We start from the raw sequence: 72089 nt of genomic DNA on the forward strand, positions 1-72089 counted from the left end.
TGCAACCATCAGAGTAGCTATTTCTTTGATAGGTATTGCTAAGGGGAGGTATCTATTCTAAATACATCCATCAAAGCTGCAGACAGTGTTCTATGAAAACATGATCTCCAGGAACTAACAGTATCTGCTTTGATTGAAGACTTTACGCAGATATGCATTCCTCTTCTGGAGCAAGCCTGTCAATACTTGCTTTCTTTCTACAGAGTCACTTCTTTGGTGGTAAATAGAAATCAGCTTCAAGCGGTTTTTCTTGATATCGATATTCTGCTCAAACATTTTTCCCCCCCTCTGCCTGAATATTAATACTGCATAAGCGAAGAGCAGCAGACTAAGAGGGAAGACAGTAACATAGGTAAGGGAACTGCCTCGAAGGGAATGATCTGTTCCCTCTGCCCACTGTGGCCAGAACAAGGAAGCTTAAATACAGAAAAAGCAATTCAGTTAAGCAAATAAACTTTTCTAGCTGTAAAAATCTTTAAGCAATCTGTTCTGGTGGCTAAACTGCATTGCAGAGCCCACATCACTGAAGGCTCGGGAGAACAGCTTACACAAACATCTACCAGCAACAGCAGAGGCATTTAGGTATGCAGTCGTTTTCCTTGGGAAGTTTGCCTGAAGTTAAAAGGTTTATGGAGCAGCCCCTCAGCTGGCATGAGTTGCTATCCTACAGCTTTAACCTCAGCAGCACTGAGGTACTAACACAGCACTTCTTGCTTGCTGCCCAATCCCCCCCCTTTCCTAAAATACAGTTGCTAAATATTAACATGAAAAATAAATATCCAGCAGATTAAATTCAACAGCCATTTCAGATTACTGCACATTGCTACAAGGAGCTGCTTTTACAATTGCCCTTTAACACCTCTTCTAGTGATGCTGTTATTTTGCTGAAGTTTGCAAGTGGAGATATAGACCACGACTAAACAACTTAGAAATATGTCTTCACAAGTGATGAAGTGTTTATTCTGTCTACCAGTGGTAAATATTCAAATTTCTGGTAATCTATTCAAGCTTTTAGTGCCAGCTTTTCTGTGTAGTTAAAGTAAACATGACGGGGCAATGCTTTCCAGAAAAAGAAAACAATATGAAACAACAAACTAGCATGTCTGCATTTTATTTTCCTATTTCCATTTCATTTTTTTTTTTTCCCTCCTTCTTTATATAAACTGTTTTACATTTGCTCACTTTCATCCTTTCCAGGAATCCCTAGCCAGGATGATGACAGACTGATGAATTATTCTTTAGGAAACTAAGAGATACCTCTAGGTCAGCTGCCCTTGTCCTTAGGGGTGGTTTCAACTTGCCAGATGTTAACTGGTAATACCACACAGCTGACACAAACAGGTCCAGGAGATTCCCAAAGCACCTGTTGGTAACTTCTTGGTATAGGTACCAAGGGAGCTGACCAGGAAAGGTGCCCTCCTAGATCTGTTGCTTATAAACAGAGAGGGTCTCATGGGTGAAGTGGTGATTGGTGGCCATCTTGTCCATAGTGACCACGAGGTAGTCAAGTTTAAAGCCTTTGATGATGGGAGGAAAATTGTCACCCACAACTCAGGATTTGGAGAGAGCAGACTTCAGGCTGCTCAGAGAACTAATTTGCAAGGTCCCCAAGAAACTGCTTTTGAAGGCATTGTGGTCCATCAGTGCTGGTCAATTTTTAAGTACCTCTTAAGAGCACAGGAATAGGCAATTCCAAAATGTCAGAAGTGAAGTAGGCAGGGCAGAAGGCCAGCTTGGCTAAGCAGGGATCTACTAGATTTTAGGCAGGAAAAAAAGCCTATGGCCACTGGAAGAGAGGTTGGGCGACATGGGAGGACTACAAGGATGATGTTTGCCATCGTAGGGAGAAAATCTGAGTGGGCAAAGCTCAATTAGAGTTGAATTTGGCCAGTACTGTGGGGGACAATAAAGAGGATGTTTTAAAATATGTTAACAGGAAAAGGAGGAGCAGAGATAACATTGAGCCATTACTTGATGAGGATGACCAGCTCACAAACAGGGATGTACACAAAGCAGAAATGGTTAATGCTTTCTTTGCATCTGTCTTCAACGTTGATGATGGGCCCTGGGACCCCCAGAGCCCTGAGATGGAGGACTGCGACTGTGGGAATGATAAACTTTCAGCCAACTCCAAATTTGTGTGGGATTTGCTGCTTCACCTGGATACATATAAGTCTATGGGGTCTGAAGGGATTCATCCCAGGGCACTCAAAGTAGTCAAAGCTGGTTGATGTCATTGTAAGACCTCTCTCAATTGTTGGGGATCTGGAGAGATCCCAGTTGGCTGGAAGCTGGCAAACATTGTTCCAATTTTCAAGAAGGGCAAGAAAGAAGACCCTGGCAATTGCAGGCCTGACAGTCTCAGTGCAGTGCTTGGTAAAATTGTGGAGATTATTCTCGGAGACACTGAAAAATACCTGAACAACACAGTCGCTGGTCACAGCTGACATGGATTCATGAGGGGAAAGTCCTGTTTAACGAACTTTATTTCCTTTTATGATAAGGTTACCCACCTAGTTGACCAAGGGAAACTGGTTGATGCATCTTCTCAGATTTCAGTAAATCTTTTTTTCCATTTGACAAGGAAAAACTTTTTTACATGCAACAAACGCAAAAAAAATGCACTGTAGTTGAAATAGCTACCAAATCCAGCATGCTATTATTTCAAACATGTACGAGTCTTAAAGAAGGAAACAGCTTTTGAAGACAACCCCTTGTTGGCAATTTCAGTATGTACATGTCAGGAATTATTTTTAGCAGTGGGAAATTAAATAAAAAATTGTTAACCCTCTCATTGCAGAGTATTTGAAAGGACTAAATTGGGGCAGACTGAATGCCCCAATTCCTTTTAAATAATGGGTCTCGTCACACGTTAAGAACATACATAAGCCCTTTACAAGATGTACACTATGTGCATATCAGAGGGTAAGACAGAAGGCTGGGGAGATTTGCTTCATTATAGACAGAATTCATTTACTGCAACTTAAACATCAGCTAGAGCCTATTAAATGTATTTAATTAACCTACTGAAAGTTTGGAATAAGCAATATGACTAGTGAGAATAAAAATGATGAAGTCCTGTTATTCATTTAATTCATAGGGATTAAGGCAGGAGTTCTGAGGAAATAATATTTGAACAGCAAGACAGAGATTTCTGGTTCTACATACCATCTTCCCCTTCACGAATAAACATTATTTTCATATACGAAGTCTTATGACATCCCTGCAAACATTGGCTTGTTGCATAACTTCAAAAGCAGAACTGTCTGAAGTGTTGAAAATCATATTCCTGCTGTGTCCACTGCTCACCTATAAAGAACACATTGTACTTCTTACTGGGAAGTGTGCTGTATCAGTAATAATTATTGCAAGGAAACTCTAAAAACATCATCTTGGCATATAGGAGGTACTGTTTAAAGTACAATATATATTCTGTATTTCTTACAATGGTAGTTGGTTTTGACTTGTTGCAGTTTAAAATTTTCCATAACCAAAACCTCTAAATCCTCACAACTAAGTTATTTCTCCTCCTTCAGTCTTAAGTTTCTCTTAACAGAGTTAGTTTTAGTAGAAGTCTAGCTTCACTAGTTGCCTTCCTTCACTCTCAGTGTTTGCCCACACTCACGCTTGCTATAAAGCTGTAGTCAACATCAATGAAACCTTAGGAATTACTTCTCTGCCTGGTTCAGCCTGGGCATGTTCATTACACTGAGTACGTTACCTTTGTTGGGCTGAAATCTCTCAACAGGCATTTTTTTTTTTTTTTTCAAATCAAGTTGTGAAAAGAAGAAAACCACAGTACGGCTGCTGTACAACATAATTTATTTATTTTTTTAAATGAATTCCCTTAGCCTCATAAAACAGAACGCATTTTCTAATCTTGAAGCCAGCAAGATTGGGAAATAAAAAAGGAAATCGAACTTGGTTTTCCTATAAATGATTTTCATACTGAGACTACATTCAGAGGAAAAACAAAACAAAAAAATACTAGAATTAAAACGAACGCAGACATTACTTATACAGCTCTCTTCTTAAAATACACTGGACATTTCATACAACTCAACTATGATGCTTGGCTAGTATAATATGCTACAAGTATAATTATTCAAATGCAGCTATGTAGCTTTTCTATTTTCTAAGAGATTTTATTTTATTATGCTGCAACACCTTTAGTATTTAATTTACACTTCATTACCATACGACTAAATGATCTGTTTTCCCTTCTTTTCTGGTAGCTCATTTCTCAGAATGGAGGCCTTAACTGTGGGCTTTTTTTGGAAATACCAAGTGCACAGTTTCAGATATTAAAAGTACTCAGAGCACTTCAGTATACATTCACAATGTAACTAATCCACCGTTTTTTGAGTTAGGAGTCTCATGACTTGCTAGAAAAATAATGGAAAGAGCTGGTTAGTATTTACTTCTGTTCTCATAAATAAGAAACTGATCTGGATAGCTGTAATGCTTCATAGAAGTCCTCGCCTGTTGGTGAGCTGAGTGTACACTGTCATATCCTGCCCAAGAATTACAGTAATTTGAAATCTCAGTTTTTTCACAATATTCATGGATAGATCAATCTAACTAAAACTTTTTACACAAATGACACTTTCAGAAGATATCTGCATTTGTATGACAGCATAATTTCATTTTTCAACAGGGTTCTTGGTTCAACAGTACTATTTCACTTACTAAAAATGGCTTTAAAATACAGTATACATAACAAATGTCTGAAAAACATTGGATGAATCAACTTTTCAACTCATTGCATCACTGAAGAAAGTACAGTACTACTTTTGGAAAAGTTTTCAAGTATCTCCCTGAAACACTATATAATAAGAAACGGATCCTAAACTTTGTATGACTGTACTTTGAGCAATTATCATTTGCAAGTTTTTTTTTGTCATACAGTATGAACACAACAGTATGAATAATACTTTATAGCAACAATATAGCACAACATTTTAATATTACACAAAACTGGAATGTTTCAATAGAAAAAAAAACAAACAGCCACTTAAAACAAATTTCAAGTGTTTCAGTAATAAACCAACCGATCACCATGGCTCACACAGAGCAAATACACAGGAGACTGAAACTAATAATAGCTGAATGACAGAAGTGCCAATAGATACACATGAATAGAGAGAGTCATTAGCTGTTCAGACACACACACAAATCTGAGATGCCTGAGATGCAGTAAGGTTTACAGAAGAGAGCAGGGGCTAGCTTCTGATCCTCAAACAGGAATAAACCTGTATGAGAAGAGCAAAATCCAGCACCAAGCCTGCCCACTGTACGTGTGTGTGCCACAATACACAAATTCATACACAAATAATCACTCCATAGCTGTACATGATAGTCTTATGTATTTGCTGTAAAAACAAGTCAGCACAGTGATTTGTGATTTATCATATACCAGTTTCTTCCCTTGACTTCACAACACAAATCGTTTCCTATTTAGTTAAATAAAAATATTACTTAAAAACATTCAATCATTGAATCGTATCTTCAAACTTAACATTCCAACATCTTATTTTGCAAAGACATTTTAATGTATCTAGTGGAATCTCCAAAGAATTGTGTACTGAAAAGGGAAGCTTTTCATATGTTAATTTTAGTTATTTTTAGAAATGCAAAATTTGCTGGTGTTTTATAAGATATTTATATCTTCCCTTGCCTGTGCCTTCGTGGTATCATTATGTATCCGTACCAGTTGCTGATAAGACATTTCAGTTGCAGTGTGTGGTATTTGGTATCATCCAAACAGTCATAAAACCCTTTATAAACCCAAAAAGCAGCATGCAAGGAAGCATTTATAAATAGATTACATAAGAGAAGGTATGATCTATATACAGATGTACTTTTATTTTTCAAAATATTTCTAAATTGTTATTGTTATTACTTAAAGCCAGGAATGTGTGTTTGAATTGCATTGATAAGTTGCAAGGTATTGTCAGAATTAGAAAATGAAAGATTTTACTAAAAAAAATAAAAAAAATGCAAATGACAACACTGTTGTCCAGCATTTAAGCCACATGCAACTACATAACACTCCCAGCAGAAAACATCTTCTCAGACTCTGAAAACATCTTGTCCTGATATCTTGGTTTGATGGCAATATAAAGTTCAATGTTTTATAATATTTAAATATTATTGCAACACAGCTGCTAAATTAGCTCTCTAGAAAAGCACAGAGTATTTATCAGTTATTGTGAATACATACATATATGCCAATCTAACATAAATTACATTACTTCAAGACATATTTTAATGATTAGAATGTTAAAAAAATACACAGTGAAATAAAATGTCTAAGATTATACTGAAGCCATCACAAAAAAAAATCTAAAATTTTAAAATACTTGTCAATTTGACTAAAATGCATATATACTCAATTTCCTTGAGCTTTTATTTTTTCTTCTCCCCATTGGAGGAACAGTGTCTATAGTAAGTGTTCAATGCTACTGTGGCTGTAGGCAGCTTCATCTTTACAGTTTTCCTCGATTCCCCTTGCAAACAGTTTCATTAACTGGCAGTGAACCCTGAAAAATATGGAAATCAATTAATCGTATTTTTTTTAAATATAAGTAGGTACTATATATTTAGTTTTAATAATCTGTGAATCTCAAGCAGTTAGGCAAAATTCTTTGTTTCAGACTACAAAAATAGCCCTCATGCTTGATAAAATCCTCCCCTTCAAAGAAGGCTGGGTGCTTTCACACATACCTCACTCCTGCTACTACTCTCTTCCACACAGTAGGCGACATGGGACACTTAGAGGAGCTGACCTTATATAACATACACTGTTCTTACATAAATCACTCAGACTGCTGTGTGATTGCATTTGAATGGAACAAACTTGGATGCACACATTTTGTATTTCCCTTTGATCTACAATAAACAAACCCAAACTAAACAAATTAAAAAGCCCTTCAAAATTTCAAAGCTGTTATTCCTTTCCAATTTGTTCATTTGCAGAACTGCAAACTTCTTCCTCCATACGCCGAGGCTGGAGATAAGACTGTGCTGTGTGTCAAAATATACACAATACGGGACGTACTCAGTATTTCTGTAAGACGAAGACGCTAGTTAAGCACCTATCAGGTGGCTTCTATATGACTTTTCAAAAAATGGAAAAAATGACTACTATTTTGCTGAAAAATACTTTGTTTATTTGCAAAAGCTAGCGCTCAGAGTAAAGAAATACTACATTTCTCTAAAAAGAATCCTTCCACCAAGACCTCCACCCTTCAGCACTTCAAACATATCAGTTTCTAAGAACTAAGCAGGACTTTGAGGGTAGGGTCATCTATCTCAAAGAGATCATTTACAACATATAGCTGGAGTGTTTACTAGAAAGGATCCAAAACTTAACAACAAAAATCTAAGTTTATTATCAGAAGACTCGAATTTGCTGGGGAGATATGTTTTTGGGATATCTTTATTAGCACCTTTACATCAATGAAAAGGCTTAATATCTTCTTGGTAGATGCAGAGAAAAACAGGTGCTCACCTCACTTCAATTGCTGAACTATCCAAAGTTTCTCCATCACAGTTCCAAGTGCTGTCAGCAATATTGCAGCAACAGGCTGGGTGATCTCTACAGAACTGGCCAAAACGTTTCTTTCCTATGTCTGTAACATTGCTTCCATTGTCTTCTGAAAGCTTTGATGTAAATTGAAAACTCTTCACCCGATAAACATCTACAAATGAGAAGTCAAACTACAAAGAAAGAAATAATCAAAAAAGGCAATTACAATTACTTAAATATACTTGATGCGTAAAGAAACTCAGCATGCAGCATTTGGTATTCAATAAAGTCCATCCGTTCCAATTTTCTACAGAATTTTACCTGAGGCTAGAGTGATATTTGTTTTTAAGAAACTGCAGAAGTCAAAAACCATAAAGCAAAACTGAAACCTTATTTTTGATGGTCATCTTCGAGAAGCAGCAGTACTGCCACTTTAAGGGTAATGAGGTAACAGGTTCTGAGATTATGAGTATGGGGTATAAGAACTATTAATAAACTATTAAAAAAACTATTATAACATGGAATTGAAGTCAAAAAGGTTTGGATTGGAACCTTGTACCATCCTCAGGACCTGTTAACTACAGCCCTTAAGAAACATAAGCTTTTCTGAAAGTCTTATGCTTCTGAATTTTGGAAGAATACCTTGAGATGAGCAGACCACTGCCCTAATCAAAGAATTAGAGAGATTGGAGAGCTGGGTGTATAGGAAAATACGACTATATGGAGATATTATAATACTCCAACAAAATAAAAACATTTCAGCTAGCTAATTCAGGTAAAAATATGTAGCATCAGTCTGAGGCTCACTAAGAAGCATTCCAGGCCAAAAAGTTTAGCTGCAAAAACTGGTTATCACTGGCTGCACAGAGCCACTTATGAATGTTCTCGTGTGTCATGGCTAAGCAGAATGTTATTATAATTCTTATTTTATGATAGTAATGATATAATTATATATATTATTATGATTATTATTGCGTAATATATTTTCATATAGTTTGTTCTTATCATTTATATATTTTATTAATTTATAAATTGATAGGTTGATTGATAAAGATTGATAAATCTTGAAACCGATTGGAAAGGCAGCTGGGAAAGGCTTCAAGTAACGAAAAATACTGAGGAAACAGAGAGAATAGGGAGGAGTGAAGGGAAGAAGAAGAGACAAAGAACAGCAGGAAGACAGAACACAGACAAACAAAATGTGCCTGGGAATGGTAACAAGGAAATACAGGAAAGAGAATTTATACAAACTCTAGAGGACGAAGAGTAGCAATGCAAACAAGTGAGATTTGTTATTGTTTCTATAACCAGATATGCCATCAGTGTATTGTTCAGTTATCTGCCAGAACATGTTAATAATATCAGGTTGTGACAAATATTAAAGTGTGTGCGTTCATAGCCATAGCTCTACTTTCAACAGGTATTAACACTCCGAAGCAGTGATCAATCTTCCCTTGCAGTTTATCCTGACAGCTGTAACTTATGCAAGGAAGAACTCTGAAGCTGAATGCCTAAAGCTCATGTCACCCATACGTATTAAAATCCGGCTCTAGGCCTGCAGTTTAGAATCAAACTGTAGTTCTAGTAAGTTTTTTCTACATCATATTTTTATACGTTTTACAAGAATTATTATTCCTTGCTAGTCTTCTACCTCAGCTACATTATATTGCTGTGAACAATTTTTCATGACAAATACTTGTGTGCACAGATGTGATAACATTTTAAATATTGTCCAAATAGTAAATATACTCAAAATATTATAAGAAAGAATTCAACTAATAGAAGTGGAATGTGGTTAGAATCATAGAATATCCCGAGTTGGAAGGGACCCATAAGGATCAAGTCCAACTCTTGGCACCACACAGGTCAACCTAAAAGTTTAGACCATGTGACCAAGCGCACAGTCCAAATGCTTCTTAAATTCAGACAGGCTTGGTGCAGTGACTACTTCCCTGGGGAGCCTGTTCCAGTGTGCGACCACCCTCTCGGTGAAGAACCTCTTCCTGATGTCCAGCCTAAACCTCTCCTGCCTCAGCTTGACACCATTGCCACGGGTCCTATCACTGGTGATTAAGGAGAATAGGTCACCTGCCCCACCACTCCCCCTCACAAGGAAGCTGTAGACTGCGATGAGGTCTCCCCTCAGCCTCCTCTTCTCCAGGCTGAAATATATATAACATAGAATGCTATAGGCCAAAGACTTGAGTTAGTTTAAGTGATTTATCTGATGGTACGCATGCTAAGATTAAGTCATACGAACTGTATAAGCACTTTTTAAAAAACTGTTTTGTAGATATTCTTTTTGTCATATACAGTTGTCAATATTTACAACTTAGGCTGCTCCTGGAGAGAGTTCACTGCCAAAGGGAACACACACCTACCTGGTCATCTTGGTTTGTATTTCTGACAAGATGCCGTAGAAAATCAAATCTGGAGCATTTACGAACTAGAATGAGGTCAGCTGAACCATCTGCCAGATGAGCTGCTGGTGAAAGACCTTTTGGACTGCGTGGACAGGCGCAGCTCATATTTACTGCATTGATGGCTAGAAATTTCCCTTTAATAACCTTCCATTCTTCTTCATCTTCTGAAACACATGAATAAAGGCATGGATATAGGCTATTATTTGATAGATTCACAAGAACAGTAAAAAGCAATCATTGGCAGGTTAAGAGGTTTTACTGGGCATGTTTATGCACTGTCATTACACATCTAAAAAAAATGCATTTAAAAAAAATCTGTCTTTCATATACTAACAGAACAGTTGCTTCCTCCCTTCACAGACCATTATTATCTACTAACACCGCTTACTGTAAAACCACAAAGCCTCAGGCAGGGACAAGACAGAGGCAGGTTGCAACTCTTGTAGCTTAAAACTTTGTGAGGATTTTTAACTTTATTCTTGCTGTTCAACATGTTAAGTCTTAAGCAAACAATAATGCAGAGACAGTGGTTTAGTGTCTGGTTTCTAAACCAATATTCCTCTTCTGCCTCAGTGCCACAAACTATAAAAAACAACTCCAAACACAGCAACAAGACCAAATCTGAACAGGGAGGACATGACTCAGGGTTCAGGAAGCACCAGGACGCAGCAGTGCTGTTACGTCTGTTAACGACACCCCACAATGTCTGCAGACGAATAGTATTAGCAGAACTGAATTTTTCCATGCAAAAACATTCAGAGATTCCCGGAAAACAATATAAAAGTGTTTTCAACAATGCAAAACTGTTCTGTTAGAATAGAACTGGACTGAATTTAAATGTGTGATGGAATAAACACTACCGAGAGGCAAAGGAATTTTCTGGAACGAAGACTGATTACATTGGCAGCCACTGCACAGAGTTGTTATCTAAACTGTATTTTCATCTATAGGGATAAAAACAGACAATAAAAGCCTTTGCATTTGTAGATTACACACAATTGCCTTCCTCACTACAATAAAAAAGCCATAAAGCAGCTATAACACTCTGTTTTGCCTCCAAATATAAATGGGCTCAGATATTTCAAATGAACAACTCCACAGTACTAATGATTTCAGAACAGTCTGTGGAGATATGCACAGTTCTAGGGCTGTATTTCAGGAGTGAAGTGTCACAGTAGGTGATGGGGGGGGGGGGTAAAAATTAAGGAACAACCAAAAGAAAAAGTTTGTTTATCTAAGATTGTTTAACGTGTTTGGTCATCAAACCACAGTAGGCTAGAGGTTTTGAGGCATATTAACTAATAGGGACTTAGAAATCTAACACTACCCATTTGCCCATGCTGGGGTTAACATATAATTAATTATTCACAGTGCTTCTTTGATAAGATTATGTATAGCACACCAAGCCCTCTATTTCATTTCCTGAAATTCCCTTATTTTTACCAGCTTATTTCTCACGCCTTATTACCTTAGTTCTTGCATCTACTTTAGAGAATCATTACTGAGGTTCAACAAGGCCAAGTGCAAGGTGCTGCACCTGGGTCAGGGCAATCCCAGACATAAGCACAGACTGGGAGAAGAACTCACTGAGAGCAGCCCCACAGAGAAGGACTTGGGGGCTCTGGTGGACGAAAGGCTCGACACGAGCCAGCAGTGCGTGCCTGCAGCCCAGAAGGCCAACTGCGTCCTGGGCTGCACCGACAGAGGGGTGGCCAGCAGGGGAGGGAGGGGATCGTGCCCCTCTGCTCTGCCCTTGTGAGGCCCCACCTGGAGCCCTGCATCCAGGTCTGGGGCCCCCAGCACAGGAAGGATGTGGGGCTGTTAGAGTGGTCCCAAGGAGGGCCACGAAGATGATCAGAGGGCTGGAGCACCTCTCATGTGAAGAAAGCCTGAGAGAGCTGGGGACATTCAGCCTGGAGAAGAGAAGGCTCTGGGGTCGCCGCATTACAGCCTTTCAATACTTAAAGTGGACTTACTAAAAAGATGGAGAGCAACTCTTTACATGGACAGACAGTGATAGGACAAGGGGGAACAATTTTACTCTGAAAGAGGGGAGATTTACATTACATGTTAGGAAGACTTTTTTACTCTGAGGGTGGTGAGGCACTGACACGGGCTGCCCAGAGAAGCTGTGGCTGCCCCATCCCTTGAGGTGTTCAAGGCCAGGCTGGATGGGGCCCTGGGCAACCTGATCTAGTGGGTGGCATCCATGTGCTTGGCAAGGGGGTTGGAACTAGATGATCTTTAAGGTCCCTTCCAACCCAAGCCGTTCTATGACTGTAGAATTACTACCATTGTCTAGATAATTGTGGACCTAAATTCTGTAACATTCTTTTTGAATTAACCTCTTCCAAGCTTTATTCACCAGGAAAAGAGGAAAAATAGGAGAAAAAAGTTTCTGTAGACCTTGCTCTTTCAAGTTTTCTTTTTTTTTTCTTATTTTTTATTTATTGGAACTTCTTACTATCCCCTCTCCAGTAACAGAACCCAGAAAGCCGGAACTCCAGGGAAAACAGAGAAGGACTGTAACATGACGAAAGACTTAAAGGAAACTAAAAATAACTATCACTTTTCCATCTAGTCTATCCTCCTCTCTATATTCTGATAAACAAATCAGTAATAAAAGAAATGCAGCTTTGTTAAATTCAACATTTTTACATCATTTCCCAGAGTGGTTTTAGTATCAATTATGTTTGCTTTACTGCTGATCTTTTATGTTGCTTTCAAAAAGGACATTACAGAAAGAAATCATTTAAATTAGATTCAAAATATGTATTTTAAGAGAGAAGAGAGAAACATACATCAAACTACAGAATGACTTTGTTCAGGCTGCAGGCAAATGATGACTCTGCTCTGAGATTAAGGGAATCAAACAGAACATAAGAAACTTCTGGAAAAAAAATGAGAAATAGTTCAACCTAACAGTTATCAGTGTGAGAAGCTGATGAAAGTTACAGACAGTGCTGTAAAGGATGTCTGGGTTTCACAGGCAGTTATGAGGAGTTACGTGAGAGATTGCACAGAGAACTGAAGGGGACCACCACCTTTAGGGGAGTTGAACCTTACAAAGCCAACAGCACCTATGCGTCCATACCAGTAATACCACACACATATGGGATCACATAGATCCTATTAGAAATACCAAATTTGGGCTTTTATGTAGCAGAACTGAAAACAAGGATGAAATTTAGCTAGATCCAGCTGTTTATTTGGGAGGAGACGAGGCTGGAGAAAGGGAAGAAACTTTTGCCCGTAAATAGAGAAGGACTGTGGGTGATGTGAAGGCTGGAGGCTGTGTTGGACATGGTGATCACAAATTAATGAGTTTTTGATTCTTCGGAAAAGAAAGGAGGGATGTTAGCAGAACTACCACCCCGGACTTCCATAGGGCAGACTTCGGCCTGTATTGGAGACTGGTTGGTAGAATCCCTTGGGAGGCAGTCCTGAAGGGCAAAGGAGTCCAGGAAGGCTGGACACTCTTCAAGAAAGAAATCATTAAGGCACAGGAGTAATAATCCATGAGGAAATGGCTAGTGACCTGCTAAACCACTTAGACATTCGCAAGTCAATGGGCCAGATGGAATCCACCCGAGGGTACTGAGGGAGCTGCCAGAAGTGCTCACCAAGACACTTTTGATCATTTATCAGCAGTCCTGGCTATCAGGGGAGGTCCCACTCGACTGGCAGCTAGCAAATGTGACTCCAATCTACAAGAAGGGCCAGAAGGTGGACCCAAGGAACTACAGGCCTGTCAGTCTGACCTCAGTGCTGTGGAAGCTCATGGAGCAGATTATCTTGAGTGCCATCACACAGCACTTACAGGACAATCAAGGGATTAGGCCCACTCAGCATGGGTCTATCAAAGGCAGGTCCTGCTTGATGGACCTGATCTCTTTCTACAACAAGGTGACGCTCAGTGTATGAGGGAAGAGCTGTTAGATGTAGTCTACCTAGACTTCAACAAGGCTTTTGACATTGTTTCCCACAGCATTCTCCTGAAGAAGCTGGCTGCTCAAGGCTTGAATGGGTGTACGCTTCATTGGGTTAAAAACTGGCTGGGTGGCCAGGCCCAAAGAGTTGTGGTGAATGAGGTTAAATCCAGCCAGACGCCGGTCTCCATTGGTGTCCCCCAGGGCTCAGTACTGGGGACAGTTCTCTTCAATACCTTTATCAATGATCTGGACAAGAGGATAGAGGGCACCCTCACTAAGTTTGCAGATAACACCAAGTTAAGCAGGAGTATTGATCTGCTTGAGGGTAGGAAGGCTCTGCAGAGGGATCTGGATAGGCTGGACCAATGTATGAGGTTTAACAAGGTCAAGTGCTGGATCCTGCACTTGGGGCACAACAACCCCATGCAGCGCTACAGGCTGGGGGAAGAGTGGCTGGAAAGCTGCCAGGAGGAAAGGGACCTGGGGATATTGGTTGATAGCCAGCTGAATATGAGCCAGCAGTGTGCTCAGGTGGCCAAGAAGGCCAACAGCATCCTGGCTTGTGACAGAAACAGTGTGGCCAGCAGGACGAGGGAGGTGATTGTCCCCCTGTACTTGGCTCTGGTGAGGCCGCACCTCGAGTACTGTGTTCAGTTTTGGGCCCCTTGCTACAAGGACGACATCGAGGTGATGAAGTGTGTCCAGAGAAGGGCAACAAAGCTGGTGAAATGTCTAGAGAACAAGTCTTACGAGGAGTGGCTGAGCGAACTGAGGTTGTTTAAGCCTAGAGAAAAGGAAGCTCAGGGGAGACATCATCATGCTCTACAATTACCTTAAAGGAAGCTATAGCAAGGTGGGGATCAGGCTCTTCTCCCAACCACCAAGTGATAAGATGAGGGGAAATGGCCTAAAGTTGCACCAGGGTAGGATTAGGTTGGATAATATGAAAAATTTCTTTACTGAAAGGGTTGTGTGGCATTGGAACAGGCTGCCCAGGGAAGTGGTTAAGTCACCATCCCTGCAGGTCTTCAAGAAACATGTAGATGTGGAACTTAGTAGCATGGTTTAGTGGTGGACTTGTCAGTACTAGGTTAAAGGTTGGACTAGATGACCTTAGAGGTCTTTTCCAACTGAATGATTCTATGAAACAAGGTTGATTAAGGAAGGACACACATGGAAAATGTGGAGGTAACTGGTCACTTAAGCGTAAGGAGGCTGGTGGTCAGTATGCTCATTTGGCCAAGTCCTACACCTGATCATTGCAGGTTATTCTTATTAAACTTTATTCCTTTGCTCTCTATGTGCACGAGATGTACTAGAAAACTTCAAGTCATACTAGCCATTGAGTAGACCTCAATCTGTAAAGACTCAAAGTCAGAGCTGAAGGCTAGCAAACACAGCCTGGGGTCTGGACACAGACTCTGGATTTAAGTTCAAGGTACCCACAAATATGCATATGCATCAGAGTTCAGTAGCTGAATGTAGCTGTAGGTTTTGTTACCAAACTGGACAAAAGACCCAGGATCTGGGCATTGATATGGGAGAGACAAAGTACATTCTAATATCTGAGGGATCCCTGAATATGAGCGTGGTTGTGAATCATGAGAGCAAAGGTACATGTATGTTCTACTAGCAAACTTCAATCCTGATCAGAAGGAGACAAGGCAGGATTGGGCTAGTTGTGGTGCTCATGTTTTATGCAGAGGCTGTTCATGGTTACGTGGGTACCTGTAAAGATACTGACCTTCTGTCTGTCTTGATCTCTGTGTGGCCAGCCATGTCTGTACTGTGTCTTGTCTATGCATGTATGAGAAAACATGCTCAGCCTTGCTACTGACTGTACCTGGGAAAAGGAAAAGCTGCAGCCTCACAACCTGCACACTGGGAAGGAAGGAATGTCCCTAAGTCTTAAAGTCTACCAGGCTTTAATAGATTTAATGGGCCACATTCATCATTTTAGAATCTCAACTAACAGTAATACTGGATTTTACTTCATACACAATCTGTGTCCAGAACTGTACAAGCTATTTTAAAGAAAAACAGACATTCTCTGATATGGAAGCAACAAAATGAAAACAAGACCCTTTAACAATGAAACCTTCTGCTGTTTATCTGAATAATATTAATTTAGTCTTTACTGTACCTAGATAAGTGTTAACTTTTGAAGTATGCTCACTGTACTAAGTCTCAATGTACTTAGGGTAGAATGCCTATATACATTGCTGTAATTGACTGTACTGAACTGGTAGAAAAGTACTGTTCAGTAAAAATTTAAGCATGTCATTCAACAGTAGCTTCACTGTTCAATAAGAACAAAGTCAGAGTACTTATCACATTTTAGTTGACCAGCTGTTCTCGCAACCATTCCGTAGGGTGTCTCACTGTAATATCACAAATTATTTGCCTACAGTATCTTTCATACAATAGAACAATCATAAAAAAGGGAGAAAAGAAACGACACTCATTTCAATTGTCTATTGAGCATATATACTGCCAGTTGCTGAAATCAGCCTAAAGTGCTAACACTCCAAATTTACTCAGCACATGCACATAGACTTCTGTAAAATACAAAGAAGTATTTTCAGTGATGGTTAATGCAAGCATCCTTCTAAACTCATCTGAACTGTACACAAACCAAGTAGGCATAAAGAGTCAGCCAATACACCCTGCTGAGTAAAAAGCTTACACAAGGTGACAATTTAAAATCCTTCTTATTGCAGATCAAGAGTAGTGGATTGTTATTATTTGCTTACTAGTATTGCATGGAGAATAGACTGCAGCGCAAAGAAAAACTGCTACTGAAAGTAAAATTTAAGACAAAGTCCTACAGAATCATCTGCTTAATGTCTTGTGCTATGCTGACTAAAGCAGCCTTGATTGCTCACTAACCTGTAACTCACTTTCTTCAGCCTTTGTTCCTCTGCTGAACCAAAACTAATAAAAATAAAAGTAACTAGCAAACAGACAAAAAAGGCAGGCAATTTCTACAATTATTTCTCACAGACATCCCCCACTGAATTTTTCTTATGAAAAAGAACCCTGCTATCAGATTTAGTTCCTAAGAAAATACTACGTAAAGCTATTTATTTAATTTATTCCTAGATTCAGTTCTGGAGACTCTAGAAACACTCTAATCCAGCCATTTGTCGACTATATCAAAGATCTAGAAGCAGTAGCTGGGATGAAAGCATTATGGATAGATGGGTGTGTATATATTCACACACACACATATAAGCATGTGTAACAAGAATTAAAGTTGGCATAGAAATCCATATATAGGCTTTATAGGCTACCACTGAATCTCTACAGAGTGATGATACTCTTTGCTAACAAATAGCTACAGCCATGCACAGATACTGTGCAAAACAACAGTAATTACAAGGCAATCGAGGTCAAAAGGTCCAAAGCCTGTGTCAAGAAAATTACAGTTTTATGCATTGGGCTCTACAAGAAAAAAAAAAAAGTACGAGTAAAAATAAGCACCCATGGAAAGTCTGCCTGCTGTTTAAAAGGGATTTATCCAGGAAGACGAACTGTGAGCAGAGGCTAAACTCAGGCAACTGAAGCTCTGTATTTTTTTTCCAGCAAGGTCAAAAGTGTATCAATACCAGTGCTTCCTGTCAGGGGGCAGGAATCAGACATGAAGAGATACAGATAGGAAGGCTACTGCACAGAATCCAGCATATGAACAGTTGTTTTAACATAAGAAAGGAAAAGGTATGCCCATATAAAAATCCATGGAAGGGTTTGGAATGGGGGAAAGAGGATAAGGGTAGCACAACTAATGAAAGAGGAGAAAAAATCTAATTTTTTATTTATACTGACTATTAGTGATGTACCGCACAGAAACACCTAAGTTCACTGCCTCATATTTATTTAATAAACAACTTTACATAGGGTGACTTTTGTGCTAAAAAACACAAAGCTGAGTCCTCATCTATTCCAAAAGTCATCTTAATGAATTGCTTCTTTCCACACTGGCTCACAGCTTAATAGTTAAATCTTACTCACAGAAAAAAGACAAAATCTCAGCTCACAGGACATATCTTTCTTAAAGAAAAGGAGCCCAACACACCAAAATAAGTAATTAGTACGATATTAATACAAAATATATAAATAATTAGTACAATTTTATCAAAACTGAGGCCTGGGTGGAGGAATGTTTTTCACTTATTTACATATATATTTAAACTTACAGAAACATTGGATTTCCTAGTAACTTGCAGTTTGGAAAAAAAGCATACGTACTTGAGCTGATACATACTGAAAAACAGTAAGTTGCATAATGTCACATCATCTTCTTTTTATGATAAATTACCTTCATGTTTTAATCCACATTTCTTCTGCTGTTCTGCCAGTTGTTGCTCACTTTCCTTGCAAATGTAACATCTGAAAACAGAAATACTATTGAGTTGATGAAAATAAAACTATTCAGCTCAACTTTTGTGTGTTGTACCCCATCATTAAATGACTTTCTCCGCCATATGATGGGGTGTGGCACCAACAACCCTGATGTGTCATGAATCAGGATAACTCTGGGGACAGTGTAGGAACTTAGGTATAGCACTCAGACTTATTGGAGGTCAGAAATACGGCTCTGTGATGCTGTTAAGACCACACAGGTTGGAAGGGACCTCTGGATGTGGTACAAACTTCTACTCAAAACATGTCTGATAGGATCGAGGTATTACTCATTGTCTTATTCAGTCAAATTTTGACTATCTACAAGGATGGAGTCTACAAGCTCTCTGGGCAACCTGTTTCAATATTTGATTGCAGTGAAATACCTTGACATACTGCTGCTAGTCCTCTATTTCACAAATGCTGAATTCATAGGAAGAATCACTTTTCCTGACCTGTTGGTTTCTGTCTTCTTTAGAAAGCCCGGTACATGGTTGGCCCTTCTTGCTGCAAGGACACACTGCTGACTTGGCTGTAGCCTGTTGTCTACCAGGATCCCCAAGACCTTTTCAGCAGAGCTGCTTCCCAAACAGTGCTCATTCCTTACTGTTGCATGGGACTATTACAGCCCAGGTGCACACTGTATGCCTCTCCTGAACTTCATGAGGTCCCTATCAGCCATTTCTTCAGCCTGCCAAGATGCCTCTGAATAGCAGCCCTGAGTTTCAGCATACCAGCCACTCCTCCCAAACTGTTATCACACATAAGTTCAGGGTTGCAATTCTACTCTTTGCCTTGCTTGCTTCTCTCAAGATTTTAAACTATAATCTCACAGTCACTGATGCCAAGACTGTCCTCATCTGTAATATCCCCCACCTTCATTTTCTGTAACAAGTCCAGCAGAGCATTTCTCCTAGTCAGCCTGTCAATCACCAGTATAATCATCATCATCAATGTACTCCAGGCATCTCCTGAATTGCTTGTGACCTACTGCACTTCCAACAATTATCAGGATGGATAAAATCACCCACGAGTTGCAGAGCCTGCCATCAGAAGGCTTCCTCCAGCTGCCTAAAGGCTTCTTCACCTAATTCCTCCTTTAGATCAGAGGTCTGTTGTAGATGCCCACCTCCCTGTCATCTGTGTTTGTCTGTTTTGATCCTTATCCATGAGGTCTTCCCTCATTCCAGTGCAAAGCTCTGTGCAACAGAGCTGTTTCTCTGCATTGAGCGCAACCCCACTTCTCCCCCTGGAGGGCATATACGCGTGCTGTGCTCATGTGAGCAATCACACCATGTCTATAAAATCTCAATGAGACTTTAGCTTTGCATCCATTTGTGGACTTTCAATTCCTCCTTTTCGTTTCACAACATGTTGCACATGTTTGTATTCAGACACTTGAAACAGACATCCGGTCATGCTGACATGACACAGAGGTGAAGCTCTCACACTCCCATGCTATTTCTAGACACATTCTCAGTGCCCCTTAGCCTTTTATTCTAAGGAGAAGTGAAGATCACACAGAATTTATACAGGATAATTGTAGTCCATTAAAAAAAAAGACTAAATAGTGGTTCTTGAAGGGACCTATCCTCAGGACAAGTTGTTGTCATTACACTAAAACAACTGATAAAACTGCTAGTTCCAATTACAACACAAATGTTTGAAACTTTTTGAATAATTATTTCTACTTGCAGAAGCTATAAGGTATCCAGACTTGTTATTTATTAGCAGTAACACAGAACCATACCCTCAGCATATAGTAACTGTGTACTGTGGTATTATACTTTGTTTCATTTAAAATCGGAGATGGGGAGGAAAGCAGGCTAACAAAATTTTATTACATTTTTGTTCACTGACCTGATAAAATAAGGTATTCTCTTTAATGAGTCAATAAACCTTTTTAAAAAAGCTTGTCTCTTTCAGAGTAAACGTTTTGATACTAAAAAGCAACATTGCTGTAACCTCTGTTTACATACAGGCCTTTTCCAACAGTTCACGTCAAGTACCCAGAAATAAATATTAGCCTACCCTGTTCTGCAGCTATCTTTATCTCGTGGAGATCCCAGTGTGTGTTTTGCTGGTTGAAAAGAAATTGTTCCTTCATAGTAATGATGAGAAAGAAAAGTCTTGAAGCCTACGTTAAGAAAAGGTAATTAAATTCTGCTTTTGTATCTTCTTTCTCCTAACACAAATCAAAAATGTAAAACATACTTTCCAGTAACATAAGATTTGCCCAAACATTAAATACCCAGGCTAAACCACTCAGCTAACTCTACAATCAGTACTGAAAGAACTACAACTGTTCACTCCATCAGCTGCACATCCAAGACAGCAGAGTGCCTACCTCTGTCCAACTAATTGAGAAGGAAGTCAAAATGATTAACACAGAACAGATATTACATTTTAGGCATCTCTCTCTAGGTGAGACACATCAACACATGACATGAACACCACAGAACAGTGCTAGAGTGCTAGCAGGTTCACTAATCAAAAAAAGCTGATTAATTTGAATTAGTTTTGCTTTCAACATCGTTCATGACAGTTTAAATAAACATTTTAGTTCTTTATAAAGCTTATAAAACATATAAGTGTTAACTATCAGTTAATTTGCTAACTGTGTTATATAGCCAAATTCAACACAACTTGAATAAGCAAAGCGTTAACGTTATCTCCTAAATTACAGAGCTTTACATAATCTGATTCAACACACTTGGTACCACAAGGAGTATACAATCAGGTTCAGTCTGTCCCTTATGATTAAAAGCTTCAGAGAACCGTGATTTGGACAGAGGGTATCAACTGCTCCAATATTCTTACGTGCTGACAAAAGAATGTAATAATCTCCCAACTTACCTGAATAGTCGTATCTCATTGGACCCATCCACCGTTTCTTTTCACTATCTTTTAATATGTCTCCATAAAAACCGTAACCCAACAATGATACAGAGTACTTCAAAAATGTATTGTTATGATGCACAGAGGAGACATCCAGAGGCTGGCTATCACCTACAGAGGTTAGAAAGTACAAAGTTCCATTAAGGTTTATTTTGTTTCAAGCTGCAAAAATGATAACAACTTCAATGTTACATATTTTTTTAATTAAAAAAGTATATTGTACAACATACATATGAATCATATATACATATATTTCTTATACATGGAGAAAGAGAAAATCATTTTTTACAATTCATTTCTTTCAATATTTAAAAAGCATTAAGCTCTAAGTGAAAAGAAAGGTCAGTATGCTAAAAGTATATAATGAAGAATTTGCACTAGGGCTATACAGGAGTGGGAGAGGATGTTACAAAAGAGATCAAAGCTGGAACTGTATGTCCAATGAATAAATTGTACATTTCTTAGTATCAGAGGATAGATAATTCAACCTAGAAGGGCCCTTAGGAGGTTTCTCATCAAACTTCCCACTCAAAGCAGGTTCAGCTATGAGGCTGGATCAGATTACTAAGGGCTTTATCCAGTCAGGTCTTGAAAATATGTGAAAACGAAGTACACAACCTATCTGATGTCCTTGTAGTGGAAGACTCAGAAGTGTTGTTGTTTTTTTTTTTTTTTTTTGTTTTTTTTTAAATTTTAAAAACATCTGAACCAGTCTGACCCTATGCTATTTAACTTTATTGCCACTATCTGTCCTCTTTCCACCACAGACCACTACGAAGCACCCTTTTATGTACTTGAGAAACACACTTAGAAATTTAAATACATATATGCACATTTAATAATCTAACTAAGATACTGTGATTTACTAAGCACATATTTAAAGGAGCTCTTTAATTCCAGTCCAGTGGGGCTAAAATCTACATATGCTGAACAGAGTTAACCATAGGAGAGCAACAGAGAAGCCCACGTGTAAATCTTTGCAACAGCAGCTCCTAAAACTGCTACTGTTAAGCACTCAATAAGCAAGTAATAATGAAAGAACAGTCAGCTGGAAATTGCATCCTTTATGCTTACACAAAATGGACATAACTGAAGACAATCCTGTACAATTTTTCAAATTCAGTATTAAGAACTGGGTGACTGTGTTACCTCAGCATATGGCAGATTGGACGGACATCACTAGTTGCAATGCAGTGAGTATGCAAGCTGTCTCCTTTAGCCCCCCATGCAATTCAGGGACTCCATTACTTGAGGACTATGAGAAGTGGCAATGCCAGTACCTCTACTTACTGATGACAACATATCAAAAAGCATTTACTGAAGAACAGTTGCTTTCCTCTCTAGCTCCTCCTCAAATATGTGATTTTTAGACTGTAAAATGGGGAATTATTAGCTAATTCCAGTCAAGCAGAAGCCGCATTTCTAACTTGGTATGAAAGCATTAAATTGCACAAGAAAATCAGGCAACTAAGTTTAAAATAATACTATTCAAATGTACGTGCTACTTGTGACAACTTTGAGATATATAATCCAGTAATTTATGCTGTTTATTATATTTTACTACTATTTTAAAAAGCATGCCAGACAGCATGAAATTTTAAGCACCAAATATAAAGTTTCAAAAAGTTATATTCCCTTGAAAACAATGAATTACAGTGGAAAAAGCAATTCATTTTTAACCTCCTGTATTTCAAATCAGAAAGAGACTTAAATCCCAGACAAAAAGTTCATTTTTCAACTTGGTTGTTATATTCAAATGACATTTCACAGGCATGTGGAAAACAATAACCAAATGAAATTACTATTTTTGGATACTGGAAACATTTTCATAGCAAAACAGTGATTTTTGATCACCCACCTACAATAATATGAAGAGCTGATGTTACTGGATCAGAAATGCCAACAGTCGAATAGCATACGCAATCTGTTGATCCTGAAAAATAAAGACTGAGAGATTACTTTGTATATGTTCAAAGCAAGTATTATCGGTATGGTTCTCTGAATAAAAACTTCCTATTCTTGTAGCCTGCCCCTTTCTATTTTATGGAACAAAGTTAAATATATAGATAGAAATACTATGATTTAAATTGGAACAATAACCTTTTTTCAGGTAAATAGAACTTGTTTGTCTCCACACAAAGTACAAGGACTTAAACAATATATATATGCAACTTTTTGACCTCAGTGCCAGGAAAGCTCATGGAGCAGATTATCTTGAGGGTCATCGCGCGGCACTTGCAGGGCAAGCAGGCGATCAGGCCCAGGTGATCAGGCCCAGTCAGCATGGGTTTATGAAAGGCAGGTCCTGCTTGACGAACCTGATCTCCTTCTATGACAAAGTGATGCGCTTGGTGGATGAGGGAAAGGCTGTGGATGTGGTTTACCTTGACCTCAGTAAGGCTTTTGACACCGTTCCCCACAACATTCTCCTCAAGAAACTGGCTGCTCGTGGCTTGGACTGGCGTATACTTCGCTGGGTTAGAACCTGGCTGGATAGCCGGGCCCAGAGAGTTGTGGTGAATGGAGTCAAATCTGGTTGGAGGCCGGTCACTAGTGGTGTCCCCCAGGGCTCGGTACTGGGGCCGGTCCTCTTTAATATCTTTATCGATGATCTGGATGAGGGCGTCCAGTGCACCCTCAGTAAGTTTGCAGATGACACCAAGCTAAGTGCGTGTGTCGATCTGCTCGAGGGCAGGAAGGCTCTGCAGGAGGATCTGGATAGGCTGGAGCGATGGGCTGAGGCCATCTGTATGAAGTTCAACAAGGCCAAGTGCCGGGTCCTGCACCTGGGGCGCAGCAACGCCAAGCAGAGCTACAGGCTGGGAGATGAGTGGCTGGAAAGCTGCCTGGCAGAGAAGGACCTGGGAGTATTGGTTGATAGTCGGCTGAATATGAGCCAGCACTGTGCTCAGGTGGCCAAGAAGGCCAACAGCATCCTGGCCTGCATAAGAAGCAGTGTGGCCAGCAGGTCTAGGGAAGTGATCGTGCCCCTGTACTCGGCTCTGGTGAGGCCGCACCTCGAGTACTGTGTTCAGTTTTGGGCCCCTCGCTACAGGAAGGACATGGACGTGCTCGAGAGAGTCCAGAGAAGGGCGACCAAGCTGGTGAGGGGTCTGGAGAACAAGTCTTACGAGGAGCGGCTGAGGGAGCTGGGTTTGTTCAGCCTGGAGAAGAGGAGGCTCAGGGGCGACCTTATCACTCTCTACAGTTACCTTAAAGGAGGCTGTAGAGAGGTGGGGGTTGGTCTGTTCTCCTATGTGCCTGGTGACAAGACGAGGGGGAATGGGTGAAAGTTGCGACAGGAGTTTTAGGTTGGATGTTAGGAAGTACTTCTTTACCGAAAGGGTTATTAAGCACTGGAACAGGCTGCCCAGGGAGGTGGTGGAGTCACCATCCCTGGAGGTCTTTAAAAGACATTTAGATGTAGAGCTTAGCGATATGGTTTAGTGGAGTACTTAGTGTTAGGTCAGAGGTTGGACTCAATGATCTTGAGGTCTCTTCCAACCTAGAAATCTGTGATACTGTGAACTCCAAAACTAATTCGTAGGTTCTCGGTTCTCTTCCCTAGAAATAAGTCCTTGAAAGTCAAGGTTGGAAAACTCAAAACGAAAACTTAAGTTGTCCACATATCTACTCTCAGATTTGCTACTGATATACTAGATTAGAGCAGCTCATATACAGAGCACTGATTCCTAAGGCCTAATCAAAGTAAAATATAAAATTAAAAATGTAAGAATGACCAATCACTATTTAAAATCCGCTTTTGGTTCTTTCTCACTTTGAAAGCAGTCAGGACATATACCATTATCAAAAGGAACAAAAAAAATCCTTTTGCCTCCAACTTATTTCTGAGAAAATGGACATCACTTCCCCTATCGATGAAGTGCACAGAAGCCTCTATCAAGCAAACACAATGCAGAAGGCAGCCACTGTGAACAAGAAGGAGCTCTGTGAGCCAGTTAAAGAGAAGATAAATATAACAGAACTGGCAGAACAAAGGAAAATGTGACTAAGAGGTCTCTGTCTACACAGTTTCACGATGGTGCAAATGTACCACTACGAGCTTATGTTGTTGTATAGGAAACAGGGCTCCAATTTCTCTCAGTACCACAACAGATGAGGTACACAAAAGATGCTACTGTGCCTAATTTGGAGTTTTATAGCAGAAAAAATGTAAGCAGAGTTCAGATACTTAAGTTACACTTCATTGCCATTTTTTCCAGTTTTATATTGCCACCTATACTCATGAATTTCTGTTAGGCAGAAAATTCTTACTAGTTCTGAAAAGAAAACCAAAACCGATTGGCCACTAGAACACCTGACCTGAATTTTCTGCTAAATGTACAAGAGTAGCATTTCATCCAGCCTTCCGAATTTCTTTGAGATAAGTTTGTATTCTGCTACTAGAATTACCTTAAAGTCACTTCTGTCCTGATGTAAACAGCCAGAGCTTCCAAGTAGTCTTATGCTCTGGGTGGGAGGAGAAGAGGGGCATCCACACAAGCTAGATTTAAACACTGGAGGCTCCCTATACTCTTCTGTAGTCAATTAAAAGCTGATTTATCTGCTGGGCAATTTTACAGGAGTTATTTTCATTTCTATTCAGTTAACAAGCAAGGGAGGGCTAAAATTAGACCTGATGTCTGAAATTAACTCACAAGAGTCTAAAATGGCAGGCTGGGGAAAATATCAACAGTGTTTACCAGCTAGCAAATGATCCCTCTTTCTCAGACTTGCCAGTGGAGTAAAAAAAACACCACCACCACCACCAACAAAACAAAACAAAAACAACAATAAAAAACCAAACTTTAACTGACCTACAAAACAGTAAACAAACTTTTTTTTTCTTCTCAGATCCAGTAGTATCGAGCAAGAAAACCAGTATCATTCATCATGTACATTCTAAGAGAATATAACTGCTCCTAACACCAACCACATCGTGCCAAGTATGAACCTAACAATGCTAGTTTCAAGGTCACAAAAATGTTCATAATTAGTAAGGATTTGGATCTCTTTGAATACTTCTGAACCAAACAGGTAGTCCAAACTATTTTGGGAAAAAAAAAAAGTTTTTCTCCTTAGTTTTCATTAGATGGGTCTTGAACAGATTTGGAGTCTACTACTCAGGAGATATACACGTAATGGTCACTGAAATCTGGCTTATTTCATCAAAATACAAATCTGTTAGAGAAAGCAGTGTTAGAACATGAATATACAGTTTGACTTACACGCCTTGATTAACATTCAGTTTGTGCAAGAAGCTTACACAGGGCTTAATTCTTGACTAATGTTAGGTATTAGATGGTTTTTTTTTTTTTGGCTAAAAATGACAAAAATAATATCAATGCTCTGCTAGATTTTCTTCGTGGATTTGTAAGGGCTGGAGTATAACAGAGTAAAGGAAAATAAAAGAGGTTTCTATGGATTACACAGAACTATTCCTGCCCTTCCAAGGCATATATGAAGCAGTTAGACTGCTTTTTAACAGTCTAATTCAGCTCTAATTCATTAAAAAATAAATAAATAAGATCTTCAGATTGGAAAAAAACTTTTGCATTGGTTGTGCTGGAGAAGAAAATCAGTGCGCAAGGGAATGATTAAGCTTCAAGTTATGACACCTAAAAGTAGTTACATATGTACGTGTGACACTGTAGACTGTATTTCACAGCTCCCATTCTGGTCAAAGAGATCTTGTTAGAAGAGCTGATGGCAGCTTGAGTTCGATTCGAGGTACCCACACACAGGCATCCTGCCCCACTTGAGGGGCCTCAGGAAATTAAACATCTACACAAGACAGGCAGTTTTAACAAAAGATTGACTGGTCAGATGGCCCCTGGCTATAACATGAGTTTAGACATCCATCTCACCTGCAGACAGACAAAGGTAGCATCAAAATCTGGGTATCAATTTCAAACTTAAATCCACCCTAAGGAGAATAACCCCATTACCTAAAATAGCACCAACCACCAGTGTTCAAGTGCTGCAGATTACTCTGCTTGGCTTCCCACTGTTACACTAGTACACTAGATGTAGAGGGTAGTACATTTCAAAGGGCACTATGCCACTGTATGTAGACAGCAGAATCCCAAATTGAAGCATCCCAGCTACAGAAAGTTCTCATCCCAGATATTTTGATATTAACAGCCTATTGAGAATAGTAAGTGTGTAGAGGGCACATCAACTCTTACAGTAGCTGGCCCTTGTTAAAACAACTATAATTGCTTTGAATCTTTACCATACATCATGTATGTTTCATTAACCCATTTTCTCAAAAGTTTGTTTGTTACTAGGAGGTATTATATAGCCACACAATTGCTATATAGGTAAATTCTTCCACTTTCTTCTCATCCACAAATCAATTTTTTTAATGTTAATGATATAAAAATTAACCAAGGTTTTTTTCAAGCTTTAGGTCATAGCATACCAAAGTAATAAGCAAAACCAGATGTCATTCTAACTGGTTACATGGATGATTCAGTGGACAAAATCAGTATTTACCATCTGAAATAAATGGGAGGAAAGGCAAAGCATTCAGACATCATTTTTCAAATGATTAAGACTACTAACTTACCACTAAGTCTTCTCAAAAGAGAATACATGCTCTTTCTTTTGGCTATGACTGTTCATTTTTGCACTTTTATTGATGGAAAATGAAACAAATTCCAAAGAACTGGAGGACTGTCACTGCAGTACTAAACAAAGCAGGTGACAGAAGCAACAGTCAGCTCGATGTTGATCCTAGAGCAAGCACTGAATTTAACAGAGAAATAGTAACACACTTAGCACTCAAGAGCATTGCTCAATGTGAGATACCCTTGACAACTGGACAGGTATTTCTACAGCGTACTCTGAATCCTCAAGGAGAAATTACCATGGCAATGGGTTTTCCACTACATGCAATAACAGCTTCATTATGGTTCTTGTACATTTATGTTTTTTTATAAAGCCAAAATTTTGTAAAGTCATCATTTTTTTGGCACCCATCAACAAAATATCATGCTAATTCTTGGTTGAGCAGCATTTAGTACTTCGAAAAATCTAGACTGTGACTTTGCTGGGAAGTGATTTTTAAAGGACAAGGATGTGACACGTTCAAAAATAAGGAGGCAAAGTTACTGTTACAGGGAGAGATGGATGGCTTGGGCACCCAGAAACCAAGAAAACAGTTTCACATCTGCAGAATGCTAGGTTAGCTTAAAAAGAAGCACTTCAGAAGGATTTGGGGCATTTTTTGTTGGTTTGTATTCTTGTAGATAATCACTTCAGCAGAAGTTCAGTACCACAGTATATCAAAAATGGTAATAATGGCAAATTTAGAAGATGAAATTAAAATCACAAACATTACAGGGAAAAGTAATCTTGATTGACTTGTTCTCATAGCAGCCCCACCGTATCCAATGCAGTATTTAGCTCTAAGACAGTCATTTCCAGGAGTATAACTGATTAAAAATGATGAAGGTGGAACACAAAACATTGGACTTCACCTTCCAAATTGAATGTACTCAACCTTGAAATGAGATGCTAACTAAACTGCAAAGGTCATTAAATATTACAAATATTGTAACCGGGAAGGCTGCAGATACATCATTTAGAATCTTAAAAAAAAGATAGCTTTTTACGCTATGCTTTAACACATTTTCCAAGAGAAATTTTACAGCCTAGATGGCAGTAGTATAGGAGTCCAGTCACACTTCATGATTTCACTTCTAGCTGGTTTTGAAATTTGTGAATGAATCTTTTTTCTATGCACCCTTCCTGTACGAAGTCTTTGCTGGTTTTAACATGAGCTTCAATAGCCACACATCAACATGCTGATTATAATCACCCTTCATGCTTCAGTCCTAGGCATTAAGAGTTCATATCCTTGACTGCAGCAAAAGCAAGAGGAATCTGGATGCACTAGAAGCCTAAATCACTATGGCAATTAACACTTTGTTTCTGCATTTTACTCAATACTGTCCAGTACTTGAAAGATTTTTCCCCTATTCCCAGGGCAGACTGGCAGGCTTGGTTTCTGGAAACAGAAAACCTGCACTAGTATTATGCCACAGCACAGCATGCAGCAGGATTTTTTTACCTGCTGAGATCATAAAGTCATTTAATCTAATCGGTTCTCTTTTACTAGAGGAGTTTCCAACAGCTGTTGACAGCTTTGTCCCCCTCTTCTGTGCCAGGTTTAGGAAGGAGAATGAATTACTTTGGCTTACTCCAGAGGGTATCATTTTAATACTAAAACATGTGGATGAAACCTCAGGGCCACGTTCCAATACAAAAGGTTTTCTCTGGTTTCAAGTTATATGCAGGCATATGGCCACTCTGGCTGTAGGGAAAAAAAACACAGCTGAATGTGCTTTAAGGGCAGCTGGTACTAGCAGAAAGTAATAACTAAAGAGAAGTTTTTTTTAGGTGCACTGACTTGTAGTTACCACACTAAGTGTGGAACTGTCAGGTTGCCTCTAAGTACTTTTAACAAGAAACCTGTTTACAACAGCAGTCAGTCAATTTACATTGGCAGATTTAGGAACAGCTGCAACTAATGTAGAAGTTCAGAAGTTACAAAAGCCATGAATAGGAGCCTTTATTCATGGCATTTTAAAAAACAAGTTATTTCATAAAAATGTAGAATAAATCATAAGATTAGCTGATATTTTTAAACAGAAGACAGACTATTCTATTTCCTTAGTGTATTTCCAGATACCCTGAAAGAGCCATGTAGGGGCTTGCTTCAGAAAATAAGAATTACGACTTAAAAGTACCATTGACTTTATAAAAAGATTCTGCAGAATGGGATTCTGCCTACGAAATAAAGCTAATTCCTCAAAAAAAGATCATATAGGTGAAGGTGTTTTACCATTAAATCTTTCTTTCATTTGTAGTTTCAAACCTCTGTTCAATTAAATTGACAGTTTCTGAGCAAAGATTAAGCCTGCTGAATTGAGTGCTAGTTTGAATATAGACAGTGTTTAACCACAGCAACGAAAGTGCAGCAACCTGCCATGTTTCTGCTAACGCAGCTTGAAGTTAGGAACTAAGAGATTAAAAGAAAAAAAAGAAAAACCACTGAGACACTGTCACCTTATCCCAGGCACCTGTCCTCACTGAATAAATTGTGTCCGTGTGTCAGAAGACACACACTTTTAGAACTCAATCCCTGGGTAATGGTTGTCGTCAGTATCAGTTGACATGTTCTTAGGATTTTAAGAAAATGTTGGTTGTAATGAACTAAAAAAGCATTATGCATCAAGCTTTCCTGTATTTATGATTTGCATTGCTTTATTCCTTTTTACTTGCTGTATTTCAGGATTGTCAGTTTAGCTTTAAAATATTCTTTTTAAAGACTTCATTTATTATGGAATGAATAAATTCTCCCTGAACTACTCTGAGAGCCAGGGGATCTGCTAGAGTCAATACATGGTCACAGCTCCATCACGTCAAGCAGCTTCACAAGAAGTTTCACCAGTCTTGAAAAAAAGTCCTGCTGCCTTCCCAAGCATCCTGCAATGCATGGGCTTGGCTATTTCATACACAACCTCAGGTCTCCGTGGTAGCTAGATGTGTTAAGAAAGGGTTAAGAGTTGTTCAGTGAGTTTGATAAATACATCAAAATAATATTCCTACAGGTACTTTCACATATTTCAATAATGAAGCATTTTAAATATTGTACAACATAATTCATATCTCGATCTGTTTGTATCTTCTGTACTTCCAAAGAACTAATTAACAGAATTTCAAGACCAGCTTCCTTATACGCTATTGTAAACAACTTTTGAAGCATCAGAATAATGACTTAAAGAAAATATTTGAGTCTTAGCACCGATTACAAGGCTGGATGTACCTCATGGTAGTTCAGGAACGCAGCATGCACTATGCATCCAGATAGCAAACAGCTACAGCAGACAAAAATAACAACAAAACCACTGAAGTACATCAGAGAAGAAAGTAGCTTGACACACATGAGCAATTTTAAAACATCAGTGAAGCTCATACTTCCTGGCTGCGATTGGAAAAAAACTCATTAAGAAATTGTTGAAAAGGCAAGGTTAAATCTTTTGATTTTATGATGCTAATAGTTAATTTCCTTTTCCTAGGGGCAAAGAAATAGCTTTCAACACTGACGTTCTGTTTTGTTTTTTTTTTTTTTAAACAGTCTTTTTATGGTCACTAATATCACCAGTAGGCAATTTTTTTTCTGAAACCAAATCATGTAAGCAGAACTCCTTAATCCAAGAAATAAACATTAATAAGGGAAATGAAGGGTAGAGCACTTCACATTCTATTCTTTAAGGTTAATATACAAACTGATTTTAATACAAAGTTTCAACAAATAAAAACAGATTACAGTTACATATAGGGTTACACAGAACCCTTAACGTGCTAGCTAACAGGAACAAAAAAATATAAAGGGGATATTCACATTACAACTTGCAATACAGTAACAGTTAGACATCTATGAGCAGAAACTGTTAAGCTTTTTCCAGGCAACAATTCAGATGTTTAGGTTTAGATACATTCTTCTTAAAGATACAATGAACATAAAATTAGTCACCTAAAGCCTGAGGATACAAATGTTCTGTTTCACCTGGTGTATTTTTATTGCTGATGTGAAATTTTCAGATAAAGTCTGTGTTTCAGTTCTAGTTAGAAACTCACAGTATTTATTTCATATCAGTTCTTTAATTCAAATCTCAAGTGTCTGACAAGGAAAAGAGAACAGCATACCAATGACACCAGAAAGTGCACTTGTCTTTCCACACAGTCCACAAAATAAATGCAGATAAATAATATAAATAATATAAATAATAAATGCAGATAAATAATATAAAATTACACATAATTGCCATCAAAGAGTTGCAAGACTGAATCCAATCTTGGACAAGAGAGTCATTTAAGTCCACTTTTTAAGGCATCCCACCAACTGGCAGGGATGAGGTAACAGGTAGGCCACTAGATTTAACAACAAGCTTAATCCAAACAGTGACTGTGGTCAATAAAAATTAAATTTATCATTGAGAACTGAATCCTGAGACAAATGCCTCTCAATGACGGTACGTGGCTGAACTGTGAAGGTACAGCGTCTGGCACCAAAAGTAGCCTGGGCAGAAAATGCAGCTATCTGGAACCTGAGGACTGTTCCCCAGCTGCAGATGCTTTATGTTTTCTGTGATAACAAATGGGAAAACAAAAAAAAAATAAAACAAAACAAAAACAAACAAACAAAACAACCACAAACCAGAACCAACCTGTTGCCAGAACAGTGGGATGGTCTTACTGCAATTCTAACTACATTTGTGGAGCATTTGGAACTGACGGAAAACAAAACCAGAAACACACACAACACTTTTGCCCCCACAGGTAAGTCTCTGTTCAATAAATTTCACTCATTAATGTGTTTCGATGACCAAAGACATTACTGTCAACATCTTATCTTGTATTAACGTAAAATGAGCCACCGAATTAAGAGAGCAAGGAACAAACAACAAATTCTCAAGTTGCACATTTAAGATTTCCTTTCTTTTGCAATGCATCCTTCCCAAATAGCAGTGCATACGATCAGTAATCATACTGGGATACAAAGAGCTACAGTTAGGTGTCTTTATTGTACACTATTGCTCGTATCTCACACTTAGGCCTAATTTCAAGAAGTTATGAATAGAAGGAATTTCAACAAGAAATGAATAAAGTAAACTGAAAGTTAACCCTTTCTTACCAGCAGGGATTATGCCAATCCTTATATTGCATTGGACTAACGGTGCTTTGGGATTATTTTGGTCTATGCCACAGTCCTTCTGCATTCTTCCAATGAGACCATGCATCACTTCACTGAACATGCCGTCCCCACCAACACAAACAACACTGCCAGGAAACACAAATTAGAATGCACACTAACAGTCAATAAACAACACGGCAAGTGTTCTACTTAGGGCATGCACTGCACATCAAATATAGTTGTTCTAATCTCCTCCTCCAGTTTTTACAGAATATAGTAGCTCACAGTCAACTTGGCATTAAACAAAAAGCAGAAAAAAATTCAAGCTACACAACTACAAATGCGCCTCGACGGTTCTCTAACGTTTGAAAAATGTTGGAATGCAACCTGAAAAATTTCTCTGTCCTCTATTGCTGTATGCAGACAGACAGGTATCAGTGGAAAATCACTATACAAGGAAAACACCGAACAGGACTGCACACACAGCTTTCTAAGTAAGCAAAATGGAAATAGGGTACCTTTACTGAAAAGGGAGAGGTAAGTTTAATATCTGTGGCTTCAAGCAGAAGTGTGCCATTTTACAATATTCATTTAGCAGCGATATGAAAGTCAAAAACAGAAAAATGCATGCTTGCATGCTCTTTTGAACGTGCTGATAGCCCAAACAGACAGAAGTCATGTATATCTACATAACCACTCATAACGAAACAGAGTTCTAAATGTTACCAGAAGCAAAACTTTGGTTTGCAAAATTAATTCAGGTCAGAGCTGGTACAGCAGCTACACAGATCCTCAGTATGTTAAAGCTCAGCAGTGTCCACACCCAAGCAAATACTAGGAAGTAAAAAACTATTTTACAGCAGTATACATTTCATGCACAATAATAAAATGCACAGTAATAAAATGCACACTCTGAACTCTAAAAGCATAAACATTCTGTAACCGAAAGACTACTTCCAATACACTTTGAAGGAACACATGACAAATCCAAAATTATACATGATTTGGAACATTTCCTGTTTTCTATAGCAATCATTTCCAATGCATAAACACCAACTCGTCCACATAGTCAGCAATAGATACTGCAGAATGAGCACTCATCCCATAGGACAAGTTAGTTGATTTAGTTTTTAAGTATTGATGACTTAGACTTATTATCGTATTTTCAGAATTCTCTTATTGTCAATAAACAATTTTTTTCCCATTAACGGAGAAGACAGTCTTATACTGTCCAGCTCTAAGTCAACACCTAAGAGACTGTGTGAGAAGGGAGAAAAGGAGGTTTGTGTTTCCTCATTATAATGAATTTATCTCCTCAAAGGTTAAATACGTTATTCTTCAACTGTCTCAACTTTCTGTGCAGCTTCTAAGAAAGAGAGGAATTGGTCAAAAATTTCCACCTCAGCTTAAGGTCTATGTTCTATTTGTAACAAATTGTATATCCAGACTCAGAGGTAACAGAATAATATGAACTTCTATTCCTATCAAGGGTAATTTTTTAAACTGACAAATGAAAAAGTTCACTGATACAAAATTAGCATGACCAAGTTGACTGCAAACATCAGATGATCATCAATGCGTGAGGCACACGTGTGAAGGCCCCTAGTGAAGGACTACTGTAAAAGACATCTTCCTAAGGTGTTTCTTACATTTTGGGTTTATTTTTCTAATGGAGTAGCATTTCACTTGTTAGATAATAAAAATAAATTACATTCAGAACTTCAGGAGTAGCATCTCCATGAAACAAATGAGTTTTAAAAGAGCTGTGCTCCCTTCCAACCTCAACCCTTCTGCAATTCTGTAAACTAATTCAAAAACTAGAAGAAAAAAAATGAAAAAGTTTTCCACAGACCTGTGAAACAGGCATATATATGAATCACTATTATCCTTATGCATATCAGATTTATTCTAAACAGTCATTATTTGTACAATATTACAGCATTAATATATGCCATTAACATATGTAGTTCTGCATAACAACGTAAAAGAACCTGCTATACGGTAACTACATTGGCTACATTAATTACGCATCTTCAAAGGGAAGCTGCTCTATCACTGAGCTATTGGATCAGTACGCTCACCAGGGGAAATTCTTATTAGGAGAAATGGGAAGAACAAACAGGAAACACGCACAAGAGGTTTCTACAATACGCCTCAGCACATACACTTGGAAGGTAAGGAAGCAATTATCAGTAAGAATCCTGTATCTAGTTCCAAAATTACAAGCACAGCTTTCCCAAATTGGGAATCTGTAGATTGTAGGAAGAATCTCATCACTGAATGAAGGAAAACTCACTTATCAGAAGTGACTTATGAGGACAGGTGAACAACAATTAGATGCAGGAATCCAAAGCTTTCCCTCTATGTGAAAAGAATAAACTAAACTTAGAAACACACGCTTATGCGACTGAAACGTTCTTTTTCAATCTTCCATTTAACCACATGATCTGCTGTTTAATAATTTGCAAAAGAACTGCTTCCTAATGTTACTGTTCACCATAGAAACATACACAATGGTCTAAAGTCAGGCTTAGAAAGACAGCATGCAGTTCTCAAGGTACCTGCCATTCAGGCCCGGTCTGGGAATGGAAGAACTCTGAGATTCTAAAAAAGATGCACTTCTCTGGCCAACTCTTTTTCTCAGTCATGGTAAGGAAACCAAAAACAACCCCCACCAAAACAAGATTTAAGCTGGAACTACCAAAGAGCGATTTAGAGCACCTTTAAAATGAGTAAGTACATCTACACTAGAGATTGTTTCAATCTGTCAAAAATGTTTTGGGTACTACTACAATTGGTCACTGCCACTTGGTGTAAAAGCAAGTTGCTAGGAGGGGATTCCATCATGTTTTAAAAGACATCTTTGGGGATGGGAAGGCTCATCTCCTCCTTTTAATTCTGGCATATATCCCCAGATGGTAGAATCACCTCTCTTTAGAGCTGAACAACTCACCATGCTATCTTGAAGTCACCGTTAAGCTTCAAGTTGTTCCTATTATTCTTAAGCTTCCTAGAACATCCAACTTCTGCAGTTACTTATATACATACTGCACGGTGAGATTAAGTAGGCTGTTTTGTTGCATGTGGTTTTGGTTTTAAGCTATACATTTTTGTTTGTTTTTAGAAAGGCAAGGATTCTCTGCTTGTCTTCCCACTTTGATGTTGCAACATTTCCTAAGTAGTCTTCCTCCTTTCCCCAAAAGTCCCAACTTCTGTTTAACTATTTATTTTGAAAACTTTTTAAACTGTTTATCTGAACCTCCTGAAAAATACTTACTTTTATTTTTGTGATGAAACGGTAAGTGGCCTTAATGAGAATACACATATGCACAGCTTACAATAATACATACAATCTGCATCAATATAAAGCGTTAGAAGTTTTAAGTTGTAGAAGTTTCACTTCTCAATACTTTACTAGACTAAGTCTATATAGGTGAAGGCTAAAACATTATATTACAGTAGAAATGGAATCCTCCCATCCACACTAACAAGTTCAGCTACACCTTCTTGAATCTCACACAAGAGTAGCCTGTTTTGATAGTCCTTGACAAACCCTTCAGGACAGAATGATTGATTACCACTTTGGGCACCATCTCATACAATAGCCAATTCTAAACATTGGCTTGCTTGATTCTCTTTCCCACTCTGTATTGAGATGCCACCAATCCTCAGTATTATATACTTCAAATGACTTAAGTCAGATGAAATGGAGAAAAATCTTAAATAGCTTTTTTCTAGGTTATTTTCCTTGCATATCTGCAAAACCAAGGAAAATGCCAATATTGTCAAAACGGTTTACATAAAGTCAACTTATTTTAAAGCAGCTCTAGGAACTCAATCTGTGAATGTAGTTTCTTACAATTTTTGTCAACATCATGCCTTCACTTGATTTATACCATGCAAGTACATTTTCGGAGTACTCTTGTAAATCTAAGTGTTGGTTGTTGTTTTGTTTTGTTTTTTTCAGTTTATGAACTTAAAAGTACCTGCCTACTTAAAAGTACCTGTCTACAACCATAGTCAGATATAATTTTAAAATACTGTAGTTATGAGAGTTTATCTGCATAGGTTCTGCATACATTTTCAATTTTACAATCATATGGCTCATTTCATGTCATGAAACAGAACTGAAATGATTAGTTTATTCATTAAAAATACTCCGCTTCTACAATTGACTTAATGAGGGAATGCAATTTTATTATTCAGCTAAGTCTTCTTTTAAACCAGTAATTTCACAAACAGAACAAAACTGGTGAAAAAAGTAAAGCCAAATGACATAGCAGCTATTTCCACTTGCTGAAAGGAACTTTATTAAACATTTCTAAATAATGCATGATTTTACACTAATACAGTTTTTTGGACTCACGTAAGTATTTCTCAGTATCACAGATACACTTCTATCAGCAAAAGTAATCTTACATCGATCTTCTGCACACCAATCTCATGCAAATATCATTATACTAAACATGAATATATTAGATATTGAACAGATCTACTGAAATGGTTCAGTTTTCCTTTGATACTCCTAAACGTGAATAACCTCATACAGAAAGGAGCATGTCCCGCATCTTCCAACTGTTGCAATAAACATATCATCAATGAACTCTACTATTTTAAGTTAGAGACAACAAGAGACAGAATACAGAATAGATCAGTGAGGGGGAAAAAAAGGAGCAAATGAAGTTACTTACCCATCGTATTTGTTAATATTAACTTCAAATAAGTTGTCCTTAGCATGGTTAGCATGTTCAGTTACTATGAAGAAATGAGCACATAAAAATTACTGTTATAAAAATACTGTTATAAAAAGATATGACTGTTAAAACTGTTATTAATTTATTAATAACCATGATTCTATTGTCAGTATGCCCACAAGAACAGCTTGCCCATAAAAAGTGCTTCAAATGATTTTATGCCAAGGAAAGAATTGAAAGAGACAAGCACTATGAGATATATATATTTTTATATATATATATACACACATGGCTATATATAGCACAATTTTTAGCGAAACATTTTTCAAGTGAACAATTGTTTTTAAACTGTAAAACTGAAAGAGAGAGGAAAAAACAGTGTTTATTACAGATGAAGAGATCAAATATCTCAGAACTACCCAAACTTACAAATTATTTTAAGTTTGTAGCTAGTAAGCAGAAAATGGACATAAGGTCATGATTTATCTGGGTATTTACACTTTAACTAGAAAACGTTTCCTCTGTACTGCTTAGCTTCATTCACTTAGTAAGAAAAGGTAAAATAACAGAAGGAACTTAAACACCATACCAACTCCTTAAGACATTTCTGAGTAGCTTATTAAGATATTGAAATATTCATTACTCACTAACAACATCAGTGGAGATAGAAGCCAGACTGAAGAGTGGAGCAACCTTCTGTTCATAAATCCTCTTCCCTTGTCGTTTTCCTCCATATGGATTAATATACACAAGCAACTGCTTTGGTCTACACTCTGCAGTAAGGTAAAAAATAAGATTTTTTTTTTTAACTCAAAAAAAAATTCAACAAGCTATGCAAAAACAAATCAGAAAACGCTAAAGTGAACATAACCTGCTTCTTCTACCTTGTGTATCATACTGAGTATACTGACAAAATTGACTGAATGGGTAACGTGACAGCAGGTGAAATTCAGGATCAGCAATGTTGATTACTTTTTTTTTTCTTCATACCAGCAGAACCGCAACGCATCAAATGGTATGACTAGGTAGAAAATTTAAAGAATAAGCAAATAATACGTAACTGGGATCTGGATTTCTGCCTCATGTTGTAGTTTCACAAGTTGTATCAGTTACAAAGAATTAAATGCATGCATGCACAGTAGAAAACTAATGGGAGAAAAATCATTCTGAGTGTATACAAACTACCTGAGCCAGAGGCTATAAGACATTTCTGGAAGCTAAGGCTACTGTGCCAGAGGATGTAGGATTCACTCTGCTCTGTATGCTCTTATGAAGTATTTGCCAATACAGACCTTTTGTCTGGCTCCATGTGGCTAGTCTCACGCATATTATTCTCACATGGTGTTAGTAGCACAGGCATGCAGGACAAAAAATCCAAGCGCAGCAGGAGGAAAGGAACTTCCACATGAGACATACATCCAAATACTTTTCCATTAATTTATGTAAACAGTGTTGCTGCTTTGGTAGCATATTTAAAGCGAATTTCCTTTGTGCTATAAAGAAGCAATGAGGATATTTCACAAAACTACATGCTGCAACAGCAGAAGTTTGCCCTACATATGTAAGCCCTTCTCCTCAGAAAGGACCTTAGAGATTACTATTTCAAGTTTGTTCAAATTGCTATGGGTTTACATTGGCGGTGGCGATGAAAACAATTATTATATCTCTGTACCAATAGATACCTGAAATGGTAATGCTTGCTACACCAAGAGACACTTTTTTTTTAATAGAACACATATCTGTTATAACATTTGTACCTTCTCATACGACATTCTAAATTGTTATTTTAAAAGAATAAACAGAATTATTAGATCAACACACACAATAAATCCACCCAAGCTAGACTTTTTGAATGGTTTAAAGCTACCACACACCAAAGCACCATCCTCTCTGAGAACCTGCTACCTTTTTTGAAACTGTTTGCTACCAACTGAATGAACGTTTGTACTCAGAGATGTCTGACCAGGCCACATGTCTCATGGATGCAGTGAACAGGTGCACAAAACCCATTTCTTAAAAGATTTTATTGGAAGACATACCTCAGGTGTAACACATACAAAAGAAAAAAATGGTGAGATGCACACTTCCAATGCCTGTTCAAAAGAACGTTTTTTGTTAAGTATCTATTTTTAGGTATTTTTAGGCCTTGCCTGAGTCATGCTGTAGGTGTAACTGTCTCCAGGCCCTTCCCCATTTGTCTCTCTCTATCAGATGGAGGTCAGCTCTACGCTGTAAGTAGCTTGTCCCCAGTCCTGCCTCCAGCCCCACCTCCTGCTGCTCTGGATGGACTTGATTTCTTTGTCATGTCTGGGCTGTAAATGGAACCTGCTGCTATCCCCGTCCTGCTCAGCAACAGTGGGACCGTACCCTGGCCAGTGAGGGCACTGCCTGTGCTGTTGTCACCCTTGACTTGCCTTCTGCCACGGAGTCGTCCTGCTCCTGCTGCTCCCTGACATCTATCAAGTTGTCTCTGTCAGGAATGACTCCTGCAAAACTACTCTTAGCCTTCCAAAAAGTAGATGCCCAAGAGTTCCAGAAATTATTACCCAGAACTCTGACCTAGATAAGGTACATCGTTACTGAGAGTGGATATGTGACACATAAGCACAAAAAGCCACCCACAAGTCCAATAATTACTACAACCCAATACAATCTTGAGAATATCTCAGGTTTCTGAGCCTACATCTACACTTTACATTCTCCAAAGCTAGAATCTTTTAAAGCTGCTGCTAAGCTCCCACTATATTCTTATTTTCAAAAATAATTTACAAAAAAGGTATAAGACACCTATAGTCCTGACTGATGAAACACTCACTCAGTACAGCTTACAGATGTAAGTACAGCAAGATGCAAAGTAGTGACAAGAAGATTCCCCACCTGCCTCACCTTAAGCGAGCCTTAAGAGTTTAAAAAAAGATATCAAAAATCTCAAAATAATCTTGACTGATGTACATGCCTGTAAAATGATGTTGCAAATGTTAGTGCTTTGTCGAACTTACTCTGCATTTCAAGTAATTCTTTCAGTGCCTGCATCCACTGGTTACACAAGTTCTCATCAACGCACCAAAACGTCACATCTCTGCACCACCAGCGGTGATTTCGGGCTTTTTTCACGTAATACACTATTAAAAAATAAAAATTAAAAAATAATAAAAAAGAAGAGGCACAATGAGACTGTTTGGTGAAATGACATGCATTTCAAATAGATCTCTCAAATATATGACTTTCTAAAGAAGTGCTAACCCCCGCTAATGAAAGGATTCAGAGCATCAACAGTAGAAACAAAAAAATTAAGTGAAAACATGCTCTATGTCCTTACCTTATATCAGATACTCAAACATAAACACTTTTTAAACCCAATGCAATCCGTTCTCCATAAATTGATTATAAACATACAAAAGTTCTGAGCTTGTACAGATATTTTTAGCCATATTGAAATCTGCAATGTCTACGTGATATAAAAGGCCGTAAGCTTAAGATGATAAGGCAAGCCGTCATAGTAGCTCCCATCTAATCAACAGAACAGGGAGACTTTCATTTCATAAAGCTAAAATTTGAGGAAAAAAACGATTAAATCTTCTTGCACATCAAGAACTAGGTTGGTGAGATCAGAACACTCTTACTTTTCCATCTACAGTATCATCAATCATTACTACTGAAGGACTGAATGTGAGGGAAGTACTCTACAATATACTCCTTTGAATGGGAGCAATCGCATTTTCCCCAGCTTTGCAGCACAGAATTTACTACTGTTTCCCCAAAACAATCAGAACTTTTTTTGGCACTTTGTCTTATGAATGCAGTCAATAACACAAAGAACATTTACGTGCACACATTCTGACGGTTAGGAATAATTAAGAAAAAAAAAACACACAAAAACAAACACAAAACAAAAACAAACATTTGGTCTCATTTTTCCAGCCTTTCTTCTGATTGTCTAGTCAACTAGTATAAAGCAAGTGTCCTACTGCAGATCCACTTAGCAGCAGAGATGTAAGACATGAGCTAGCACTTCATTATATAACCAGACAAAGCATGTGTTCTTAAATGAAGGGTTCAAGTTCTCAAACTAAAGACCTTTAAATGTATACTGGAAGATTTTTTATACACATCATTTCTGTTAAAAATATTATTCATTCTGAAGATTACTTTTCAATCTGCCCTAAAATATCTCCAACAAGGTAATTAACACACGCATCCTGAGACTGTATCTGCCTTACCTGTGAAAGCATGTGGCTTTGCCAATTTTTGCCATTTGCCAGTGTTACGCTGTTTCTTGTTCAGTTCAGTTTCTTCTACAGCAATGATCTCAGAGGTTGGTACAAAATAGTTTTCTGTGTGAACACAAGACCTTACACATTGACATCTTAAAACAGCACCTGAATGTTTATTTCTACATATGATGTAGATGTACAATTAGAGTAGCTGCTTATTAAGCACAATCAAGAGCATAACTAGAAATTTGCTGAACATTTCCAACTTCCTCTCTCATTTACTCAAAGCACATCATCAATAACCACCTATGAACTACCTCAATTAATGTTTAAAGTGTCTACGATTTCTGAGAAAGCTAGATGTTCTGAGTATAAAAACGTTTTTGCATGAAGCGAAAATCCAGTAATATTGCTTTCAGAGGAAGGAAATTGCCCCTCCAGTGACCCCTAATCCAGACATTTGAGTGAATAGCACAAGCTATTTCAAAGAACATGCAACTAAATAAAGCAACAGAGAAACTACAAAGGCTATTTGTTATTTTCAAGTAAGTAGCTGTCTTATGAAAGAAGGGCATTCATAAGAATTCTTAAGTCTTTAAATCCCACCAGGCTTTCAAACTTCAAGACCTCCTAAGAAGCAAATTCTAGATGTTATGTTTACGTACTGTTAAATCTAGTTCCCTTCCATAAAAAGTAATGTTTTTCAGAATTAAAGGCCTCTTGTTCTCACATTATGAAAGAATTTCTTCTACCCGCATTTTTTTTTCCCTCTCATTGTCCCTCAACACATTCTCAGTCTTCCTGACTCCTGTCAAACTGAGAATTTTGTCTCATTTTCATTACCAATTTCAAAATTTCTCTACTTTTACCTTATCTCAAAAAAAAAAAAAATTAAGAGGAACTGAAAGAGCACACTGCGTATTTATGCACAAGCAAGTGGTGCACAAACACATACATACATATAACTATATAACTATGTATTATTATACTTTTTACTATAGAAGAGATTGTTATACTTTCTCTTCCATATGTAGACAGATATAAAGAGATATTAGACAAAAAACAAACACTAATACTTTTGTTACTGTTTTTTGTTGTTGTTACTGGTTTCTACCCTGTATTTCAACTTTCTTGCTACTTTGCACAAGTAGTGTGGTGGTAGTAAGGAACGTAAAAGAAGTCAAACTTTTCATGAGCTCTTCACCGTGCTGACTACAATTAATTTGCTACTATTTTTTTTTCCTCTGTCCTATTTGTCAACAGCTCTTCTCAGTTGTTGTGTGTTGTCACATTCTGCTGAGAGCTCAGGATTATACGGGCAAGGCTTTTTTTCCTTACAGGTGTTTTAGTATTTAACTCAATGTATATTCCTTTAGGGTTTGTATTCTCACAGAGATTTTAAGATTGAGTCCAAAGACATGCTTAGTAGTCTCCAACTTTACTGTGAACTATTTTATGAGTACCTTCCTTCAGGAACCTGGCTGTATTCAAATACTTTTCACTACTTACAAAAGAAATTGCAGCTTATAATGACTGCATTTATCGTATTTAAAGCATAACAGGGAAATGCAACGATCATAGAATCTCTGTAAAGATATAAGAGCAAAGACAAACTCACTAAAAATATTCAACATATATGTAGATATCACACACATACATATGTAGGACTACATCAAGTAATTAATATTGGATATTAACAATTAATTGGACTTTCTGACATTCAGAGCAAAAATCTGCTTGTTTTTAGGAATCTCGATATGATTATCCACTTAACATTTATCCAAGTAACAACATAGACTAGAAGGAACACTAAACTAAGAAAAGGGAGCAGGTGCTTTAACCTTTCTTTTTCTAGATCTGCTTTTAGTTCTTATTTTTCTATCAGCTATGCCACCTATCCATATGGCGGAATATGAAAGAAAGCTCATTACATTTATAAAGGCTGCACTTCAGTAACTCATTTTGATGTTGCTCACAGATATGCTACAGAACTGACAACATTTAGATCAAAATTTAAATGACAATACTGTAATGAATGTTCTGAGAAATAGTTTTATGTGCTGGATACTTAGTATGTATGCTAGAACAGGAACAGAAGTCATTGTTTTATTAAGCATTTTCTGTATTTAAAAAAAGAATGAAAAGAAAAGGAAAAAAAAGCTTTCCAACTGTACAAATAGCAAACTTTAAAAAAACACTTCTAAACCAGTATTACTGAAAGCATTTCTTTGGAGCATGTATTTTAGTACATACTGCATAACGTATATTAACAACCCCGGACCTTGAAACCAGTCTTACTAAGCCCTCTTAGTTCTTTAGATGTGTTCTCCACCTGAGAATCACATTGTGGAAGTCTTGCTTTTCTAGCAAATCTCTTCACAGATACGTCAAAAAACGCAAACAATAAACATTCTAGTTAAATACGTGCCTTTTTTAATCTTACGCCACAAGAGTTACATACTGCTAAAAAACAGGGTCCTGAACAAAAGAATGGCAAAAACAAACAAACAAACACCATGATCTCACCTTTCCTCTGTAAATCTTTGTGTTTGGAGAAAGTCTTTGAGAAATTTCTCTTCTATGAATGCCAGCTATGCCAACGATGCCCCTCAGTACTATCTGACACTGTACGAACACCAAGCAGCTCCACTGCCCTGACAGAATTCACCAATTTTAAGTAGTCAAAAACATACACTCCCTAATACAGTAATTGCCAAAAAGATACAAAGCTCTCTCAAATATTAACGTGTTATTCAGAACATTCCCTACAGCTTAGGAAAACAAGGCTTGAATGCAATGGCATTTATGTTTGAACAGAGCTCAAGAATTCCTATCAGCCCGAATCACAGAATGGTTATGGTTAGGAGAGACTTCTGGAGGTCATTTGGTCCAACCCCCTGCTTCAGCGGGGTCACACAGACCACATTGCCCAGACCCACGTCCAGGCGGCTTCTAAAGATCTCCAAGGAGGAGATCCCACAGCCTCTCTGGGCAGCCTGTGCCAGAGCTCAAACACCCAGCACAGAAGTGCTCCTGGTGTTCAGGCAGCACCTCCTGTGTCCCAGGTTGTGACCACTGCCTCTTGCCCTGGTACTGGGCACCACTAGAAGACTATTCTCTAATTCCTTCATCATTTTTGGAAGCCCTCCATTAAACTTTTTCCAGCATGTCCATGTCTCTGTTGTACAAGGGGACCTAGCAGTCAACACGGTACTCCAGTCGCAGCCTCATCAATGCCAAGTAGAGGGGAATCATAGAATCACAGAATATCCCGACTTAGTAGGGATCCACAATGATCATAAAGTCCAACTCCTGGCTCCACACAAGACCACCCCAAAATCAGACCATGTGTCTGAGAGCATTGCCCAAAAGTGTCCTGACTCTGTTAGGCTTGGTGCCATGACTGCTGCCCTGAGGAGCCTGTCCCAGTGCCCGAGCACCCTCTGGGTGCAGAACCTTTCCCTAACCCCCAGCCTGACCCTCCCCTGTCCCAGCTCCATGCCATTCCCTCGGGTCCTGTCGCTGTCCCCAGAGAGCAGAGCTCAGCGCCTGCCCCTCCGCTCCCCTCGTGAGGGAGCTGCAGGCCGCCATGAGGCCTCCCCTCGGCCTGCTCTGCTCTGGGCTGAACAAACCAAGGGACCTCTGCTGCTCCACACATTCTTGCCCTCTAGGCCCTTCACCATTTTCATAGCCCTCCTCTGGACACTCTCTAGTAGTTTTATGTCCTTCTTATATTGTGGCACCCAAAACCACACATGGTACTCGAGATGAGGCCGCACAGCACAGAGCAGGACAATCCCTTCCCTCGCCCAGCTGGCGGTGCTGGGCCTGATGCACCCCTAGGTAGGTCTGGCCCTGTTGGCCAAACAGACTACAACAGACAGACAACAATCTTCCCACCACACTGGCTGTGCCACTCATTGCTCCGTGCTCAGTGCTCGTACAGTCTTAACAGAATCTTCTCTTGAAGTGCAAACTGACAAATCAGCAAAATACTGTGTTAGATGCATACTACTTCTCCCCACGTTAAACAAGTGAGGGAAAAAAACTGTAAGGTAAACACACTGACTAGGTTTGCTTTGTGAAAATAGGAACCGAAAGTTGTAAAGTGTGTTTTCGTCTGTTAGAATGGGTTTTTAGTGCGTCATCTCTGTCTGTAACTCCCACAGAACGCTTCCTGAGTTTACAAGCAAACTCGTTCAGAACCCAAGTCAAGATTTATTCATTTACTACAGCCAACCACGTATTCTACAGGCCAAATTCTCTCTAAAACATGTTAGTTTAGTGTTTCAGCGTGCAAAAAAAATACCCACCAAATGTCTGCGATTATAATATTTAGTTTATTCTTAAGTAGTCAGCTCAGCCCCATGAGTACACTGGCATTCAGAATTAATTTAATAATAAGCCTACTATTTTAACTTAAAAATATTAATGACTAAAGAGTATTTTTTCAGTCACTTTGAAGACGAATTTAATGTTATTTACTGTTACGGAAAGACAGCATGAATAGTAAGTTATCTTATCCTAAGCTTAAGCTTTCCTTTCACCTAGAAACAAGAAAACAAGAAAGTTTTCCATCAGAAGGTACATTGCATTATATTGATCATACACTAGAAAAAGTTGTGTCAAATAAAGATCAGACTACATGAAGACGCTGCATAGGGATGCAGAGCATAATTACATAGAATTCACATCCTTAAAAAAAAAAAAGATGAGGAAAAAAAAAAGGAGTTGTGACTAAGTGATTTAATTCAAAACTGGAAAAGTCACTGAAAAAGCTGAAGGCCACGATCTCACAAAATACAGTCATGTATGTGCATGTGTGTATATATATACATACATATATGAATATATTTAAAAATAGAAAGCCAATTTAAAATAAATCCTCATATACTTCATAAACCAATAGACAATGAATAAGTTCCTAATGTAATTGGACACACAATTGCTAATTCCCTTCATGTATTGACTGTAGAACATTTTCCTGTTTTTTTAAATTTCCAAATTAAATCTAATTGATCAACTATGCATATTTCAATGCTAAAAACAAGAAGTTACTTAACAAGATGTATGTCGTCACCTTAAAGAAAAAAAGGGAAAAAAGAAAAAGAATCAAACCAAAACAATGAGAAGAAAAAAAAAAAAACACCACAAAACTCAAAGAGATATATGCAGAAAAACATACTGGTTAATGAAGTGTGCATCTGTACTTGAATAGTATGTTCCGCTGTTAGAAACAATGACTGTCAGGGCTGTTATTCCCCACATCCTACCAGCTCAATATAGTCAGTGAAACTGCCAAGAAAAAAAACATGGTTCAGATTTCCTTACATGCCCGCTGCCAGCTGGGAACAACTCAGGAAAGGTGACTTTGACTAAGGATGTATCAACACACTACAGGTGCTGGACAGACCTAGTTTCCAAGTAATCCCACCTCTGTTGTTTCTGTACTGTGTTTTATCAAACTGAGCATTCTCTAGAATCCACATCATCAGAATGGCATCAGTCTTGTCAACACTAGTACTGAGGCTTCCTCGAGGGGTTCTTTTGGGAAAAATGCTGAAAAAAATGGGTCAAGGGAGAATTCTGAAGGAAAAAAAATAGAAAGGTTAAGAGCACACAGAAAGGGAAGGTACACAGTCCAGGTGCCTACTTTGGTCATCCCTTTCCTTCCTGTACTTCACAAATAAAAAAATAGAAAAATGACTAAAGAATCTTATTCTGTGTTTACGCTACCTTAGAACTAAACAAGACTTAAATCGTTTAAGTATATATGTACAATACATAAACTACAAAATTTAGTACACCACTTTTTAACTGTATTACTTGAAAAAAAAATCAACACCCCACAGATTGGAGCATCAACATGAGGAAATAATAAAACAAGATAATTAATCACCGCAGCTTTGCATAAGCTACTTATGATTTACAACTACATCGTATGTACTAGTGTTCCAAAGTTGAAAAAGAACGTTCTTCAGCAAGCTTGAAGATGAAGACATGTCTAGGAGGAAAAGGTGTATCGCTAGAAGTAACTGAGAAACACATGAAGAAATTCAGATAAACCTTTTCATTCTAAGTTCAAATGAGTCTAACCAAAGAACAGGAAATGGGAACCTCTGCACTTGAAAATATGATGCTGTTAAACAAGGCCTAACAGGAGGAAGGAAAATAAACATTACTTAGGAGTTAAAGTTTTAAAAACATACCATGGCTTGAACAAGCATGCTATGTTTTTGTTATTGTTAGTATCTTCTCAATGACAGCATTAAAAATAATTCTGCTGAATCAATACTTATTTCTTCACAGAAGACATCTTGACAATGTTTTTCTCAAAAAAAAACCAAAAAAATTATATTGTTGTGCAAAGATGAAAAACCACACGATCTCCCCATCTTCTACAAAACCACATTTTCCTAGACAACAGAACAAAGGCTCTATTGTTTCTCATCTGTTCCTGAGTTTGGATGCAATATCAAAGAGGTAGATACTTCAGTACTTCTACAGTACATCTAACTACAGTTCTAGTTCCTTATCTGTGAAAGTCTGAAAACCTTGACAAAACATATACTGAATCATTTTAACTCAAGCAGTTAAATGCAAGTGAGCAATAAATACTCAGAATATAAGCAGCTCTGAGTTGTTCTGTTTAAAGACTGTTTCACTGCAAGAACTACCTATTCAACAAGGGAAAAAAATACAGAATGCCTATACTGCATAATTAAGTCTATATTTAGGCATACTGTAAAGCAGTCACGTAGTCAAAGGCTAAATGCATGAAAGATATCAATCTTGGTCAAGCTACACCTCTGAAATTATATGCTTCTAACTAACCATCTTCCATATTATAAAGCTTATTTATATACCGTCATGTACATTGCTCATGTTTCCAAAATAATTGCAGAGAACACAGTGAGCCATCCCAGGTCTTAAAAAAGCTGAAAGACATGAAGGCAGCAAAAATATAGAACTGATGGTACTAAAGTGCAAGCTCGGGAAACACATGAATTAATCAGGACTTTTAGAATACTTCATTTATTGTATTGTTCTCTACATAAATTATAGCTGTGCTTTCAGAACACTTAAGCATTTCTATTTCTTCTCCCACTCTCCCTTTTCTCTTCTCAATCTATATCATATTTTCCAAAATCTTGTAAATAGCTGTGTTACAGGACAGCAACCACACTCGGTAACCAGGCTTGCCACTTAAGGAATCTCCAACTGAGTACTGTTACAGAAACCAGCTCAAAAAGAGCCTTGTTTATTATTATGTCCCACTCTCCTTCTACTACTCCCAGCATTCCGACATCCACATTGGAGCTGGCTTCAGGACAGGCTCATACTTGGTTTGGCCCACCAGCAATAAATCAAGAGAACTTGTTTATAAGCACTTGTAAACCTCAGAGGACTAATAATAGAGCTAGTGGGATTTTGTGGCATTCATTCATGGTCTGAGGGAAGTTATCATACAGTGGAATGGAGCTGCCACTGAGCTTGCTCTAGGCCTGTAAGGCAACCAGTAACTTCAGAAAGGATTTTTAGAAGGGTTTTACAAAATTCAACAGAATTCTCTCCATAGCAGGGGCTACTTTACCTTGTGGGAGCAACTGTCCCCAAAAGGCTTTGAAACGTTGTATATTACATTTAAAATCCAGATACCTTCCTCTAGAGGCATTTTATTCCATTAAACTCAGCAGATTAAGAACTAATTTGTCTGCAAAGTTTTAAGTTCATTTAGTTGCACATCTAAAGTAAGTTTCAAATTACCTTTTTCAGCAGTACTGCTGAAAAAATGCTAGAGTACGTCAAATTGTGTACGCCCAACAGGAAGGGGACAATAACAAAAAACATTTTTATGTTATCACGAATAAGAGATACATTTAAAACATGACTGATTCTCAGTCACGTAGACTGCAACATCAAATTCATTCAATTCTTTTTGAGTCCTCCTCTTTGTCCGATCTTTTTTCAAAAAGTCTTAAGTCAATAAGACATTATGATAAAAAATATATATATATATATATTTAAGCACATGCTAAGAAGGGAAGAACTATTTTACTATCTAAGTCTGTGAACTTGCCTGGGACTGGAGACATCTACATTTAACCTAAGATAAACTTCTAGTTAACTTTTCTATCATTCACTTAGTTCCTCTCTCTCTGTCTCAGTTCCTCCACCTCTAAAATGACGATGACTCTGGTTTTCCACTCTATACCAGCTGCTGTGAAGAGAAGGACATGAAACATTTTCACGTGTTCACATATCATGCTAGCAGGGCTATAAGACTACTGGGAATAATAAGCATATAAAAACCACAAGGTTAAAGAATCTGATAAAATAAATAAGGAGCAGAAAGCTTGATCTACTTCATGCAAAGACATTTTTAGAAGTCATCTTGAAATTTTCTCGGGCATTTTGGCAGTCATCTCTCCCAGCTGCAGTTTTATAAATCAGCACTATTCAAACTGCACAACCGGGGAACTACAAACAGCTTTGTTACCGCATTACAAACTAGTAGCCTGTAATAGATATTTCCCAAACAGGAACTCACAAAAGTTAAACTTTCTTTGGAAGTTTCGACCAAGCCCTTTACAAAGCGAACTTCTTCAAAAACAACTAACTTGAAAAGAAAAAAATACCTGAAACACTGCTTCAGGATGAAAGTGGGTTTTTTTAGCTGTAACTAAGTCATGCAGGTGAAAAAAAGTCACTTTTAAAGTTCTGTAAGTGTATCATGCTGTACTGTGATTGATGTAAATACAATTTGAAGACTACGTGCTGCCACGGCACCAGGGAACAACGGGCTTAAACCCAACGAGCCGCCGGTTTTCTCACCCAGCCACAGGGCCGGGTTTTCTCCCTTTGTTACCAAAAGCCCGTTCTCTGGTGCCCAGTTGCCCTCTCCGAGCAGCAGGCAGCCGGCTGCACCCACGTGTAAGGCGCCGGGCTCGGCTTGCAGCCGGGCTTTGGAAGGCGTGAGCTGCACAAAGAGCCCGGCACAGCCCCGCGGTGCCTCCGCCAGCCCGGGGCCGGCTCTCCAAGCGCTCCCGGGTGGACCCTGACCCCCAGACACTGCCTCTGAGGACGCGGGGCCACGCTGCCCGGCCGCTTTTATCCTTCACGAAGGGAAGTGGCTCGGCTCGGCTCGGCACAGCCCTCGCTGCCCTCGTCGCAGCCCGGCAGGTGCCCCGCGGCCCTCCCGCCCCGCTCCGCCGCGGCCCGGCCGCCCCCGCTCCGCCCCGCTCCCCGCTCACCTCCGCCCCGCCGCGGGTGGCGCCAGGCCAGCAGCCCCCGCTCCTGGTCTAAGGTGACCTCGCAGCAGCGCTGCCCCAGCCCCAGCGAGGACACCAGCCGGGGCCGCCGGCCGGCCGGGAGCTGCTGCTCCATGGAGGGAAGCGCCGAGAGCTCCGGGCCCGGCGCGGCCCGCTGCGGAGCGGGCGGCGGCCGCCCGCGGGGCGAGCCCGGCAGCTAACGGCGCCCCTCGGCCGCCGCTACCCGGCCCCGAGGCGGGGCGAGGCGTCAGCGCCGACGACAGAGCCGCCGGGCCGGCCTCCGAGCGCGGGGCGGGGCGGAGGAAGGGCCCCGGTGGCCGGGCCCGGGCACCCAGGCCTCGACGCCCAGGCCCCGGCACCCGCGGCTCGCTGTGGGGAGTGGGGTTTTGCGCAATAAAGCTCGTAGGTCGTGCTGCTGTTCTGCGTTGGGGTTCGTTCTGAGGGAGGATCGAGCGCTTCTCGAAGTGAAAGTGAAAACGTGTGCTTGGATAAGCCGCCAGAGCTCTCAGGATAGCCCTGCCTTCCTTTCTGTGGATGTAGTTTGTGTTTTACTTCAAGGTTTGAGGGGAGCGCACTGGGACCGAATCGTGCAGTTATAATGTACAGAGATCATCAAGTCCAACTCCCTGACTGCTTCAGGGCCGTCCCAAAGTTAAAACCTGTCATTAAGAGCATTATCCTCTTGAACACTGACGCATGATGCATCGATGACCTCTCTAGGAAGCCTGTTCAAGCATCTAAACACACTCTCGGTAAAGAGGTTTTTCCCCAGTGTCAAGTGTGACCCTCCCCTGAGGCAGCTGTGAGCCATTCCGTGTGTCCTGTCACGAAACACCAGGAACGAAACGAGCAGCACCCTCTCCACCTCCCCTCCTCAGGATGTTTGAGAACCATGCGGTCACCCCTCGACCTCCTTTCCCCCCAGCCTGACAAACCCAGTGTCCTCAGCTGCTCCTCACAGGACATGGCTTCCAGCCCTGCCAATAATTGGCCTGTTGTTGGCAATAATTCAATAGGATTAAACTCTTGAGCCTTTGCTGCCCTTCAAGTCCTCCACGGTGTCATTGAACCTCATCACTGTAAGTATCAGCATCCTACTGAAAATACAGGCCAGCGTGACAGGCAGTTTCTTTGCCTCTGACCTCACTCCAGACCTGATTCTGAATATTTTCCACAGACTTTAGAGATCACTGGTATGTTCTTGTTTGGGCCAATGCTCTGCTTCACAAAGGATGACGCAGAGACGCTCCAGCTGGCTTTGCTCAGAGCCAGCACGGGTCTAAAAAGCTTGAGCTTGAGCAAGAGCACTTGAACTCTGCTTTGAACCTTGCGATGTACTCTCATTTCATTTCCTGAAAACAAAAGAACTAGTCATTGTCATCCAAATTATGTGTTTGGGATAGTCTTGAACAAGTATGTGTTTCATGTCTACTTGTCATCTTTTATCTTGATTATTGCAACATCCTTTGCTCTGACCTTGAAAAACATGATGTTGCCAATTTTATTTTTGTAAGATACCAAGGTATTTCACACTTTCACGTTTTCAAGGAATATTTTGTTTGTATCAACTGTATTCTCCTTTACATTTTGGAATCCTTCCCCTCACAAACACCCAAACATCTGTAAAGTTCTTTATGCTGAGGCTTAAATTAAAGCTCATTTGTTGTGAAAGTCTGTCGTGAGCATTAGTCAGCCAAATCCACTGGTTAGCAGCCATTAACGTCCCACTGGCTCTTCGCATTGTGCCAGCTACATCAGCTGTTGCCATCTCTCCTACACCTGGATCGTAATATCCCTGGGCCAGGAACAGTCCTTTTGTTTTGGGCAGTACCCTATCTAGCAAGCTTCATTCCCATTATTTGTGCCCATTTCTACAAGTCACAACAGCAACGTGAAAACCATGGTCTAGTGCTGGTACAATGCAGCAGAGCCTCTTTCAGCATTGACCTCCTCAGACACACTCCAGGATCTAACAGATCAGTCATATAACACTGTCTTATTTAAAATATTATGCAGGGGTACTTATTTCTCATTTTTACCACTGAGCAAATTAGATATAATCTTTTATAGTCTACAGTCACCTGAATCAATATTCTTACACTGTGATCCATGCTAGCTGAAGAGATCAAAACTTCATTTTTTTTTTTTTACAGTTCTTGCCTATGATTATTTCTTTTCATTCTTACCAACTTGCATACCATTTTTGGGTTAGCTAATGCTAAAGCCTTCAATTGTAAAACGCAGAATTGGTAAAATATTCTCAGCTCTCTTAAAAGTCTATAAGGGTGTGTTAGCATCACTGGCAGGCCCTCCAGCACTCCCCATCCACATTCCTTATTTGTGTAGATAAGGAGAAGCCCCTTACTTCTTGCTTATACACCGTTTTAGCATAATGGTGTTTTGGTCCATGGCTTGGGCTCCCTCTGCACTACTACAGGGATGTTGAGCAGGAACTCTTAACAGCGCCGTGTTTGCTATGCTCTGGCACTCTCTGATAGTCCCCTGAACGCCAACATTTGCTTTTGCCCTTCAAAAGTAATGGTCAACTACAAGGCAACACAATGTTTTGTTTGTTTGGTTGGTTGTTTTGTTTTGTTTTTCATTCAGTTTTAGCATTTTATGATTTCCTTTCCTGACTAGAATAGAGAAAGGACTTCTAAAGCATGACCGACTATGTAGGCTAAAGCATGCATGTGTCAATTATTGTTTTGCTGCTTATTACATAAGCCTACAATTACCACTGGGACAGAAGAGCAGATGCAGTGATGCCAGTAAACTGCAGGATTTATAGCCTAAAATCTTGCTCTGAAGACGGCTGATGACAGGGTTCCACCCTGAGAAATAGTATGGTTGCAAATGACCTCACTTCGTTCGCAGGTCCGAAGAGGCCACAGGAAGGGCTGCAGTTGTTAACTCGGGAACTATCAGACGTTGCATAGCAAGCACCATTCACAATGTTGGTGGAAAAAATGCAGGAAGGTAACACGAGGTAACTTACAAGGTTTATACAGTCTCTATGACCCATTTATTTTATATGTACAGCAAACAACATAACTTTTAAAGCTGCCTTTCTCTCCCCAGTGTCTGATTTTATAATAGGTCGTTTATCTCTATAAAAAGTTCTTACTCTGAGCAACTTTATGTTGTACTGAAGAGGATCATTACATGATAATATAGGCAATCAATTAAGGAAGTCTTCTAACCAGGTACATCTTTCTAATCAACAAGAGCAGACAGGTGCTCTTCAGTGTGACCCGCATTAACAAAACATTGATTTAAATCATTACGAACTCGAGCTAAATTGCAAAACAGTATTCTGGCTTTCTTCCAACTCTTTTGGAGGTTTAGTTATTCATTAGGACCTTGCAACTAATTTTTTCCACAGGGCACTACAAAGCATGCCCTTTGTAATACCTTGGCAGAAATAGAAGGTACTGTGTTTGCCATCTTATCTAAAACAATGGAAGGTCTAAAGTGAAAAAAATATATATATATAAACTATTGTAACCAGGGTGAAAGCTGGATAACAGCCACATAAGTGCACCAGAGATCATATTTTTGTCAGTGTACTCAGTTCCATGCTGGAAGCAAGAAGGAAGCACAGGTTTTTACCAGGAACTCTGGAACACATAGCTACATACAGGCTTGCGAGGGAGCTCTTCAGCCCTGTGCTCCCAGAGAGATGGCTCTAGGCCCTGGATGAAAAGCTGTACCAGAGTCAGCTGTGGTCTTGTCCCAGTGGCAGGTAGGTCAGGTAGCACGGAACTGACGCTTTAATCTAAGGGATTTAAAGTTGGGAAAAAAAATCAAGAAAAACTTTTGCTTTGCATATTTTTTACCACACATTGATAACTATGAAATATTTCTTTCCTTCCACAGAAAGAATACCCTAAGAAAGTTTCTAGATAGCTGCTTGGGAATTATCTTTTTTTTTTTTTTTTAATATCTCAGTGCATCTCCTCAGGAAGATTGAAGTACTTACACATGAATCAAATTCTGTTCTCAAGTACACACATGCAAGTCCCAACAGAACACCCATACACTCAGAGGCCACATTTGGCTATTGAAATACTTTTGGAAAATGGAAACTAACAGACAAAGGCAGTAGAGGACAGGAAAATAATTCATTTTTAACATCAAAATACTGGCTAATGTTCTAATTCCCTTTCCACTCATCAGCAAACAAATACTAAGGAGTGAGTGGAATATTCTTACCACTGTTCAAAAGAATGACATCACTTTCTCTAGAAAAATACCTGAGCTATTTTAAAGCACTTCTATGCTTATATCATAAGTTTAAATTACTGTTGAAAATGATCTTGAAAAAGAAGTCTTAAAGGCTTGTCAGAAAGGATGATTGCAGCCTTTATTCACTCGAACTAAAAGGTAATTGAGAGAAAGTTGTTGATACACTGGAGGGAATGGATCCAGAAGATATTTTTTCTCATGAAGGGAAATGTCACGTATGATTCCTGAACCATGGAAATTTACAAATTCTTTCCTTTCTTCCAAAGCTCCAATCTATCTCCATATTCTCTGTATAAACTACCTATCATTGTGAAAAATACTAAATACGGTTTGTTTCAAGCTCTTATAGCTGTGTCTCCCACCTAGACATATGCACACAAGTATTTGACTATCTGTATTTCTTTGATTACATCCTAATCCCTATTTTAATCATTAGCCTCAATTGGACTCCCTCAGGAGCTGTGAAACCCCCCTTGTGTCCAAGAGCATCCTTTAAGAAACAATGAAATTAAAAGTAGGTTTTCCTTGCAGTGCTTGTAGGCAAGGATAACTGAAGAGACAGAACTGAAAAAATGTTGGCATTATCCAAATGTTTCTCTCTTCTGCCCACCACTCAGTTTTATCAATTTTTCTAATAAAATAGCATGCTTCTCTCTGAAAACTCTGCCTTGCTGATGCCTCCAGTCCCTCAAAGCTGCTCTTTACTAGGCCCAGGTAGAATTTGCCTGGAGCATGCCTGTGTGCAGTTTTGTAAAAAAAGCAAAAAGAGAGCTCAAAGAGACAGTAACTCTGGGCAGGCAGACAATATTTCATAGTTCAGCTATTATCAAACTACATATCAAGTTCAGTACTAACCTCTACCATACATACAAACTCTGATTATAAGAAAAGTTTTTTGAAGGTTTATAATCTGCATGGGTATTGTTTAAAAAATAAAAAAAAATTAAAAGGACATGTGTGCTCCAGTGTCGTGACACTTGGCAAATTTCAAGAGTGGGCTCCAATCTATGCATTAGAAGAGATTCAGGATGAAAGAACTGTTAATATAAAAGTTCCTACGATCACCAAAGCAACACCTTTTCTCCTATCCTCATTTTTATACCTCTGGGTTGAGCTATTTTAACTTGAATTCCTTGATTCTCTCAAGAAAAGCCTATTTCCAGAGTACTTCTTTGATGCTCTGCTTTGGTAAGCAGGGCTCTAATCCATATCAGCTGTAATCCATATCAGGCTTACACCAGAGAGTGTGGCCTTCATAAACTGAAGTAAGACTATTTTCTATTTAAGATGGAGAGACATACAGTGAAGTTACTTTAAGGTAGAAGAAGAGAGTTGTTGGGTTTTTAAATTATTTTTTAGTGTCTTCAAATGCTAATGCATAGTCTCCTGGATACTGGTTTGACTTAATTCACGTGATTTAATTAACAATGTTACTTTCCGTGGTTAGTACTATATTAAAAAAAATACAATATAAACTTGAAGAAAATGCTCAGAAATGCAAGTGAAATTTTCTTTCAAATACTGAGATTCTGAATGATCAGATCAAAGATAGATTGGAACAGTTTGTTTGAATAGAGTAATTTTCACTTTGATTGTTTTTCAGCTGAATACTGAAGCAAAGATGATGACAGCTGGTATGAAGTTGTCTGAATCAGTGATAGTGGAACGCAGATACTTGCCAATACTTTGCATAAAATCTGCAAAGCAGAGCTATTTCTGCACTATGCCTTTTGACATCTCAGCAGGCATGTGGACTTGAAATGGATTTTTCTCTTTCTAATATTCTGGTATCAAAATAAGATGGAAAGAACAGAATGTAAAATCAGACACAGCTACCCAAAAAAAGAGGGCAGCAGAGAACAAAGAGGATCTTCTCATAACTGAAGTTAAATATTTAACTCTAGCAAACAAATATAATTAAGGAACTTTGCTGTAGCTAACTTCATTCTTGTTCAAAGGGAAGCAGTCATGCTGGGGATAATTTGGAATATGTTGAAAAGAAAATTCAAAAATTGAGGAGTAACCTGGTAAACATTTGTAATCTGCTTGTCTTGCCTGACAAATGGCTGACAAATTAATTTGGAGCACGCCATCTTCTAGGAAACATTTTTAGAGCTGACTAGTCTACATGTCATTCTAAATATAATTTATAGAAGTTTTGATGAAAGTGATACATTTTCAAATGATTGCACAGGGTTTTGTTCAACCAGCTCATTTAGTCAGAACTATGAATCAAATTTCACTGCAAAGCTTTGAAAAATCAGTCATATCCAAACTATCTCCAGACTGTTTAATGCAGATAGTTTTGCAAAAATCATGACTCAAAGACATAATTCTAAATCACTGTAGATAAGAAATGACAATTAGAGGTAATCTGTGTTTTGAAAAAGAACCTGAGTGCAAAGGAACCATTCAAGCCAATTGCTTTTATGGTTGTATCTATAAGAACAAGCCATCAGGAAAAGAGATTACATTGTTAATAACAGATTCTTTCCCTTGATTAGAAAAGAAAATGTAATAATGAGGCTTGAACTACTAATACATTCATAGTAGATTAAGCTGTGAGAAACTTCCACAATAGGATGGGTGTAAAACGAAGAGCCGTAACAGCAACTATAATAGAAACCAGAGAAGAAGTATTGAGATGAAATAAATATTCAGTCTGAAATGGACTTGTACAACATTTCATCCTCTTGCTGTTTTTAGCAAATTTTGAGACCGTGACTAGAATTCCTAGGACAGAAACTGATGTAACGCTATGTATGTCTTTCACAGCCAGCAACCACCGGCTACTGAGAAAACATGTGCGACTTACCCGCTATACCATATGGTTGATAATCTCAACATCACAAATCAATCTGGCTTTGGAAGGAAGCGTTTTGAAACACCATGGGATAGAACACGAAGTGGGGAAAGAGGGATAGAGAAGTGTTCTGTGGACTTTCTCAGTACAAGCCAGAAACTCAACTATAGGCTTAGCAGAAGCTGACAGTGCCCAACTATAAACAGGGCAAGAGTAGGAGGAGGTAAAAAGCTACATTTTCCTGTCTTTCCCAGCACAAAAACGCAATACTCATGCTCTGTTTCAGTAGACAAGCAATATTGTGTGCAGATCTAACAGCACCCAGGAGAAGCACGCATTGCAACAGCAACAGCAACATGGCTTCAAGTTGTGTTAGAAAATACAAACTGCTCCTACGTAACTGAACCGATGCCAACGTGTCTCTCCGAAAGCTATCAGATAAAAAGCGACATGACTAATGGCAAAGTAAACTGAAGAAAGATGTTAATTTCTTTCACTCTCTGAGAACAATTATGAATACAAAGTGTACGTGTATGCATGCATAGCCAGGTGAAAAAACATTTACCTGAACTTCCAAATTCACTGGCTGATAACGATGCTAACACCTCACCCACTACTTTACACATCACAGTAGTTAAGGTATAATGCAGCTAGACTTCTTTACTTTAGAGACTGAATTTGCTAGTCCTAAAAGTCTTTCTAGAGTTCTTTGTACTGGTATTCTATTTTGCTGTACAGTGAGTATGATATATGAGAATAAATAAGGCTTGCTTTCACAGAAAGTATAGCCTCCTATAATTGGTTTCAGACATATGAATAAGTAGCTTGCTCTTTGGACAGGCATAAACACCTTCGGGTAAAGCAAACTTAAAACAAAAGTCCTCACTGTCACTGCCTATCCCTGCCCCACTTTCTTGGCAGACACCAAAATGCCTTGTTTGGATATACCACATACTCGGAGTTCATTGTTCAAAACTCTAGGTTTTTGTTTGAGTTTTTTTTTTTTTACTCACACATGGGTGCTGAAACTGATTGTGTTCCATCTGCTGAAAACAACGTGTCTAATGCCAGTTGAGAGGCCTTTAGGTAGCCAGGATGTCTGTGTGGGACAGGTAGACATGACGCGGGACCTCAGAAAACACTAATATCTTCTGAAGCAGCAGCTGGAAGCTAGAGTGGATACACTACAACATCTAAAATAGAACTAATTGCCTAGATTTAGGCAACTGAATGCCACTCCTCATGTTTGACCAGTCTTGAACAGGAAGACCTCAGAGTTTTGTCACATAAATCCTGGGAATAATGTCTTAAACATGGGAACTTCTAATCATTTAGACTCTTTCTTCTCTGCTGAAAGTGCAATCTGTAGATTACAGTGATTGATGCTAAGGCTCCTTACATCTCCAGTCTATGAGACTCAGGAGGCTGACTCTGATTTAGATGTTGGCCAGTTTCCTGCACCAAACATCTCCACTACATAGGTGGCTGAATGCTCAGTGAAAAGCGACAGACACAACCTGGAAGACCTTTTGGTGGCAGAGTCCACAAATAAGTAAGGAATCTATTGCCCCTGAAGACCACTGCAGCCCTTTTGGAGCAATATTTCCGGTTTAGTTTCCTTCCAAATGGAATCTGCTTCATGGGTACCACAACGGTCCTCAGAACTGAACTGAAGCACAGCAAATGGAGACGATCAAGGGATTTTCTTCAAAACTGAATTACTGCTCTGATCCAAATTGCTAATGTATTCCTGGTTACACTGTAACTAGAAACCTTAGATTTGGCCCAGGGTCATCAGAACAGACCACTTTTATAGTTTTATCATCTTCACTGCTTGGAGAAATAGCTTCCGCCACTTAGAAAGCATTATCTTTAAAAGAAATGAACAAACGAAAAAAACAACTCTACCGTCTTTACTGGCCTTTGAACTTCAAAAGAATTTCCAGGCTTCAAATCTTCCTGGGCATCTGGCAAAAGGTACCTCCTTTGTATCAAAGGCATTAGAGCAACTCAGAGTTGATGGCCTCTGCCTGGTCTTGCACAGTTTCATGACTATGTTTCAAGTTCCTTCTGCAGTACAAGTATTAAAAACAAAACAAAACAACAAACAAACAAACAAAAAAAAAGCAAACAGGTTTCAAGCAAAATGATGGCTGAATTATAATGGCCTTAAGCTGATATAGATGCAACTCAGTGCTGTGAAGAGACAGCAGCTATTGCAGAAAACTTGTCTTTAACACCTAACAGAAATATTCTTTTTTTTTTTTTTTTTTAAACAGTTTTGCAATGGTGAAGCTATTATCATGCCTAAGTAAATCTTGCATTCACCCATTTGGGAGTGAATCTACAGAGACACCCTCTATAGCATTAGTATTTGGCTGTGTAACTTATCTCGTGATTTGTTCTTTCCCTGATCCACCTATAGTACAACACCCTACTGCTTATTTATCCAGTCGTACCATAAATATTTACAAATACTCTTCTACAGCACCTTGTATAAATCACATAGAATCTCTGATTCTTTTCACATGGATTTTTATTGCACAGATGTCTGTTTTAATGGTCAGCGAGTGAAGTAGCAATTCTGTGAAATCACAATATTTTTCGTCATTATCATGATCTCAGTGTCCCAGATGCTGCTGCCATAAGGGCTAGGGGCTAACACACTGACACCTGTGCCCATGCCTAACCCTGTGCAGAAGAGTCCTCTGGTTTAAGAATCGGAAGCATCAGATGGCAGGGTGCATTCAGTCAGGAGTGCTTCCAGGGTATCTCTGAAGTACGACCATATCATCCATCCTCCTTTTCACATGTTCCAGCTCCCTGTATGAGAATTGCTTGGGCTCTTACGCATTGTCTATCCAAACCACGCCTACCACTCAGTGCTTCTGGAACAATAAGCATTTAGTCAACCTGACTAAAAGCAGAAAGAGTCCATACAGAGGTTTAATACCATTCCATTAAGAGCAGGTACACAGAGTCCTCTCATGGCAATTTTCCATGAGTGGAAATCCATGGATGGATGTGTTTTTTATTTAAAAGCTCTGACTCCTACAGGAGTAAGAGCAGTAGTGCTGTGTCACTTTAATTTGGCCAAGAAGCTACTTTTACACTGATGCAATAATCAAACCACATAAGCACATCAAATTTCAAGTTTATGTCTACCAATGAATTTGAAAGGCATAATTTATTTTCTACTTTAGCACATGATCGTTTATTTTCCTTGGAGTCATCAATATTTGAATGCTGATAGTAAAAGCAGAAAATCAGCCTACAAACTAAATATCTTGTTTACAGGAGGCTACTAGGGCGTAATCAAATCCTACATGAGTTTTTTTTGTAGACTGGAATATGTTCAGAAATAAATGCAATTGATTGTTTCAGTGCACTGTCTAGCAAAAACACACAGAATAGCACAAACAATGCAGTCCCTAAGATGCAATCACCTTACTTGTTACTGTTCATTTTGGCGAAATGGTTGGCTTGGAATTCTATTGACCTTCCTGGCATCTGACGGCTGCTATCTCAGGCGGTCAGGTCCTTCCATCGTGCTCCAAAATCCAGCCCATAGCTGCATGGCCAAAAGCTTTCATCAGATCAATGGATGTTCAACAGATTTTTTCTCTCGGATGCAAAATGCTGCAGCTTTAAGAATAGTTCCACGGCTTGTCAGAGCATGTTCCAATTACAGAAGCTTTCTTCATTTTCTTACAATATTTCAGGATGTTTTACATGAATATTTTTAATCATTATATTACTTCATTCCTCAAGCTACAGTGCAGTTGGCCTCTAAATATGGCTAGGCGCTAGTCTAAACTGCAGCAGTGTAACTGCCATGAGAAACCAGGGGATGCTGCCTTTGGCACCCACATTAATTTTGGACAAATGCAGAAACCACTGGTCCTACCAACCCTGCAATTTACAATCAACTTTTACACCCTTTACTGCAATAATCATGTGTTAGTCCCTACAATGCCCCGAGCCTGGCCTAGAATAAACAATATTAGAAACAACAAACTGGTGAAAAATGAATAATCAGGATGGAAAGCAGTTTTTACTCAGACTTTAAAAACAGCTTTTTATTACTAGGTATTAAGCAATTATGCATGAATCAATATGTAGTATTTCCTGTATAAAGAGATTAAAAGCTTCCCCTTACATAAAAATGTAATTTTCAGCTACAGATTTGTTTTCAGCCTGCTTCTGTAGGGCCATGAGAACAGAAATGAGAAGACACAATATTTGTGAAAATTCTAATGTGAGAAAACAAGCATCCCCTGCCTTGATATTAAAAAATGCAGCAAAAAGGAACAGCAACGCTGCGCATCACTCAGGGCAGATGACTTTTATATTGAAGTCCTGGAAAGAAATTAATCATTGCTGAAAGTGGGCAGAACACAGCTGGGAGTGGCTGAATTGTGTTTGCAACCGAGGAAAGCTGAAGAGCACTCTGTGAAGCAGCTCAGCTGGATTCCTGAGCAGTGAGAGGCTGCTAACCATCAGCGTTTTCAAACACCGCAGTAGTAAAAGCCCACCAAACGGCTGCAAGGAAGTGTTTGGTCTCAGGCCCAGTGGGAATTTCCTCAGCTTTCAAATAGTGGGGGCCCTATGCCAAGATCCCCGCAGCACTGCTTATCTTGAAAGTAAACAGCCGAATGTATTTGGCACCGGTTTTGCTACTGCCGTTCAAGCAGCTTTTATACGGGTTTGTACGGGCACAGCTATCATAGCACTGGAACTAGGAAGGATCCTTTTTTAAATCAACATTTTTTTGCTAAATTTCCAGAAAGCATGTGCAGGGAAGATACGAACTGACAAAAATCTTAGCAATAGATAAACAAACATGCAGAACTTTTAGTCATCTCAAGCAGAAATCCCTCCTTCAGTTATCCACCTACACCTAAGCGCAACGCTTCTGGATGTCAGATCGAGTAGGGTGTGCTTTTCAGTAGGGTGTTCTTTTCAAACTTCATGAAGGACCAGCTTTCTCCTTTCATGGATTCTTTTTTTTTTCTTTTTCTCAAGATAATCTTAAAGTTTTCAATGATGTAGTTACTGTAATAAACATAATAAACTCCTCATGCACTAATGCTGCTGTCAAAGTAGGTAGGTTGCAAAAAGCAGACTTACATTACATTAACGGCCATGCTGACATGAAAACAAGTCAGGTTCAAACATCAGGCCAGCTGTGATCTTCAGCTGACTGACACCTGGACATGCTGCAAAATGATAATTGGCTCGATCCTTAAGAATGAGATTAGTAAACCATTAGAGCGCTGAGCAGCACCAACTCATATACTCCAACAGCTGTTTTGCTGGCAGACTCCAGGGAGACCTCTTATTATAATCTCATAATGAGGTATTAATAGCAACCTCAGGAGACGCTTGCTCTTTCTTGAAGAGGCATTATCTGTAACTACAAAACCCCATTTACTATTGTCAAATGGATAGAAACACTGGTGACAAGGAAGGCACTCCCTGGGTCCTCCTCTGCAGGTGGGAAGACCCTCCTGATCTGTGTGCTTCCTTCCAACAGAAGAAATTGCACGTTGAAAGGACAATACTTGGCCAACGGAAAACTAAACCCCAGATAGTGGGCTCTGATGATGCTTTCATACAAGGGATAGTAAAAGGAATTATTATTTTTGTCTGTTTAGATTGATCCCATAGGAAATAGCATTGAGAGCCACTTACATAAACAGTGGTGCTACAATGAGTTCATTTCATTACATGACAGAGGATAAATGAAGTAGACTAATTGTAACAGAAAAGAACCCAGTCGTGAAGCCCAATCCTCCCTAAAAAGCACACAAGACTACTCTTGTGGCTGCTATAAAAGTTATCAGAATATTTCAAAGAAAAAAAAATGTCTTTGGTCAAGCTTACAGTCCTTAAAATCCATGGGATCTGTACGCGAACTGTTTATAAGAAACAGCGTTTCTTAGAGCAGCATGAAACCCTACCACCTAGGTTCAGTTTCTTCCAGGCATTGTGTATGTGCCTACGGAGGCGCGCCTGCCAGGGAGAAATCTATAGCAATGTCGTTCAGACGAGCAGGTGGCAATGGAAAAAAGGCTGTGTGGAAGGAGAAACACTCAGGGTGCCAAAGATGCCTATTGCTGGCTCATGTCTCCAGGACTTCTCCGCCTTTAAGAGATCTCTCAGATATTGATCTTTTTTCCTTGGTATGAAAGGGACGAACGATTCCCCTGAAGTTCACAGGAGCTGATGAATGCTATGAAAGGCTTTTCACAACAGCACTGACAAAGTTGCTTGCCTGTTTCTTCCACCAGAAGAAAAGATCATACGGCTTCACTGCTGGAAGAAACAAAAGAGCAAACAAACACCGAGCAATTCTTTTAAGGTGAAGTAGGTACTCAGGCTGCAAATGCATCCCAGATGTAGAGGACCAGATCTTTTCCATATGAAAAGCACGTTCTGCTTTGTTTAGGTTTGAAGAAAAAAAGATGAAGCAGGACTTATGCCAATGATGCCAAAGATCTTACAATTCAAATGCTGCAATCAATGTTTCAGTAGTGGTATATAACCGTTAAGCTAGAATGGATATGAATTCTATTTTTTGGCATCCCAGAACACAAGGATGAACCAGGGAACATTTTTGCATAAATTTGACCTGAATAAATATGATAGAAGTGATTTGGTATTGTTAAGCTTGCCTCTTGTCAAGGCAGATATGAATACTATGATAACACCAAGAAGAAATTTCTACTAAAACAATTCAGACTAGTTCAAAACTGCACTAGGTACTGTGCTTTCATCAACCGGAGTATAAACAGACAATTCAAAGTCAAAGGTGATACACACTTTTTTATTATTATGAAAAGATGCTGAACCCTCCTTTTTCCCTGTTCCTTATTTTTTGAGGTTACTGGAGTCATTATTTTCTCCCTCAACTAAAAAACACCTTCACAAAAATAATTGTCAGTGGGCATCCAAACCCTCAAGTTGAGTAATTTAGGACTTGGGCCAACAGCACGGTTGAATGAAGCTGCAGGAGGATTGAATGAAGCTGCAGGAGGATTAAATGAAGCTGCAAGGTGATATTTTGCCATCAGATGACAGGATGTTTATACTGCGCTACAGGACATCCACGCAGTCCTTCTGCTAAAGCCATCTGACAGCATGAAGAGGACAGAAACAGTCTAATGGTTTGTCCAGCCCTTCTGAAAATCCATTTCACTCACCAGTCGTATAATCCTTGATTGTTGTATACTAATTATGACATTTTCCAAAGCAACGTGGCTTTAGCGCTCTGAACAACTCTAATCTCTTCTTAGGCTTGTTTCTCAGCGGAGAGCTGAGCTCGTTTCAATGGAGATCTGATTCTCGTGCCTTTCACAACGCACTGACCCAAAGGCACGTGGCTGTCCTGGTCTGTCCCAGCTGGAGATGGAGGCGGACACGGCTGACAGCACTGGCACTGAAATCTGGCATGGGAGGCAGCTGGGAGTGAGTGGAAGGACCAGAGCACAATATTCTTTAGCAGCGAAGCTCCTGGGATGCTGCAAGTCCTTGCACTCCATGCCACACGGAGCTTCCAGGGGTGTGCAGTCATACAGTGCTGGGCTTGCCTGGTATCAGCAGCAGGAAAAAAGCTAAAATCTTTTCCTCCCTTCCCTGCTGAATTAATTCGTATTTGAAGCACTTCTTTCACAAATATGCTATTGAAATACCTGAAAGGTTGAAGACTCACATGCACAGAAGGTGCAATTTTTCTTGTTATCTGAGGTTGGCAGACACATTTCCAAGGCAGAGAGACAAATCGGGTCCCTAGAGTTTCACACCACGGGAAACGCTTTGGAAAGTGTTCCAACCAGTCCTTTATCAAACATCACCGTGGGTTTGAGCCAGCAGCTCCTCATCAAAGTATTGATCTTTTGCTGGCGTTACAGCATCTTGTTGAGACAGTGACATCATGTTTCCAGCAGAGCCAAGGGCACCTCAGCCCCTCTCCAGACGTGCTTGAGCACACTGAAAAGTGCAGCCAGATGCAGAGTGCTGATGAACCGTTCTTCACCTTCAGGAAAGGAGAACTTGAACGCACACAAAGATTTATTAACACAAATGCTTCCGTTACATTTTGAGACTGGTGAAAATGACGTGAGCTTCAAGCTTCAGCCTGACTTAAAAAGCACAATGAAAGATTTGCCTCAGCAAGGTTAGATATTGACAGGTCACTGAATGACTGAAACTACACCAAAGGCAACGGTGTTATGGAAAACACCATGGACAAAACCAAAGTCTACTGAAGTCAGTTGTATCTTAGTTGCACCATTTCTTAGTACTAGATGAAAACTGACTGCTATGTCTCTACCATAATAATTTTCTAATTAATTTTACTGGTTTTGAGCATAATGCCAACTCCTAGCATTGAAAGAAAGGAGATAGTTTCTACCATTCTACAGCGGGCAACAGACAGAAAATCGGAATATTGTAAAGAACTCACATAGCTGCTGCTGTGGTGATTTATTCCTTCACTGCTCACATATGTTCACACTTCTACTGGCTAATTATTTAAAAGCTAGGAAGAAATTGCCTGAGCTAGATTTTGCTATGGAGAAGGCCCAGATTCACACCACTTCTCATGAGACAAGCTATAGAAAAAGCCTACTTCCTGACTTTTCTGTTTCTATTCAAGACAGAATACATTTGAAGACAGCAGTTTAGGTCTTAGCCGGACTAGAAGGTATTCAGAAGTTGCCCTCTTTCTTCAGCTACACAAATGTATGAAAGCTCATTTTTAGACAGAGAAAGTTAAATTAGCTTGCTCCACCAAATTTTCTCTTGCCACAATGGAAAAAATATCACTGTTCTTGATAATACTCTAATAAAAACACTTCTAATTTGATTTCTACATAAGACTAAGCATCTGTACTAAAGTGCACTTATATATACGTATATATAGTCATATCTAAACCAACACAATACAATTTTCTGTATTGTAGAGAGTTTAAGTAATGCAAGCTACAAGAAAGATGAATGATAAGAAGAAATTCAAATGGGAATAGCTCTGAGAACAATTCATAGGTTTTAAGGCCAGACGGACTGTTTTGATCATCTCCTCTGATTTCCTGCACAGGGAACATAGATTTTCACACAGTAAAGCCTCAATCGAGCCCAATGAATTGTAGCTGTGCTACAGCATATCTTCCAGCAAGACATCCTGTCTTGATTTAAAGAACTCAACTTATCGAGAAGCTCCTACATCCCATACTGAATGACGTAATTGCTTGTCCTTCTGCCCATGGCAGGGGGGTTGGAACTAGATGATCTTTAAGCTCCCTTCCAACTCTGATCATTCTATGATTCTCCGATCTTCAGTCTTTGGATAGCATTTCCCCTTAGCCTCTTCCAGTACCTAGTTCCAACTGTTACATTACGTTATGACTGCTATCTTCTTGAGCAGTGATTGCCATTACCATTATTTGCAACTCTTAATTTTTGTCATCTACAAATATACAGCACAAACCAAAAAGGAGAAAACACAGACATTTTCAAGATTCATTAAGGTTTCAATATTGTTCCTGTTCTACAGCTCATGGCTGATTTTCAGAGCTAAAGAGATTTTTGAAAAATGATGCATAACGTATTTATTTCCTCTGGCTACTTGTGAACTCTTATTCTAATGACCATGCATACCAGAATTATTACCACTGTACTTCAGGATTTCAGTATAAGAGATTAATCCTTTGAGCTCTTTCTATTTAAAATGGCTTTAGCTTCTGAGGAGCTGCCTGTGATTGCCTTATCATTTTCTCTTCAAAACTCAGAGCCTCTCTGGTGGTTTACGTCAGTATTCTTAGTTCATTTCTTGCACTAAGATTGCCAGTCCTGAAACAACTGTCAATATCATTCAAGTAAAATTGCAAATTTTCATTTCAAGGTTTAGAAGCTAAGCTGTTCTTTTATTACTTTACAACATGATGATACACGCTGTTATAGAAGAAAGTGATATGAATAGCAAAATATTTCATTCTCACTTTTTATTCTGAGTTTTCTTTTTTCCCCTTAGCCAGAAAGCTTGAAGTATTCCTACCCATTTCTGAAAAGTAACAACCCCATTTCTGAAAAGTAACAACCCCATTTCTGAAAAGTAACAACCTCTAACTTATATTCAAGAAACTAACTTATATTTAAAGAGCTAAAGTATGCAGGTTTTGCTTTTATTTTTTTATTTTTTTTCCCAGTTCTAGCAAAATTTTTAAATTTGGGAAAACATTTAAAACATTTCATCTTCAGCCAGTGAATGCTTTGTAAACCCAGCTCACTAACAGAGTATATACTTCTTGAATAAAGAGCAGCAAAACTTCTAAATGAATGTATAATAAAATATTTTGCTACCTTTATCACTTTATTTTTTTCACCCAAATACTCTGACATTACTCTTATTTTCTTTGTAATATAGTTTTGCTTATGTCTCCTTCACCAGCCAACAGACTTTCTGCAGTAGCACTCGGTAATTCTTTTGTACTGAAAATCATGCTGGAAGGATCCTGTTACTAGAGCTCCAATTCCAATATCTTTGCTATACTCATCACTCTTACATATATTTGCTCTTATTAAAGCAAGCATACACAAATCACACAAACAGTGATAAAAAAATTCAGGTAATAAAGAACAGCTAATGAGGCCTAATATAAACATACCTCTAAAGCAGCAAATTCCATTCCTCTTCAAGGAAAGAAAACATGATTTTTATACAATTCACTTGACTTGAATAATAACTATAATGTATTATGCTGAAGATATTTTTGGAAATTATATCTATGCAACATACTACACAGCCAACTGTGAATTTATATTCTATCCTGTATTTATCAGTCACCTTACACGATCTGAAGTCACTCTACCGCTAATCCTGTTCTACAGAAATTGTAATTAAGAGTATTTCAATACTGAAAATGTGTGGAACACTTCAAAAAAGAAGGGAAGAAGGCTGTTTTCAGGTTAAGGGTAAATTTCAACTGCTATACAGAGAAACTCAGAAATGGATTAAAAAGCAAACAGTGAAACTTAATTACCTTCTAATATACATTTGGATCAAAGAGAAATTAATTGAGTGCAAAAAGTGTTTGAATAGCATGGTAAAGGCTTTGTTATCCTAAAGGAACATCAACAAAAACTAATCCCTGAAACAGACACAGAAGACATGGAAAAGGCACTAAGAGTGGCTTGGAGGGATAAAAAGTGAAGTCTATGACAGATTTGAATTGGATATAGAAATCCAAGGAGAAACCCCAGGAAGAATTTCAAAAGGTGCTGGTGATGGAGCTGGATGGCTGAAACTACAGCAAAAGAAAAATATCTGCAGCAGTCAGTCTTGAAGATTACCAGAAAACAAATGTTCACCTTAGCTCTCAGGATAAACTAAATGCAGATTAACACACAGCTTGATGCAAACTAACACCTGAAAATATCTGCTGAAGGTAATCCATCAAACTTCTCTGCAGTAGCATGTCTCCATTCTTCTTAAACACATGGGCAGAGTTACAGATTCTCTTATAAACAGCTTTTCTGACCACAAAATGCAAGGGGACATACACAGGACTGCTGCTGCTGCCATGTCAAATGCAATGTCTCCATTTTGGATACATCCATGCTGAATACATCTTACGAGTAACGCTGTTTAGAACAAAGGATAAAATAGGATGAGAAGCACAGACTGTCCAGATAAAGAACAAAAGGAAATGTGACTTTTACAGACTACTTAAAAACAGTACAATGAGACATCTGGAGGTTTTCAACACCTGAAGAATGCCCAAAGGAGAAAATCTGCATATAAAATCATCATAGGTTTATAATAATAAACCACAGGTAAGAACAGGCCAGTATGAGCAGTTACAGCAACAGAAGTATCCTTACCAAAAAGTAAATAATGAGGAGAAATACTCCTCTCCGTGCCTGCTACATGTTCTGAAACCTGAGAGGAAGTTGTCCATTAGAACCAAAGTTACCAAAACTGGGAGGTTGAACCAAAGCACCTAAATCAGCTATTTGATTATTTCTCTTGGTTTTAAGTACTTTCTCAGAAAAATTCAGCAATAGAAATTTTGAAAAGAGGAAAAAATGTGAAGACACTTAGTAAGGCGACTATTCTGAAAAGAAACCCAAGGGATCTGAGAGCCCTACTCACGGTCATATTACATGCCCAAATCTGGTTTTGTACTACAATTAATTACAGGTGAAACTTAAAAATGCCAATTTGTAGATTCAGAAGAAAATCTCCAGGCAGCCATCTTTTGCATTCTGTCCTATTAAATGCCCAGTCCTTAGATTTAAGCAATAGTAGACAGTTTTGCTATTCATTAGGACTCTGGAAAAAAGTGGTTCTGTGTCTGTTCCAATGTATTGCCTACTCTCACTGACTTTTGAGAAATGTTAATGCCTATTTCCACATCAAGCCACAGCACCAAGCAGGGCATCCAGCACCTTCTACGTTCTCCCAATAACTTGGGAAGATCTTTTAGCTACAGGAAAAATCAACTAATGCTACAATTTTTCTCTGCACCTTGTTATGACAGCAAACTAAATTTGAAATTCAGAAACTGATTTGATTTGTACAATTTAAAGAAAAGAAACTTCTATCAATAATGAACAGAAGAGAGGTATCATGTCTCAGAGCCAAATATGCATTGATTTAATTCTCTGTGTTTGAAATTCTGTCATGGTGCAATACTATGTTTAAGCCTTCACTGTATGTACTGAAAGCATAATTAACTGGAATTTCAAGGAACAAGTAGTATCTTGGAAAGAAAACTCGTTACTTTTGCCAACTTGTCTGTCTTAGCCCAAGACTTCCACTTAAAAATCGTCCTCCCTCCCGTGAGTCATGTAAGCCTCAACTGCATATTGCATCAGAACTCAGGAAGGAGCAGTTTCATATTCCGGACTGTCAGTGAACAGAGAGTGCTCTACTTGGCTATACCCCACAGAAAGTGCCAGATGAGCTGTGTAACACAGATAAAACTGAAAAAAAATATATTAAAAACCTTCACCTAAAAATGCATTTAATACAATCATGAACACTATTGCTAATATTTAATGAGTGACAGATTTTTAAAACTACCCACATCAACTACTAATCCAGAAAGTGAAACAGGAAACAGAGACATTTATCCAGAGACAGCAAATATTTATTTATGCTCTTTTCAGTTTCATTATCTTCTTTCTCCGTTACTTCCTACAGTGTATTCACAATTCTATACATGTGCCCTATCAGTGCGAGTGTATTTTGGAAAGTCTGCTCTTTTTTTTTTTTTTCTGTCTCTAAAATCTTGTTCAACTCATGCAATAGAGAAGGCCACTTACTGAGAAAAAGTTAGAAAATGCTATGATGACTGTCTGTCTGTGATGAGGACTCTTCCTGGCCACCAGTTCTCTCATAGCGATTCCTTTACCCCTTTCTTCCTCTCTGATTTTCTGATTTTCTTCCAACTTTCAGTATTAGCCTCCTAGCTGACCTTTTTGGATACATCTCCCAAATCATGTTATCTATTTTTTTTTTTTTTTTTTTTTTAAACCTGAAATGCCTGAGTTTTGAAGGACTCATGCTGACATTATTCACTGAAGTCCCTGTGTCTTAGGTTTCACATTTGTTCTTACTTTTTCCTTTTTTTTAGACTATTCTTCTTCCTATACATGTATACTCCAGCACATTCCTTTATAGTAAAAGGGGAAAAAATAATTCTTTAATTAACCTTTTTTTTCCTCACACATACTTACCTTCCTTTTTTTCATCACGAGGTTTACTGAATACCCAGTTCTTACGGAAGTCTTTAATGACCGTTTCTTGCTACACCAGAGGGCCCCTACTAGAAATTCAGTTTCCTTAAGTGCACAAAAAAGCATCATCATTCCAACCTTTCTAAAATATGTTTTTTATTGAGTCTCTCCCTCTGTCTTTCCTCCTTCTCTGGCTACATGTTCAGTACTCCTTTTGTCATTT

General features: G+C 38.8%; 1 protein-coding gene across 3 annotated transcripts; it reads right to left on the reverse strand.

Annotated features, from left to right (window-relative positions):
• Positions 1–3805: 3805 nt before the first annotated feature.
• Positions 3806–51342, reverse strand: CERK (ceramide kinase). Of its 3 annotated transcripts, none has more exons than XM_048068553.2 (13): positions 51055–51342; positions 41807–41920; positions 40586–40708; positions 38234–38359; positions 37584–37647; positions 32893–33038; positions 23044–23118; positions 21144–21296; positions 20319–20424; positions 18205–18275; positions 9913–10115; positions 7514–7722; positions 3806–6542 (listed from the first exon to the last, which is right to left on the reverse strand). In XM_048068553.2, exons 1-13 carry the CDS (start codon positions 51185–51187, stop codon positions 6443–6445), a joined length of 1623 nt encoding a protein of 540 aa, XP_047924510.2. In that variant the 5' UTR covers positions 51188–51342; the 3' UTR covers positions 3806–6442. The 3 variants fall into 3 exon arrangements, with proteins under 3 accessions (XP_047924510.2, XP_047924509.2, XP_066846158.1); XM_048068552.2 differs by having other exon boundaries at positions 9913–10118; positions 51055–51332; XM_066990057.1 differs by lacking the exon at positions 51055–51342 and adding an exon at positions 49881–49911 and having other exon boundaries at positions 9913–10118.
• Between the last annotated feature and the right edge of the window lie 20747 nt (positions 51343–72089).

This window comes from Anser cygnoides, chromosome 1 (genome assembly GCF_040182565.1).
Source record: "Anser cygnoides isolate HZ-2024a breed goose chromosome 1, Taihu_goose_T2T_genome, whole genome shotgun sequence".
In the NCBI taxonomy this organism is placed as follows: domain Eukaryota; kingdom Metazoa; phylum Chordata; class Aves; order Anseriformes; family Anatidae; genus Anser; species Anser cygnoides.

Coding starts and splice junctions, on each gene's coding strand:
- CERK (XM_048068552.2), bottom strand. CDS start 51,187: ATGGAGCAGCAGCTCCCGGCCGGCCGGCGGCCCCGGCTGGTGTCCTCG. Junction 23,119..32,892: donor GATTGGCATAATCCCTGCTG/GTAAGAAAGGGT, acceptor TTTATTTTTCAG/GATCAACAGATTGCGTATGC. Junction 10,119..18,204: donor ATGTGGATTAAAACATGAAG/GTAATTTATCAT, acceptor CATGTGTTTCAG/AAGATGAAGAAGAATGGAAG.